The 72,089-nt window shown below is 43.2% G+C and overlaps 2 protein-coding genes across 4 annotated transcripts in view; both read left to right on the top strand.

The window, feature by feature from the left end:
• Window positions 1–30,576: 30,576 nt before the first annotated feature.
• LOC118397158 (sodium channel subunit beta-2-like) lies at window positions 30,577–59,059 on the top strand. 2 transcript variants are annotated; one of them, XM_052467331.1, is made up of 6 exons: window positions 30,577–30,821; window positions 49,248–49,414; window positions 51,612–51,822; window positions 52,975–53,170; window positions 54,052–54,122; window positions 55,656–59,059. In XM_052467331.1, exons 1-5 carry the CDS (start codon window positions 30,737–30,739, stop codon window positions 54,059–54,061), a joined length of 669 nt encoding a protein of 222 aa, XP_052323291.1. In that variant the 5' UTR covers window positions 30,577–30,736; the 3' UTR covers window positions 54,062–54,122; window positions 55,656–59,059. The 2 variants fall into 2 exon arrangements, with proteins under 2 accessions (XP_052323291.1, XP_035647547.1); XM_035791654.2 differs by lacking the exon at window positions 54,052–54,122.
• Window positions 59,060–65,926: 6,867 nt separating this feature from the next.
• The window catches only part of LOC118397157 (sodium channel subunit beta-4), a 28,492-nt gene continuing 22,329 nt past the window's right edge, over window positions 65,927–72,089 (top strand). Inside the window, exon 1 of one of the 2 annotated variants that reach the window (XM_035791653.2) lies at window positions 65,927–66,764. In XM_035791653.2, coding sequence (XP_035647546.1) covers window positions 66,671–66,764 — 94 coding nt within the window. In that variant the 5' untranslated portion in view covers window positions 65,927–66,670. The remainder of the gene's footprint in view (window positions 66,765–72,089) is intronic. The other variant, XM_035791652.2, reaches the window with a different exon arrangement.

Here is a 72,089-nt window from a genome sequence, read left to right as displayed (position 1 = left end):
GAGTCACAGCGGGCTGAGTTGTTCAGGGATGGTAAGTCCATATCCCACAAGACAACAGTGTCTGGAGGGCTCTGGGCCCTCATTAATTACTACAGTGTTGCTGCTGTTGTCATTTGGGGCCAGCTACATTGAAACCATGTCTTCAACACCAATTTCCACTGAAATGCTTTGTGATTGAGTTGGACAGGTTTCAAAGTTCACAAACCAAACCTACGTTGGTACTTACATCAGATCCTAATCATGGAGCAATATGGATAGATAACCGAGGAGTCTACAGTGGGCTGATGTGGCTAGATGTTAATGCTTTGAATGCCAGCTTAGATGGAGTGGAGACTTTCTCTTGCAGAGGGCACCTCTGTGAAGCTGAGATCAGACACTGGCTTTTACATTAGGAACCTCCATCCCCCTCTTCCAGACCATCCAGGGGTGAGATAAATTGAGTGCCTCCACATTGACATGTAGGTTACACTGAGGTTACAGATTTGAAGTAAGTCTCCACACTGAAATTACAGGTATCTGTAGCAATCTGTAGAAGAAATATATGAATCATAAAAACAATGTTGTGTCTTCTTTGGCTTCTTTGCAACATTAAAACCTACCAGTGTCATTACTGTACAGCAAATACATGTCAACAGACTGTCAAACTTCAAATAACAAGATCATTGAAAGAGCAGAAGAAACAAAATTGTTCTTTTTTTTATAGCAATTAAGATGGCCTTTTGAACTCTCGGGAGCTTATCTCTCACTTCCATCAAAGACGTTCTCATATGCAAATGAAAAGAAAAAGAGACTTCTCAGTCAGTTCAAACATCGTCAGACAAGTCCGAAGTTTCGTATATTTGTTCATTAGCAGAGCATCTTTCGCCTCAGGAAAGATTTGGGGAAACGCCATCGTTTAAATATATGCACTCCCAGGCCTACCAACGCCTGCGCCCCTGCCCAGTCCTGTGAAATCCAGAGATTAGGGTCTAATGAATGTATTTCAATGGACTGATTCCCTTATATGAACTGTAACACTAAAATCATAGAAATTGCTGTGTTTATATTTTTGTTCAGTATACTGTAGATAGAGGACTCTAGTTCCCAAAAGCCCATTTTAGCATGGGTAGAGCCATTGAGGACTTTAATCATTGTGAAGTAGTCATCTGGGTGGGACTTCCTATAGATTAAGGGAGGATCACATGATTCCATCTGTGTCATCAGGAGGGAACAGCCAATGATTATACTCATGAGCAAACATTCAATAACTGCAGATAGCTGTAAATCACCGACCTTGGCTTTGTGCCTGTTCAAACAACAGTCTCTATGTAGCAGTATGCAGCCTTTTCAGTTTGTTTGCCAACTCGAGTAGTAGAAGAAGAAGAAAATGTACTACTTCAAAAATGGAGATGACCTCAATGGTGCTGCCCATGCTCTCACAGATGCCAAATGGAATAGACACAATGAAGCGATGTCCATCTAAGTCTATGCCTGAAACTGACCTATCCCATCCTGTCATCCCCCTAATGGTGCTTTCAAGACAACTGGTTCACATGCTAGTCGGAACTCTGACATTTTCGACTTGGAACGTGTGTAACTACAACCAGTTAGCAAGTCTGACATTTTCGAGTTTCCTAGTTCCGACTACACCTTGAACGCGACATGGGAACTTGGGAAGAAAATCATAATGTCAGTGATCTTCAGGTGAGAAAGTCAGAGCTCTAGAAAGGCCGAGTTTCCTACTTGGAATTCCAAGTTGGATGACCATTCAAAACGATTTTTCTGAGATTTCCCAGTTCCCAGTTGTTTTGAACGGTCATAATACCTGACAGATGTCTGATGTCCTTTCCTGCCATCAAATCTTCCGTGGGTAACGACCGTCGACCACTCCATAGAAACTGTATACATGTTCTGTCCACCTTTTGTATGTAGAGACTTTGAAGATAGGACATCTGTTTGTCCTTGGTTTTATGGACTGGGAAATGGTGAAACTGAACAAAAGAGATAATCACTGAAATGTAACAAAGTACACCAAAATAATCATCTGGTAAGTAGTTAATAAATAACGTTACATAAAAATGATGCTATGAAAGACATAAGACACCTGCAGATTAATGGAGATTGCAAAGGTACTGTAAATAGCAGTGGGGGGGCTGCTGAGGGGAGGACTGCTCATAATAATGGCTGGAGTGAAGTACAACGGAGTGAATGTAACGGTATCAAACATATGAAAACCATGTTTTGGATACCATTCCATTTACTCGATTACAGCCACTGTTATGAGCCGTTCTCCCCCTCAGCAGCCTCCACAGGCACATAGAATGAAATGATAATCTTCCATTACTGCACACACATCCTGTTTACTATGGTCACATGACAGGTAAGGTCAAGGTCACATGACCGGAAGAAACTGCTGGTTGAAAATCCCCAGCAGGAGGACAGGAACGTGTGTCCCCCAAAAATGTAGACTCCTGTAACAGAACAATAGACGTGCCATTGCAAAGCACAGGCTGACAGGAAGCAAGGATATCCCTGCTCACATGGCACATACGGACAGATGAAGGGAATAGGAGATGAATGGGCGTGTTGATCGGCACCATGCGATAACCAAATCCCTGGATGGCTCAATTAGTGAAGAGTTTGTTTAAAGCTCTGCTTCAGTGCTAAGTCTTTGGCATTTCACATGTTGAACGGGTGGAATGTGGTGATGAGAGTCGAAGATTCTTTGAAATAAATTATTACCCAGAGAATGAGCTGTGGCTTTCATATAATTGTTCTGATGTTGATGGATGTTGACGGTATAACACTGATGATGATGATGAAGATAGGTATGAAAATGATGACACAATTAAAACAATGAAAAAGAGGAAATGGTGGTGATGATGATGAGAAAGAGGAAATGGTGATGATGCTAGTGTTGACGTCAAAGAGCAAGATGACTCCAACAACAACAACGATCCCTTTCCCAGCTCACAAAAACAACTTCAGATGCTATGACACGAAACAGTGTTATGAGCCAGACTCCGACACACAATCGATAAGCCAGCCTCCATTTCTCAGCCCCGATATCATTTGAGAGGTTTATAGAGGATGTGTCTGGCACGTTCCCTGTGTCTTGTATAATATATCAACCTGTTAAGTTCGTAGGAAGGGTGGCTGTGACACAAACACTCTGATGTCATTCCCAGACTTCCCTCTTCCGCCGGGCCAAGAGGACCTGGCCTTGATGTCAGTGATCCTCCACAGAGACGAGGGAGAGACGGCTCACGCCAGCATCCTGCCGGACCAGGAGGCTAGGAGGCAACTGCATTCTCCCCATCCAGGAGACTGTTCAAAAAGGACGTTCCTCACTCATGTTTGGGTATCACTTTCTGACATTGTAGATAAGGTGTTTGGTTACAGTGGTAAAACTCTAGAATATATATTTTTTAAACAGTACACTTATTGATGTTTTCCTCTCTTGGCTTTATGATGTTACACACAACAGGGTCTAAATTGAGCGTCTCTTTTCATGTCCATCTTGAGAGATGTTATGCCACAGACATGGTATCAATAGCTTGCCCATACTGCCAACACAGCACTTGTCTTTGAAGGTCTCATCCTCAGATTTGTCGCCTTAACAGGATTCATAAAGTCTTCACGGGAGACTCGAGGCAGACACTTTCAAAAGTCAAAAGAGAAAAGGGAAAAAAGGAAGTGGTACGAAATCCCACAATCCCTTGCTCTATCTCACTTTGCTCTGAACATCCACACCTGCTCTCCTACAAAACACATAATACAGTATCAGTCATCCTCCTCTGAGGCTTTTTCAAGTTGCAGTGGAGGTCTTAAACCACATGCCGATCCATCCTTTCCACAGACAGACAGCTCAGCCCAGGGTCAACCAGTGCACCCACCTCGGCCTCTCATAACTAGGTGGGAGGGTCCCTCTCCTCACCCTCTCCCTCTACAATGACCAATAAAGAGCAAGCAGCTTCAGCCACTGACCAATACGTTTTGTGAAGCATGACTACAATGCCCACCCTGGGCTGAGGTCAAAACCGATGGAGGATATATGCATATGAATTACTTTTCTTTTACGATCCTCTCATAATCTAGGGTGAATTCTGAAGTGTAACCATAGTTAACCATAGTGTATTTGCAAGACTTATTGCAGTTTGAGACTCACAGATTTATTTTAGAATATGGTTCCACATTTCTGCAATCTTCAGAGTATTGAAACGACTGGCAGTAATGGCTGCTACACAGACAACTGAGCTGCAATCCAATCAGAGGAGGCTGGTGGGAGGAGCTTTAGGAGGAAGGGCTCATTGCATTTGCTGGAATGGCATAAATGGAGCATGTGGTTTCCATATGTTTGATGTGTTTGATACCATTCCATTTATTCCATTACAATGGGCCCGTCCTCCTATATCTCCCCCCACCAGCCTCCTCTGGTGCCAATAAGCATGAAAACCCTGTGTGTAATCCAATGCAGAATTGACAATCAGCATTAGTGCAGACACTGTCCAAAAGTATTCCACTACAGAATAGAGGAGAACTCACTGTATCAATAAACTGCAAAATAATCCCTTGACAGTGCCTCACAGCAAGCCCATAGCCTTTGCGATGATGAGCCTGAGACTAGGAGAATGGATGGCACTGAACACACACCTCAGTCTCACACTGACTACTTACATTATACAGACCTCAGTCTCACAGTGATTACTTACAATCTCACACTGATTACTTACATTACACACACCGCGGTCTCAGACTGATTACTTACATGACACACACCTCAGACTCGCAACAAAAAATATACACCTTAATATCACTTCCTTTGAATCAAAGAAAAATCCCCTGTTCCTACCTTCGGCGGCATTCTCCTGCAGACTGACGTCTCTAGCGTGGCCTGAGAATGGGATCCTCCCGTAGGTCTGTTCTCTGATGTAGATGACCTCCACCCCTAGAGAGAACTAGGCTGAGGTGCCCTGGTCCATAGCCTCTGCAATCAGTCCTCTGGCCCCGGGTCAGTGCCTGCAGCTTCTCTGTAGCCTGGGATGAATGAATGAAGGAAAAGTATTTTAGTCTGAAGTCGTCCCTGAGCAAGCCATCCACCCTGATTAATAATGTTACAAAACCTGGATGTCCCCGGGCTAGAGGGAGCGAGAGCAGGGGAGGTAGGGAAAAGAGAGGCCTGGAGATGGAGGGAGTGAAAGGCACTTGCAGAGTGAAAGGTTTTAAGGGGGAGAGAGAGGAGAGTGGTGTGATGAGAAAGAGATGACTTGCGTAGAGAGCTGGAAGTGTTGAGGAGTGGAGAGGAGAGGGTGACGGAGGGCAGGGAAAGATGACTTGTAGCCTAGACAGATGATGGTGGGGGGGACTAAGTATAGACAATGAAAGATCCTGAACAGACAAATGGTTGCATTCACCAAGCAGCGTTTTCATGAATGATGTGGTATGGGAGAGAATTGTGCTGCTATGACTTCAGGATTGAACTAAAAAAATGTAAACTGAATTGTATTGATTATTGGTGTGATTGTGTTAATAATATGAAAATCATTTATTTTAACCTTTTGGGGTTAATCATATTCAGATAGATCACCCTACTAAATAACCATGAGTACTGTTTAGAGAACTCAAGTAGCAAACAATGTGCTTTGAATCTATTGAGCATTGCATTTGCAACATGGAAAATCACTTTGTCAGCTCTCTCTCTCTCTCTCTCACCATGGAAGCTCAGAGGAGATCAACAATTTAAAAAGCTGATAAGAGTGATCTGTATCCTTGATGCCAACCTCATGCCTATTACAAGCTAGGACCTAACCTTACCCTGAGGCTATACTTAGAGACATATGGTCCAACCTGGGCAATGATTATGGGTGAAATTATAAAGTGGGATGGGCTTGATTTGCGACTCCCCCGACTGTGGTCTCATGGAATATTCATGAGGTGATTAGTGGAAAGCTTATTAATTCTTGATAAATTATTAACACATTTATGACACATGGATGAGCTCTTCTGTTCGTTTCTTTCCCTCCCAGAGTATGATATAATACCATACTGACATCTAGTGGAATTACATCAGTACTACGTCTCCAGAATGGGAAGGAATATACTGTGACGAACAAACACAGTTCCTTTGATGACCATTATTAGTTCACTTCCTGATTATGCTTTAATTGAGGGCTCGTTATTCAGAGTTACCCTCTCTTTATAGAGTTGTTTCTATGATCTGTCCAGTCCTTTGGATCCTATTGTTTTTCTGTCTCTACCTGGTAATTCATTGACCGGTTCATTTGAATGAGTTAATGAATTAATTGTGTATTTTATGTGCCAGAGATATCATTTACCTGGTTAGCAATATACAGATTCCATCTCTGATATTTGATTACCATTCTAGAATGGAACCAGTATAGGCCCGCACTGTTTGAGGGCCTTAGGTTTTGCATCTGCACTGTCCCATATCTACCTGCTCAGAGTATCTTCAATTGTACTGAACAAGAAAATAAATGCAACATGCAACAATTTTAAAGATTTTACTGGGTCACAGTTCATAGAAGGAATCAGTCAATTTAAATACATTTATAAGGTCCTAATCTATGGATTTTACATGACTGGGCAGGGGTGCATTACAGACATAAATACTCCTCAGCGATTTACTGGATTTTTTATTTCAGCTTATTAAAAATGGCACTAACACTTTACATGTTGCATTTATATATATATATATTGTGCAGTATATTTGACATACTGGAAAGAGTCAACCAATAAAACTGAGCAAATTGGAATTCTATGTGGCCCTGAATAGAGTACACTGTGGCATAATACCTGACCACTGTGACTCACCCAAAATTAATCAAATCCTTGACTATGAAGAGACTCAGTGAGCATAGCCTTGCTATTGAGAGAGGCTGCCATAGGCAGACCTGGCTCTCTAGAAAATACCCACAAAATGAGGTGGAAACTGAGCTGCACTTCCTAAACTCCTGCCAAATGTATGACCACCTTAGAGATACATTTTTTCCCGCAGATCACACAGACCCACAAAGAATCTGAAAACAAATCAAAAATTGATGATAATCTTCCATACTGTATCTGTTAGGCAAACAACCTCAGTGTGCAATTACAGCAGTAAGGCCTGTTGCCTTGAGAAAAGGGCAACCAGTGCAGCACAAACATTGTAAATACTACCAACATTTCTCTTTTAAAATACCTTCCCCTAGCTATTTGCACATTGCTAAAACACTGTACACAGCTGATAAAATAACTCTTGAAACGTCTTTACCTATTTCAAACCTGTGAGGGCAGTGTTTACGTTTCATTCCTTCAACATATATAAATGAATTGGCGAGGGCACAAGAACAGCCTGAAGTACCACCGTACTGGACACAGAAAACAAATGTCTGCAGTTTGCAGATGATCTAGTGCTTCTGTCCCCAAGCATGGTGCTGCTATAGGCCTTCCTTATCTTCTGCACAGATTATGTCAGACGTGGGCCCTGACAGTGACTCTCAGTAAGACAAAAATGATGGTGTTCCAAAAAAAGGTCCAGTAGCCAAGACAGCAAATACACATTCCATCTAGACATGTTTCCCTAGAGCACGCAAAGAATTACACCTACAGTACCTCAGCCTAAACATCAACACCACAGGTAACTTCTAGAAGGCTGTGAATGATCTAAGAGACAAGGCAAGAAAGGCCTTCTATGCCATCAAAAGGAACATAAAATTCAACATCCCCAATTAGGATCTGTCTAAAAAGACTTAAATCAGTTATCGAACCCATTGCCCTGTATGGTTATGAGATCTGGGGTCCACTCACCAACCAAGAGTTCACAAAATGGGACAAACACTGAATTGGGACGACATGCAGAATTCTACAAAAATATGCTTAGTGTACAACGCAAAACTCCAAACAATGCATGCAGAGTAGAATTGGGAGTATACCGCTAGTTATCAAAATTCAGAAATGAGATGTCAAAATTCTACAACCACCTTAAAGGAAGCGATACCCAGACATTCCACCACAAAGCCCTCACCTACAGAGAGATGAACCTAGAGAAGAGTCCCCTCAGCCAGCTGGTTCTGAGGCTCTGCTCAAAAACACAAACAGACCTCACAGAGCCCCAGGACAGAAACACATTTAGACTCAAACCAATCGTGAGAAAGCAAAAAGACAACTATTTGGCACACTAGAAAGAATCTATGACGACACAAGGCAGGACCCAGATGCAGACACGGGAGGCAGATGGTTTGAGCTCTGACATTTATTATAGTCCAAGGGGTAGGCAAAAGGCAGGTTGGGGACAGGCGAGAGTTCATAACCAGGTCACAATCCAAAACGGTACAGGGCGGCAGGCAGGCTCGGGGTTATGGGCAGGCGGAGTGGTTAAGCAGGTGGGCTCAGAGTCAGGACAGCCAATGGGGGGGGCAGGCGCTAGGTGAAAACCACTGGTTGACTTGGCAACAAGACGAACTGGTCGACAGAAAACACAAGGGAAGATGGACGTGGAAACAAGCACAAGGACAGGTGAAACAGATCAGGGTGTGACAGAATCAACCAAAAAAACAGAGCAACTCCGAATTTTATCTGGCCCTTGACAGAGAGTACACAGTCGGTCATAGCAGCAAGATTTGTGGACAGTTGCCATGAGAAAAGGGCAACGAGTGGAACGAAAGCAATATTGTAAATACAACCTATATGTGTCTGTTGATTTTAACCTTTACTACTGTACATAGTAACACTGTACATAGCCAATAATGTCTATATTCTTTACAAACTTTTGTGAATATAATGTTTGCTAATATTTCCTTTGTTATTTTCCCTTTGGTTTATTGTCTATTCCATTTGCTTTGGTAATGTAAGCATATGTTTTCCATGCCAATAAAGCCCTTTGAATTGAACTGAAATGAATTGCGAGAGCGAGAGAGAGACAGAGAGAATGCTGACAAGTGATACATTTGCTCTTTAAGTATTTTACACAGTACACATGTTTATTTAGTAAGGTGATTTAATATAATCTACATATTATAAACACAATTACACAAATAATCCATACCATAGAGTTTAAATATTTTTTTAATCCTGAAGTCATAGCAGGATACCACCTCATTTATGAAAAGACTCCTTGCTTAATGCAACACTTGTATTTTCAGGATGTTTAATTGTTTATTTGCAACTCCCAATCTATCCTTAGTTCCCCCATCATCTGTCTAGGCTACATGTCATCTTTCACCGCACTGCGCTCCTTCTCCTCTCCTCTCCTCTCCTCTCCTCTCCTCTCCTCTCCTCTCCTCTCCTCTCCTCTCCTCTCCTCTCCTCTCCTCTCCTCTCCTCTCCTCATAATCTCTCTATGCAAGTCTCTTTCTCGTCGAATCACTCACTCTCTCACCCTCTGTGCAGTCTAAACCTTTCACTGTGCAAGTCATGCATCCATCTCCAGCCTTGTCTTTCTACTCCCTACCTCCCCTTCTCTCGCTCTCTCTCTTTTCCACCGGTTCCATGTGCTATTTTTCCACTCAACTCCTCTAAACTCTCCTCCTCTGATTCACTCACCGCTCTCATCCTCATCCTCTCCCTCTGTAACTCTCTCCCTCCCTTCCTCCTTATCTTGCACACTCTGACTATACTTTTTCAGTGCCATCCATTCCCAGAGTCTCAGGCTCATCATCGTAAAGGCTAAATATTGTACACGCACAAAACACAGGGGATTATAGGCTTGCTGTGAGGCACAGTCAAGGGATTATTTTGCAGTTTATTGGTACAATGAGTCCACCTCTACTCTGCAGTGTCTGCATCGGATTATACTCAGTCTTTTCGCGGTTATTGGCACATGCACGGCTTCTTTCTGCTCGGTTGGATTTCAGAGACTCACAGATGTATTTTAGAATATGTTTCCACACTTCAGCAATCTACACTCTTGCAACAACTGGTAGTAATGACAGCTGCACAAACTGTAATATCCCTTGCTCATACCCTTTGGTAAAGTTGATGTATAATTTCCAAATGAACCCTCATCCTCTGGTTACGAGAGGATTGTAAAAGACAAGTCGTTCACGTGCATATCCTCCATCAGTTTTGGACTCGGGCTGTGCTCGGATTGGTCGTTACGCTTCAAACTGCAGTGGTTGAAGCTACTTGCTCTTTTTTTGGTTGAGATCTCAGGCGCCATGTGCTTTGTAGGTTGGGTGAAATTTTAGCGAGTGAGAGGGTGGTAGTAGTAGTACTACTTCCACCCTTGTTGTGACGGGGCCGGTGTGGGTGGGTGCACTGGTTGACCCCGTGCTGAGGGAAAAGATGGATCGGCAAATGGCTTAATCACTCCCCTGCACCTTGACAAGGCCTCAGAGGAGAACCGCTGATACTGTATCTGTTTGATGTATGAGAGCAGGTGTGGATGTTCAGCCCAGCGGGAGATAGAGCTTGTAGGATTGTGGGATTTTCTTCTTTCACATTCCTAGAGCAGTTTAACCAATTGGATCCAAGCACCGTGGTTCTTTTTTCTTTGTAATCTGCAAGGTGTCTGTCTCAAGTCCTCCGTCAGACTTTAGGAGTCCTGTTGAGGCGACAAATCTGAGGATGAAACTTTCAAAGAGCGTGGGCCCTTTGGGCAAGATATATGATAGCCTACCATGTCTTTGTCCGTAAGCCAATTCTGAATTGCATTGAATCAGGAAAGTTTCCTCCCACAACCTCTACAAGCAAGAATGTTGAATTGAATTATATTTTAACGTACTTTACCGGTTGTCCGTGCATTTGGTCCTTTTGGCGGTCGTAATGTGAGCCAATATATCAAAAGCTAATTTCTACCCGACGTAGAATTCAATTCAAACGAACCACCTGCAGTTGGACACTGACATTGTAGAAGATACATGTTCGGCCAAATCGAGAACGAAGACAGTATCGCCAATACTAGGTTAGTTGAAATATCTATGGCAACGTTTTGTATAGGCAAACCTGTAATGCCCAGTAATGGATACCAACAAATCTTTGGTTATATCTCATTACCTGGTGTATAATCTGTAGCTACTTTTTGAACAGTCTCCTGGATGGGGAGAATGCAGTTGCCTCCTAGCCTCCTGGTCCGGCAGGATGCTGGCGTGAGCCGTCTCTCCCTCGTCTCTGTGGAGGATCACTGACATCAAGGCCAGGTCCTCTTGGCCCGGCGGAAGAGGGAAGTCTGGGAATGACATCAGAGTGTTTGTGTCACAGCCACCCTTCCTACAAACATAACAGAAATTATATATTATACAAGAACACTAACACTCTCAAAGGATATCGGGGCTGAGAAACGGAGGCTGGCTTATCGATTGTGTGTCGGAGTCTGGCTCATAACACCGTTTCATGTCATAGCATCTGAAGTTGTTTTTGTGAGCAGGGAAAGGGATTGTTGTTGTTGTTGGAGTCATCAACACTAGCATCATCACCATTTCCTCTTTTTCATTGTTTTAATTGTGTCATCATTTTCATACCTATCTTCATCATCATCATCATCAGTGTTACACCGTCAACATCCATCAACATCCGAACAATTATATGAAAGCCACCGCTCAATCGCTGGATAATAATTGATTTCAAAGAATCTTCGACTCTCATCACCACATTCCACCCGTTCAACATGTGAAATGCCAAAGACTTAGCACTGAAGCAGAGCTTTAAACAAACTCTTCACCGAATGTTTGTTTGTCATTCGTTTTATTGTAGCCTATCATTTCCTTTGTCCTATATTTCTGCGCCTAAAATAGGCATATCTTGTGTGTGTTTCCTGACTATACTCTCTCCCTGTCTTCTTCTTTCTTTCATGCCCACCTGTTGGTTTCTCTCAGCATTGTCTCCCTTCGCTGTGACCTCCTACGACATGCCCACATTCCCGGTGTGACTCAGCCCACCAGGCACAGCAAAACCAGCACACGCCAGAGGCAACAGCCAATCAGGATGGGTTACATCAGGTTTATTGAAATCACCTGGGAAACTCCTGTGGCGCCCTGGGAAATTAAGATGTTAAGACAAAAGACAATCTGTCATTTTGATATAAATAGCCCGACTCCTTTTTGGCCGATACGGATTGATTGGTATACATTTTATATAATATATTTCCATTCTATATAATTACGGTAAATTCTTTGAAAATCCAACTGTTTTCTTTTGAAAAATAAAGAATGCATCTGATCTCTCCACCACTCTGAGCTGTGTGTGACTCTCATGGATGTCTGGATTGCCGGGTGGAGGACACAGGCGATACATGTAAGTGCCACTGTTTTGGACTGTCACCGACAGCAGCAGGACGGAGAAGTCACATTCCCACATGTCCCTGACCAGAATCATTCTGGCATCAACAGGCACAGTCCGGTCTTAGTAATGGTAGATGAGAGGGTGCAGCTCTTTATCCAGCCAGCACTGTTATTGCATACGGATGAGCACATTTCTAGTACAAATACATAGATTACTCCAGGTACGTGATTTATATCTATAAGTAAATTTTTGGCAATACATGTTTTATTGCAAAATATTAATGTAGAAAATCCTGAATGTCAAATTTGCTGTGACATAGTATTGTTTGAGGGGTTTACCTTTTCAGTGAACTCCCACTCCACAAGGAGATGGTGATGTTCCAGACTTCTCAAACACTGAGTGAGGAGGCAGGACAGATGGACGTTAGAGCCTGCTTCAACTGTCTGGTTTGGGCTGGTACCCACACAACCTGGAGTGCTACACACTGTGAATACTACTACTACTACTAATACTACTGATACTACACACACACAAAAACAATAAACATGCATAGCAGAAACCACAATCAATAATATTCCTTATTTACATTATAACATGAACATGATGTTACCTGTATATTAATGTTAATTTCTCTATTCTGAATTAAGGCAGTTTACTCTGATCCGTCTCTATTGTCAATGTGCCTCTTAACACTTTGCTTACAGCTACAAGGTGCAACAAGTTACAGCAACATGGTTCACCTTTACAAAACAGTCTGTGAGTGTGTCTGTGGGTGTGTCTGTGGGCGTTCCTGTGTCTGTGTGGGTGTGTCTGTGGGCATGTCTGTTTATGTGGGCGTGTCTGTGGGTGTGTGGGTGTGTCTGTGGGCGTGTTTGTGTCTGTGGGTGTGTCTGTGTCTGTGGGTGTGTCTGTGTGTGTGTCTGTAGGTGTGTTGGGAGGGGGCAGTTGTGCATGTCAATTTGTGGTCAACAGATCTCTTCAGTTAAACCTGAGATGCACACTGAGTGTACAAAACATTAAGAACATCTGCTCTACCTCGTTGAAAGCTATGATCTCTTATTGATGTCCCTTGATAAATCCAATTAAATCAAATCAAAAGTTATGGGTCACATATTTAGCAGATGTTATTGCGGGTGTAGCGAAATGCTTGTGTTCCTAGCGCCAACAGTGCAGTAGTATCTAACACTTCACAACAATACACACAAATCTAAAATAAAATAATGGAATTAAGAAACATCTAAATATTAGGATGAGCAATGTTGGAGTGGCATTGACTAAAATACAGTACATACATATGAAATGAGTAAAACAGAACGTAAAAATGATTAAAGTGACTCGTTTTCCATTATTAATGTGACCAGCGAGTCCATGTCTGTGTACATAGGGCAGCAGCCTCTAAGGTGCAGGGTTGAGTAACCAGGTGGTAGCTGGCTAGTAATGGCTATTTAAATTCTACGGGAACGGTGGGATGGTTGAGCTAACGTAGGCTAATGTGATTAGCATGAGGTTGTAAGTAACAACAACAATTCCCAGGACATAGACATATCAGATATGGGCAGAAAGCTTAAAATCGTGTCAATCAACCTGCACTGTCCAATTTACAGTAGCTGTTAAAGTGAAATAATACCATGCTATTGTTTTAGGAGAGTGCACAGTTATGAACTTGAACATGTATCAATAAACCAATTAGGCACATTTTGGCAGTCTTGATACAACATTTTGAACATACATGCAATGGTTAATTGGATCAGTCTAAAACTTTGCACATACACTTCTGCCATCTGCTGGCCAAAATCTAAATTGTGCCTGGACTGAAATAATACATTATGGCATTTCTCTTGCATTTCAAAGATGAAAAAAATATGCATGTTTTTTCTTTGTATTATCTTTTACCAGATCTAACGTGTTATATTATCCTACATGTATTTCACAGTTCTACAAACTTCAAAGTGTTTCCTTTAAAATGGTATCAAGAATATGCTTATCCTTGCTTCAGGTCCTGAGCTGCAGGCAGTTAGATTTGGGTATGTCATTTTTGGCAAAACATTTTTGAAAGGGTCTGATCCTAAAGAGGCAGTCTTATGGCCTTGAGATAGAAGCTGTTTTTCAGTCTCTCGGTCCCAGCTTTGCTGCATCTGTACTGACCCCGCCTTCTGGATGATAGTGGGGTGAACAGGCTGTGGCTCGGGTGGTTGATGTCCTTGATGATCTTTTTGGCCTTCCTGTGACATTGGGTATAGTAGGTGTCCTGGAGGGCAAGCAGTGTGCACCACCCTCTGGCAGTTCAGTTGCCGTACCAGGTGGTGATCCAACCTGACAGGGTGCTCTCAATTGTGCATCTGTAAAGGTTTGTGAGGGGCTTAGGGGCTTAGGGGCCAAGCCGAATTTCTTCAACCTCCTGTTGTGCCTATATCACCCGTAACTTGCCACAACACAAGTGATTGGCTGAAACACAGAACAAACAACTCCAGTACCGAAAGTAAGTGTGAGGGATGTTGTTGCGTGTGTCTGACTCTACTACCTTAGCCTGCTGTAACTATATACAGTGTGTGAGTGAGATGTTAGTAAATTCCTGAACTAAGTGTTTTCTTCATTCTAGATTGCAGCCAGTAGCAACAAGAAGAAGCGCTGCAATGTGTGTGGACCCAAGAAGGACAGGAAGACGCAGTACACAAGCATCAAGTGCAAGAAATACATTTGCAACACACACACGGTAACACTCTGTCCCTTATGTGATACACATAGAAAGTATGAAAAAAAACAGTGGCAACAGTAAGAATAGTAGATATAATACTAATGAAAGAAGTACAAATATAACAAATAAAACAAATAGAAATGTAATAATAGTCAATGTTCGGATAAATTCAACAAACAAAGATGACTGGTCCACTTATACAGTCTATTCATTATAACACATGGAGAGAAGAGTACATTTTATGTAATAGTAGGTTGCGGCAATCTGTGACATACTATGCTGCCAACTCTAACCTCAGACATTTGCCCCAAAAATATACAAAGTTAATCTTTGATTGATTGTTCTGTGAATGGAAAAAAAACACATTTTGAATTTGGGGAAGGAGTCTCTTCCCAGCACATTCGGGAAGTATTCAGACCCCTTATTAACTTTTTCCACATTTTGTTACATTACAGCCTTATTCTAAAATGTATTACATTAATTATACACACACATTAACCCGTAATGAAGAAGTGAAAACATTTTTTTTTTTTATCTTAGCAAATTTATTTTAGAAATCAAAAACAGAAATACCATATTTACATAAGTATTCTGACCCTTTTCTACGAGACTCAAAATTGAGCTCAGGTGCATCCTGTTTCCATCGATCATCCTTGAGATGTTTCCACAACATGATTGGAGTCCACCTGTGGTCAATTCAATTGATTGGACATGATTTGAAAAGGCACACACCTGTCTATATAAGGTTCCACAGTTGACAGTGCATGTCAGGGCAAAAACCAAGCCATGAGGTCAAAGGAGCTCAGGTGGTAGCGTCTGATAGAAACATGGCCCAGGTGGTAGCTTCTGATAGAAACATAGCCCAGGTGGTAGCTTCTGATGGAAACATGGCCCAGGTGCTAGCTTCTGATCAGTACCCAGAACATGGTTGCCACATTCTCAGAATCCCAGATATGTGTATATTTACAGTAGCATGTCTGTACTTTCTCACATTTGCCATTTAAGTATTGATGATGCCAGTTATACCAAAACAAGACAGTTGTAATGTGGGAAACAATAAACAAATTACAACAGAATCACTTGGGTCCAGTGTCGTGGGTAATAATATTACTGACAGAGATATTGAGAGCTTCTGTCTGCAGTTTTGTCAAAATCATGTTGATAAGCCTTGTTCTTTCAATGTCCTGTATCTACATAGTACTCTAAATACCCCCAATGCATGTTGATAAGATAGCCTTGTTCTTTCAATGTCCTGTACCTACATAGTACTCTAAATACCCCAATTTAAGTTGATAAGTTCACTTACAGTAGTTAGTGCACATATCCTCGTACTTTTTGTACTATATACACACATCACAGGAGGCTGGTCGGAGGATACATAGGAGGACAGGCTCATTGTAATGGCAGGAATGGAATGAAAGGAACTGAGTCAAACGGTGTTGGTTTGATACCGTTCCATTTATTCCATTTCAGCCATTACAATGAGCCCCTCCTCCTATAGCTTCACCCACCAGCCTCCACTGATGCACATCCTTCCCTGATCAGTTAAGGCCAAAGTGCTATGGGGTGTACAACTTCTCCACACTTTTTGTAGGCTGCTTTTGCATTGAAAATTTCCTCCGTTTTATTTTTGCATGAGCTGGACCACAGACCTGGGTCTGGGGTCTTTGGGTGAACTCCAGGTGAAAGACCTCCGGGAATAGCGCCATCTGAAGCCCTCACTTCCCTCACTGATGGACAGCTTCAGAATCTTGTGCAGCTCCTCATAGGAGTCACGGGTGGGAAGGCACAGCTGGTTCAAACAGCTGTGCAGTGGCCAGGGTGCTGTGTGTAGGAGCAGCGATGACCTGGAATGAGGGGCCAGAGGGTGGGTGTCAAAACTCCCGGTGGGCAGCCGAGAGGAGCACGGGGTAAACTGCAGCAGGCGGGCAAACTCCTTCCGGGTGAAGCTGGACACATCACCTTCTCTCTGAAGTGCCACAACCCCCCGACGATCACAGCAGGGGCCTTGAAGTCCGACACGTTGATGTCCCCTGTGACTACACATCTACAGCTCATTCTCACAAGTTTGTTCAAACCTTTGAAAAAGTGCTCCACCTTGCCTCATACTTTGAGCCCCTCCAGATGTCAGCTCCACCCCTTTTTCCAGCTGTCCTAAGAGAAGATATGGGGTGTATTCACAACAGTAGGAACGAATCGGAAGCAAATAGAAGCAAACAGAATGAAACAGGAGTGACTAAATTTGTAGAATTAGAAACTCTTGTTTTTATTGCAAAACATTTTGCTACGGTGTGAAATAATGGAATACATCCCTGGCGGTGTCCACTATCTGCCTCAGGTGACAGGAAGAATGTCCTTTTCTCTGGCTATGATGGATGGGGCTCATGGTGCATACCTCACAGCAATAAATCAAGGCTCTCTCCTTCACAAACTCTCTCCGAATGATCTATACTGAATATAAATATTAACGCAACATGTAAAGGATCGGCCCCATGTTTCATGAGCTAGAATAAAAGATCCCAGAAATGTTTCATATGCACAAAAACCTTATTTCTTTCTCTCAAATGTTTTGCACAAATTTGTTGACATCCCTGTTAGTGAGAATTTCTCCTCTGCCAATATAATCTAAAGTCTAAGGTACTTAAGTAAAAATACTTGAAAGTACAATTTAAGTCATTTTGGGGGGTATTTGTACTTTACTTTACTATTTATATTATTCCCAACTTTTACTTTTACTTCACTACATTCCTAAAGAAAAGTATGTACTTTTAACTCCATACATTTTCCCTGATACCCAAAAGTACATGTTACATTTTGACAGGAAAAGGGTCCAATTCACATGCTTATCAAGAGAGCATCCCTGGTTATCCCTACTGCCTTTGATCTGGCGGACTCACAAATCACATGCTTTGTTCGTAAATGATGTCTGAGTGTTGGAGTGTGCCCACGGCTATGTGTAGATTTTGTCGTCTGTTTTGCTTAATATAATGATTTATACTTTTGATACTTAATTATATTTTAGCAATTACATTTACTTTTGATGCTTAAATATATTTAAAACCAAATACTTTTAGACTTTTACTCAAGTAGTATTTTACTGGGTGACTTTCACTTTTACTTGAGTCATTTTCTATTATGGAATCTTTACTTTTACTCAAGTGTGACAAGTGATACTTTTTCCAGCACTGTCATGAAGCTGATTAAACAGCATGATCATTACACAGGTGTACCTTCAGCAGGGGACAATCAAAGGCTACTCTAAAATGTGCAGTTTTGTCACACAACACAATGCCACAGATTTCTCAAGTTGAGGGAGCGTGCAATTGGCATGCTGACTGCGGGAATGTCCACCAGAGTTGTTGCCAAAGAATTGTACTTTCATTTCTCTACCATAAGCCACCTCCATCGTTTTTTTTTTTTTGAGAATGTGACAGTACGTCCAACCAGCCTCATGACCGCACACCTTGTGTAACCACACCAGCCCAGGACCTCAACATCCGGCATCTTCGTCTGGGACCAGCCACCCGGACAGCTGATCAAATTGAGGAGTATTTCTGCCTGTGGGGAAAAACAGATTCTGATTGACATAGATTAAGGCCTAATGAATTTATTTAAATTGACTGATTTCCTCATAACTCAGTAAAATCATTGAAATTGTTACATGTTCTTATCATATTATTGTTCAGTATATGTGTGTGCTCTAGGGCAACAGTATCTAAATGTCATTTGTATTTGTTGTCCTAGCTCCTGGATTTTCTTTGGAGCACCATTATTTTTTGTCTTACTGAGATTCACTGTCAGGGCCCAAGTCTAATCTGTGCGGAAGATCTAGGTGCTGCTGTCGGCCCTCTTTGGTTGGGAACAGAAGCACCAGATTATCTGCAAACAGTAGACATCTGATTTCTGAGTCGAGTAAGGTGAGGCCGGGTGCTGCAGATTGTCCAAGTGCCCTTGCCAAATCATTGATGTCGAGGAGGGTGGAGCTCAAGCTGCATTCCTTTCTCACCCCATGGCCCCGACGAAAGAAATATGTGATTATTTTAACTGCACACTTGTTTGTTTTTTTGTATATAGATTTTAGAATGTCACATGCTCCCCCCCAACCCCGCTTTTCATCCATTTGTATAGCAGACCCTGAAAATCAACCAAGCATAAGACTTTGCTTTTGTTTTGTTTTGTTTGTTTGTCAATAAGTGTCATGGTTTGTCGTATGGTATTTCGGTAGAAAGCCAATTTGACATTTGCGCCGGACATTGTTTTCACTGTCTGCCGTTGTGCAGGGGCTTTTTCTGAGACTGCCGTTAACGCAGATTCCACAGTAATTATTGGGGTCAAATTTGTCTCCAATTCTGTGGATTGGTGTGATCAGACCTCGGTTCCAAATATTGGGGATGATATTAGAGCTGAGGATAGTGTTGAAGAGTCTTAAGAACAGCCCATTTTAATTTGTGCTCTGTGCTCTATCATTTTGTTTAGTATACCATCTACACCACAGGCCTTTTTGGGTTGGAGGGTTTGTATTTGGTCCTGTACTCATTCAATGTAATTGGAGAATCCAGTGGGTTCTCTTACCCTGAGGCTATAGAGACATTAGACACATGATGAAGTGGGATGGCCCGGTGTGCGGCTCCTCTCTCCTATCTCCTGACTGTGGCGCATCTCAGATTTCATGAGTGTGTGTGGTCTCAATGAATATTCATGAGATGATTAGAGGAAAGCGCATGAATTCTTGATGAATTATTAACACATTTACGACACATTGAGGTGCTCGTCTGTTTTTGGCCTCCCAGAGGAGTGTGATATAATGCCATTCTGATATCTAGTGGAATTCAAATCAGCACCACGCTGCCAGCGTGGGGAGGGATTTACTGTGATCGGCAAATATAGTCCCTCTGGAGACCATATCAGTTCACTTCCTGATTATGCTTCTTTTGAGGGCTCATGCTTCAGCTGTATCTTTTTATTATGGTTGTTTGATCCTGTTGTTTTTCCTGTGTCTGCTAGGTAATGAATCGACCAGTTAGTGTGTTTGGTGTGCAAATGACAGACTCCGTCTCTGTTTGATTCAAATGCTACAGTGTAACCAGCATAGGCCTACTCTGAGGGCCATGGGTTTTGCAGCTGCTCTATCCCATATCTATCTGCTCGGAGTATCTTAAATTAGATCATTCAGAGAGTCTGTGAAGGAGAGAGATTTGATTTACTCCTGTGAGGTGTGCATCATGAGCCTCATTCATCACAGTCAGAGAAGAGGACAGACCTCCTCTCACCTGAGGCAGATTGTAGTCATTAGTGAACACCATAGCAAAATGTTCCACAACAAGGGTTTCTATTGGACAAATTCAAGTAGGTCACTCCCCATTTCATTACGTTTGACTCTATTTGCTTCCGTTTGGATCCTAGTGAATACACCCCAGATCTGTGGAACAGAAAGTCAAAGGGGATGCTTCATCTCCATGGAAACAGCAGCATAGACAGAGGGCGCTAAAGGCTACTCTACAGTCTGCAGGAGCACCACTGAAGGAAGAGTTTGAATGATTTGAGAGTATTATCAAAGGAACTACACATGGTGAGAAGATATTACTACTTTTTTTTTATCCTTCTAACTGGAACAAAAAAAATATGTGTTTAAAACAGCCTTTAAAACGCCCATGAATTGAATCAGAAGACTGAGAACACACAATGTGGTTTCGTCAGTGGGTCTTCTGGGGCAGGGGAAACTGTGAGGGACAGAGGAACAGAGAGAGAGAGGGACAGAGAGAGATAGAGGGACAGAGAGAGAGAGGGGGAGAGAGGGAGAGAGAGAGAGAGAGAGAGAGAGAGAGAGAGAGAGAGAGGGAGAGAGAGAGAGAGAGAGAGAGAGAGAGAGAGAGAGAGAGAGAGAGAGAGAGAGAGAGAGAGAGAGAGAGTAAATGGACATTTAAATGTTATGTGTCCACATAACTGAGTGTGTGACTAACCTTGTGAAACTGTCCTGTTCAAATCTCCTCTTCTTGGGAGTATCATCCCGTGTTGCAAACCAGCTTGCACCTGTGTGATCGTGTATTTGTATTTGTTATGGATCCCCTACTCTTTCAGGATTCCAGCAAAATTATGTCAGTTATACAATTTTAAAAACATTACAATACATTCATTACATAATTCTCAACACACTAAGTGTGTGCCCTCAGGCCCATTCTTCACTACCACATATCTACAACACAAAATCAATGTGTACGTGTGTGTATAGTACGTATGTTATCGTGTGTGTGTATGCATGTGTCTGTGCCTATATTTGTATTACTTCACAGTTCCTGCTGTTTTATAAGGTGTATTTTTACCTTCTTTGTAAATCGGATTCCACCGCTTGCATCAGTTAGCTGATGTGGAATAAAGTTCCATGTAGTCATGGCTCTATGTAGTACTGTACGCCTCCCATAGTTTGTTCTGGACTTTGGGACTGTGAAGAGACCTCTGGTGGCATGTCTTGTGGGGTATGCATGGGTGTCCGAGCTGTGTGCTAGTATTTTAAACAGACAGCTCTGTACATTCAGCTTGTCAACACTGCTTAAAAAAATGAGTAATGAGGAAGTCAATCTCTCTTCCACTTCGAGCCATGAGAGATTGACATGCACTGTTAATGTTAGCTCTCCGTGTACTTTTAAGGGCCAGCCATTCTGCCCGGTTCTGAGCCAACTGCAATTTTCCCAAGTCCATCTTTGTGGCACCTTACCACACGACTGAACAGTAGTCCAGGTGTGACAAAACCAGGGCCGTAGGACCTGCCTTATTGATAGTGTTGTTAAGAAGGAAGAGCAGCACCTTATTATGGACAGACTTCTCCCCATCTTAACTACTGTTGTATCAACATGTTTTGACTATAACAGTTTACCATCCAGGGTTACTCCAAGCAGTTTAGCCACCTCAACTTGCTCAATTTCCACATTATTCATTACGAGACGTAGTTGAGGTTTAGTATTTAGTGAATTATTTGTCCCAAATACAATGCTTTAAGTTTTGGAAATATTTCAGACTAACTTATTCCTTGCTACCCATTCCGCTCTTTGTTAAGTCTTGCAGTTATTTCAGTCACTGTAGTAGCTGACGTGTACAGTGTTGAGTCACCCACATACATAGACATACTGGCTTTACTCAAAGCGAGCAGTGTGGGTGCAATAATTGAATAACATGGATTTCTACATTTATCTTGCGACGCTCGCACACGCGGCGTGTCCGTTCTGGTCTGCACGTAAGGCTTGGTAAAAGGCTAATTGTTTGGCTATTTGAGCCATTAAAGGGGGCTTTACTATTCTTGGGTAACGGAATGACTTTAGCTTCCCTGCAGGCCTGAGGGCACACGCTTTCTAGTATAGATAAAGTCCCGCCAAAGAACAGGCAACTATAAAGAGATCTGCTTATCACCCAATGCTTCAGAATTCAGACTGTCTCCACTGCGCTGTGTGTGTTGATTTGACTTGGAGTCCAGCAGATCCTTATGTTATATACCCACCACAATAGAGAGAATTCTGACAAGTAATATGTTTGCTCTTTGAGTTTCCAACACAGTACACATGTGATTTAATACATACACAGTACCTACCGGTCAAAAGTTTGGACACACCTACTCATTCAATGGTTTTTCCTTATTTGTACTGTTTTCTACATTGTAGAATAATAGGGAAGACATCAAAACTATGACATGGCACATATGGAATCATGTAGTAACCAGAAAAGTGTTAAACACATCCAAATATATTTTAGATTTGGAGATTCCCTGTGCCTTGATGACAGCGTCTTTCGTAACAGCACGCGTGGGTGTACCAGAGGAATGACAATGACACATCTCATCACTTTATTGAGGGTGTGTTTTTCCTTTTCTCCAAAATGAAAGAGCTCTGTTGACCACGGACAGATGTGCCAAACCTCGCCACCCCCTTCCAATCCACACACACATGCGCACTGTTTAGTGAAGGGGAACCACCAGTATGTTGCTGTAACTTGTAGCTGTAAGCATTTCCACAGTGACAAAGGGAAGAGGCACATTGACCACAGAGACCAGGCCTTTCATCGTCATGAGCCAAACCAGATAGATCAATATGTAATGCATCGCAGAGTCAAGAATAGGAAACTGTTGGTCACCCAAGAACATGGAAATATAATGGTTTGCACATTGGCAACATGGCTGTTCTATCTGTGAAGGAGACATATTTATATGGCTGGCGGACTGGTGCAATTGACATATTGAATCACACACAATACCCCATAATGACAAAGAAAAACACAGGTTTGTAAATATTTTTTCGCTAATTGATAAAACATACAAAAATGGAAATATCACAATTACATAAGTATTTAGACCCTTTAAACGGTACTTTGTTTTAGCACCTTTGGCGGTGATTACAGCCTCGAGTCCTCTTGGGTATGACGCTTCATGCTTGGCGCACCTGTATTCTTCTCTGCAGATCCTCTCAAAATCTGCCAGGTTGGATGGGGAGTGTTGCTGCACAGCTGTATATTCAGGTCTCTCCAGAGATGTTCGATCGGGTTCAAGTCCGGGCTCTGGCTGGGCCACTCAAGGACATACAGAGACTTGTCCCGAACCACTCCTGAGTCGTCTTGACTGTTTAGTTACGGTCGATGTCCTGCTGGAAGGTAAAACCTTCACCCCAGTCTGAGGTCCTGAGCACTCTGGAGCAAGTTTTCATCAAGGATCTCTGTACTTCGCTCTGTTCATCTTGGCCTCGATCCTGACTAGTCTCCCAGTCCCTGCCGCTGAAAAATATCCCTACAGCATGATGGTTCCACCACCATTCTTCACCGTAGGGATGGTGCCAGGTTTCATCCAGAAGTGACGCCTTGGCATTCAGGCCAAAGAGTTCAATCTTGGTTTCATCAGACCAGAGAATGTTCTGAGAGTCTTTAGGTGCCTTTTGTTAAACTCCAAGCTAGCTGTCATGTGCCTTTTACTGAAGAGTGGCTTCCGTCTGGCCACTCTACCATAATGGCCTGATTGGTGCTGCAGAAATGGCTTGATTTTTGCTCTGACATGCTCTGTCAACTGTGGGACCTTGTATAGACCAGTATGTGCCTTTTCAAATCATGTCCAATCAATTGAATTTACCACAGGTGGACTCCAATCAAGTTGTAGAAACATCTACATGACAATGAATGGAAACAGGATGCACCTGAGCCTTATTTCGAGTCAGGTAGCAAAGGGGCTGAATACTATACTTATGTAATTAAGGTATTTTTATTTTTTATTTTTCTAAATGTGCAAACATTTCTAAAAACCTGTTTTTGCTTTGTCATTATGGGGTATTGTGTGTAGATTGCTGAGGATTTGTTATTTATTTAATCAATTTTAGAATAAGGCTGTAACGTAACAAAATGTGGAAAAAGTCAAGGGGTCTGAATACTTCCCGAAGACACTGTATGTTTGTAATTATATGCTAGTTGCATTCTACTGCGGTACAAGTCTAAATGAAGAGTGCATTTTTAAAACGCTATACCCACAACTTTTTCACATGTGTGTTTTTTCATCAGAAATGATTGCCTATGTTTACATGTTTTAATACTGTTCTCAGCTTTTTTATAAAAAATGTTGTGTGTGTGTGTGTGTGTGTATGTGTGTGTGTGTGTGTGTGTGTGTGTGTGTGTGTGTGTGTGTGTGTGTGTGTGTGTGTGTGTGTGTGTGTGTGTGTGTGTGTGTGTGTGTGTGTGTGTGTGTGTGTGTGTAAAAAGCCATATGTCCATTGTTTTGCTGGAATGCAAGGTTCGATTCCTATATATTTTATATATTTTGTGATATGTGGTTGTCTCACCTAGCTATCTTATTAAGATGAATGCACTAACTGTAAGTTGCTCTGAATAAGATCGTCTGCTAAATTGTCAAATCTAAATGGTTTACATACAGATCGCATCTGCATTGATTATCTTTAATAACACTTTTTAAATATTGATGTCTCAAATGTATCATTTGTACTATTCCTTATTAAAAATGTTGTTGTTTGTTATATTCGGACTGGTCTCTGAGAGTGAGGCGGGGATATAGCATTTTGCTAATAAAACCATGATTATTTGTCTCTCTGAAATGAAACCAGTGACAGACTTGAAACAAATACATGTCTGTCATTGAACAACCACATGCCATGATTAGATAATGACAAAATGCACAAGAAAAGGGCTTGATGGATAAAACCGTCACCATATCATATACCACTACCAAGACCGAATTGTCACCGTTGAACCAAGAGTGTTTCTGGTTCGGAAACATCTCTGAAGGTGACTTCTCGCTCCTGCTGCTGTCGGTGACAGTCCAACGTAGTGGCACCTACCTGTGTCTCCTATGTCCTCCACCTGGCAATCCAGACATCCATGAGAGTCACACACAGCTCAGAGTGGTGAAGAGATTAGGTATATACTTTATTTTATAAAGATAACAGTTTGACTAAGCATTAAATACAAATATATGTTAAAAAAACCTAATAATAATAATCAACGTGTATACGCGGGTAAAGGAGTTGTGCTATATTCAAATCAGATTGACAGATTATCTTTCGCCTTTACACCTTGATTTCCCAGGGCGGCACAGGAGTTTCCCAGGAGATTCCCATTAACCTGATGTAACCCATCCGGAGACAGACTGTACCTGCTCGCTCTAACACAACACAGGACACAAACTGCTATGTCACACTCCAGAGGCTCAGGGCCCCGCCCCCTCCCACACCATCTAGAGGAGAGGGCATCCACGTTACCATGGTGAGCACACTGTGTACAGAACCGAGGCTTTAATTCCTCTATTTTGAGATGATCATACAGCCATTTCTTACACTCAATACAGTCCTTGATAATACACAGGTTTTTTGTTTGGCCACTTGACTGAATGTGTGTGTGTGTGTGTGTGTGTGTGTGTGTGTGTGTGTGTGTGTGTGTGTGTGTGTGTGTGTGTGTGTGTGTGTGTGTGTGTGTGTGTGTGTGTGTGTGTGTGTGTGTGTGTGTGTGTGTGTGTGTGTGTGTGTGTGTGTGTGTGTGTGTGTGTGTGTGCGTGAGCTCATGTGCATATATGCGTGTTTGTGATGTATCAGAGTAATCTCCTATGTATCTCTCTCCTCCCTGCATCTAGCACGGCACTCCCGCTGGGCTTCCAGGTGTTCCTTCCCAGCCCAAGCCAAGACTCACCCCAGCAAGAAAGACTCTCCCAGATGAGATAATAACAGTGATGTTTTTTGTCCTTTAAACAATGCAAGTATTTCCACTGGGATAGAGTCAAGAACCTACCCAACCCTCCCTAAAGACTCAGACACAGGGAACTGCTGTGTTGAGGCTAATAGCTTGGCTTTTTCAAATGGAGAGAATGACCATATCTCCCTTTGTTCCTTTGTGACATTGCCCGAAGAACCACTGTGTTTGAGTCATTTCAGAAGGGGTGAAAGTCTGTTATTTTGGAAGAGAATCCAGAACCACTTATATCCACATTCATCTCTGACACTATAATCAGAGTGGTAATTGATTAAGATTCCTATAATTTAGCTATATAAATATAATGTATTAGTATTACTTAGAAGATCCATCCCTCTTGCTAATGGTCCCCTGGGTGCCGAGGAGTCCTCTCAGCTCTTAAGTGTAACCCTAACAGAGATGGACAGTTATTATGTTTGATAGGTAGGGTTTTTAAAAAACAGGAAGTGGGTAAGAGGGATTATCTTGCACATGGTTTCATCCACCAGCTGGCTCTCTCTGCAGCAATTATCCTGGGGACATTCCACAGGATATGTACAGAACATTCACAGACCATGCACAGGACAATCCATTACATGTGGCCTTGAGGTACTTTGGCAAGGATGTGATTTGTTTGGAAATACGTAGGTAGACACTTCTGTTGAGATGCTCGATTGTTTTTGTTTGATTATTCAACAAGCATACTAGCTCTGTTATTGGTAAGCTGATTTGCTTTTTTATCTGATTGGGGAGCAGCATTTGATGTAGCCTTTAGAAATAGGTCATGTCCCGTCTGGAATGACTTGACCGTTACACAATGTGTCCTTATCCCTTAATCCCAGAGTGCTCCTCTCTCAGAGGTGTGGCTGAATGCTTGTTGCTCAACATTATTGGGCAGCTCAGTTTCAATACAGATCAATGTCATCGATGACCATCGACAGCAGACTTTAAAAAGACAACTTTGGAATGTATATCATCACACCGTGATAACTTATACAAAAAAAATGTATTATATTGCTTCATCTTCCCATCAATCTCCTCCACTGTTTATCTAATGCTCACCGTTCCCTCTCTTGTTTTGTCTCTCTATCTCTCTGCCCTTTTCCAGTGTGATGTGTGAACATCCTTGTCTATTTATTTGTTTCTGCTCTAAAGCCTCTCGACTCATCCCCTGAATCCCCCAGAATGATTGCGTTCTCATCTACGCGAAGGTTTATGCCAAATGGCACTGCCTGCTGTCAAATGATGCCTTCTCCCAGGGGGCACACACAAACACCACACACACACACACACACACACACAAACACACACACACACACACACACACACACACACACACACACACACACACACACACACACACACACACACACACACACACACACAAACACAAACACAAACACCACACACACACACACACATACACACACACACACACACAGCAATCTGTTGGAAAGGCCAAACTAGAGCCGTGGAGTCCTTTACACTCATGATCTCCACTGGAGTTGCATACCAGAGTACCCTGTGGGTTCTGCTGCTGTTCTACGAAGAAGTTGTACTTGGCAAGATTATATCCAGTCTCACAATATTTCCATGAGGAATTGCTCATCCCTTTTTTATATATGTCACACTTTATTTATTTCATCCTCTTTACCTTTAGCATTTCCCACTATGTTCCTCTGCATTAGCTATTCGTGTGTAGCTCCATTGTGCTTGACTGACCAGCGAGGGCTTTGATACCGACATCTCTCTTTTGTCGGTATTGATCTTTTCATCCCCATCCGTTCATCTGGAGCTCACAGTACATCCCACTCTTTCCCTGTTATCTATCTCTTCCCCCCCATCACCCCCATCATCCCACCCCTTAACATCCATATTAGAGCCCCCTTCCTCCCTTGTTTTCTTCCTAGGTACCTCTTTATTCCTGCACTTGCTATTGATGAACAGAAAGGGAGGGGTTGGGTCTTGCTGCGAGCAGGTTGAATTCTTTGTTTGTTTGGCTACCACGGCTGCTTCGTTCTTCGTATTCTCTTTTCACAGACTTCCCAAACTCCTCCTCCCCGGACACTGAGAGACGGTGCTCATTAAACATCTTCATCCTTTTGTCTTTTGGTTTCTCTGTTAAGTCTATGACCCTTTGCCGAGATATCACTTTTAAAATGTTCAGAATTACATTTTACCTTCCAGATCATCTGTCATTTATCATTTATCGTCGATCATCGGTCGCATCCGCTTTTCTGATACCTTTTATAATCCCACTCAGTTCAGTCTAAAAAGCCAGGAGGCCTGTTGTCCACAGGCTATGTTAGAAGATGGCTAATATCCATTCAAATCGTGTTCTACCACTGCGAAAGTGCATTCTACCGCATGGACACTGAACTTCCAACAATGCCTTTTAAGAGGGAATTTCCCCCAACGTTCGTGGTGATGGTAAACGCTGTGAATGTCAGCTCAAGTGTCAATTACCACCCGTGCATCAATCTAATTAAAACAACAACAAACGAATATCCATAAAATGTGTCTGTTGAAGATAGACGTAGCAGTTATATGCGTGGGCTGCGTCTCAATCCGCCACGTCCACCTACTTTGATCAAAGTTGCAGAGCTACAGCGCCGTTTGTCAGACCAGGAGACATCCCAAAAAATCGGTCTTCTCTTGAAAATGTCTGGCCTACTGACTTATACCACTCTATGGAAAGATGGGACTATCATTCATGAACACGGTGGTGATCTCTATTTTGCTCCATGACCCCCACAAGTGTCACGGGACTTGTCTGAAAGTGACCCATACCTCCATGGAAGTATGGAGGTAGTTCTGTGCCAAAAAAAAAAAAAGTGTGTGTCCAAAAATATTTCCTGAGCTTATATCTCCTAGATATAGGACAAACACCTCAAAACCTTATACCTTATGATAAAAATGTGTACTGTCTTTTTATAAATGTGTCATTCAATGCGTTTCTATGGGCCATTAGTCGTAAACGCCAAAGGGCTTTGACTTTCAGCGATTAAAAGGCACCTCTGACATCACCTAAACAAGAGCAATGCATTTGTCGGTCAATGCGCTACAGATTCAATCCCAGACCGATTCTGTCGGTGTTATAGGTTATTGTTTATGTGTACGGCAGTCCAACTGCTCAGTAATTAATCAGGACATCAATTATTGACAACTAACATCCTTTACTCATGAAAATGCCCAGGGTATTTCGTTAAGTGGAAACTCTATAAACAAATACACACACACACACACACACACAAAGCAGGGCTGTAACTTTGATTTAAAATAAGGGGGGGGGAACAACATTCCACTTGCCATTCAAAGCTCAATTTGTGCCCGACTGTCCTGCACCCTCATTTGAGACACACTTGTCAAAAACAGTGCAAATATACAATTCAGAATTCTATTTCCATGACCGCAATCAAACAATGTTTTTTATTCATTCGTCTCAGGAAAGATGTCATGAAAATATTCCTGTCCTTTACTCAATGGGAGATTCCCATCTCCCTCACTAGCTCACAGATCACTGTACCTGTTCATAGTCCATCTGTATACAGCCCATCTATCTACCTCATTCCCATACTGTATGTATTTACTTTGCTCCTTTTGCACCACAGTATCTCTACTTGCACATCCATCTTCTGCACATCTACCATTCCAGTGTTTAATTGCCATATTGTAATTACTTCGCCACCATGGCCTATTTATTGCCTTAACTCCCTTATTTGACCTTATTTGCACTCACTGTATATAGACTTTGATGTCTTACTGTCTGTCTGTCTGTCTGTCTGTCTGTCTGTCTGTCTGTCCGTCCGTCCGTCCGTCCGTCCGTCCGTCCGTCCGTCCGTCCGTCTGTCTGTCTGTCTGTCTGACAAACATCGTTTTTCAAACCTCTGGGCCCCCAGACATTTCACAGTTATGCTGACCTGGTTGACCTATTTAAGTGCTTGATGATTAGTTGACAAGTTGAATCAGGTGTGTTAATAACTGTGGAATAGGTCAAATACATGGAACGGTTTTATGTCCCCCAAGGAAAGGTTGGAAAATCCCTGGTCTGGGACACACAGAGATAATTAGAGATGAATATAATTGATTCCGTTAGCTAGCCTATAGCCTATTTATATTCCACATGTATATTTATCACCTATACTGACAGCACAATACACGCACATAGTCTACAGCATGGGAAAATTATAGTCAACACATGTGATGTGATTCTATTTTGAGCCTGATCAAACAAACAACAAAAGACACTATTATATGATTAAATCTCATTAGTTTATCTAAGGGCATCCGTGAATTATGAAATTCAAGTGCTTTTCCATGATTGTTAAGTTGAAACTGCAGATCGTTGCGAGTAAATGTAATTTAATAATTGTACATTCAAATATAAGATATGAAAAGGGTAAATGGAGGGATAGAGAGGGAGGGAGCTAAGAGTGGAGGCTTTTATTCCATTTCCAACCTCCCCGCCTTCTTTGAAGAGACACCCACAACCATATAATCAACTATTTCTACAGCTACAGTCACTGCCAGCCATATCATAGCACTGAAAAAATAACACATATTTTAAGCTTTTTTTTTAAGTACAACAGAAGATTTGACGATATTTGTATTTTAATCATATAGCGTGACGTTTTACTACAAGGGGATACAATGCATTTTACATTACAAAAGCGAAATAAGACGTGGATGCCAGCTATCAACTTGAGCATCGTGGGATTGGTGGTTTATATTATGGGTAAGTAGGCTATAACGGAAACGTCTCATGTAACAGCGGATCGTAATTTTGAAAGATGATTGACAGAGACGCGAGACGACAGAGATGTTACTATCTTGGAACAAATGTGCACCGTTTCCTCGCGCGTTGTGTAAGTGTGTGTGTGTGTGTGTGTGTGTGTGTGTGTGTGTTTGTAAATGAGCAAAATTAAGATATTCCTGAAACGCTATATGATTATTGTAGGCTACCTAGTTAATAGACTGGTGGCCCACGAAAATCGCCGCTTGCCATCACTGTAAATTGCCAACTTCATCACCTCTAAGCCTAACACTTTAGGCTATGTCAACAGACTCAGTCAAAGATCCAAAACAGTTGGCTAAACGATGTGCGGTTGTTTTAAATCCAGAGATAAAGTGCAGTGAATCACAAAAAGCATAATTCCAGCGTCCCAACGCCTGATCTAAACTGAAACAACGTGGGGATGTATTATTGGCCCGCTCTCTACCTATAGAATGTGGAACAGTCGTTAAGTATCAGGGCTCAGCCAGGTCCAGTGATGCTCTCTCTACTGATGCAGGTGCGGAGTGGAGTGGATGGACGCTGACGCACGGACACCGCGTATCTCCATCATCTCTGCACTAGAGACGCATCGCTAGCAACATCGCCTTGCGTACAGGCTATTTGTAAACAGGCCTTGAATCTGAAATAAATGCTCGTTTCTCCTCAATTACAAATAAAGAAATCGTCATATCGTGTTTGCTTTCTCACAATAGCGGGTCGAAGCGTGACTGGCAGCTTGCTTTGCCTCGGTCGGCCGGCTATGACGAAGCCAAACTATACTGAGTTTAGCGCATCTGGGTGGATACGCTTATCAATTCACATTTCCTCACTAGTGTAGGTTATATTTCCCGTTTATTCACATATCCAACACTTTATTATTCGTATCCCAAAGAACAGTCAGATAAAGATGGATAGTGAGAGCACTGTTTTGTGCTAAGCAAAGGCCTGCCTGGCAACAGGCTACTGGTGCGTAATGACAGCTCATGACATGAATTTCCCGATCTGTGATTTTGATGCCATGACACCATTAAGCCTATACAGTAGCTTAAACCTGTATTTTCCACGTATGTCTGTTCATATCTGTGTTATCGTAATGTCGTAGGATATTACAATAAAAGGTAGGTTAAAAATGTAGAAAATATATATTGGAAAAAATATAATTGCCATGCAGTGTCTATAGTCTATCACTTTCAAACTGTTGTGATGACGCCTAGTTCACACTGTCTGGTCACCGTGCAGTCTGCAGCAGAAGAGATGACTAATACCACACCAGCCTCTGAAACCTTCACCATTTTAGAACAATCATGTATTGTCGTGATGCTGCACCTCCTAGACGTTTACACTAGGGGGAGACAGTGCCACGCAGACGGTCTACTTTTTAGACCAGCAGCGATGATGTCGAATGGGCAATGCTGACAAGCTCACATATATCCTCTCATACTATTTCAAGGAGCAGTTGGTAATAGTAGACGTTTAGGAGCTCACAAATGCTATTTAACATCAGTATGGATGATATAGAGGACTAGTATTGATATAGAGGACTAGGCTACACTCGATGACCACCGGGTGCTGAGGAACAACCAACAGTATTTGTGATTTGGTATCGGGACCTTTGAGTATACTTTTTTTATCCACAAGGGGGCAGGCCAATCCACATCCACTGCCACTGTATAGCCCGCACTGCAGTCTGTAGACTACTGTGGCTATGCAGCAGTTAAGCTCAGAGCTGGCAGCATTGATTTCATGGAATAGATCATCAATTCCCATTCTCCGGATGGTGTAACCAGGCTGCTCCTTTTGAATGTGAGGAAGTAGAGAGGAGGAGTAGCTGCTTCCTCGTGGAAGGGACACTGTAGGGTACATGTTTAGATTGAGCTGTGAGGTAGAGGCTACTGTGTGTAGTCTGTAGTCCCATAGCCTGCATAATGACCTTGCCTACCGAATCAGGTACCCTGTGTCATATCAAAGGCACATATCTCAGTCATCAGACAGAGATCCAGTATATTTGACCAGTCTTGAACACTGTTACCTCCATATAGCCAAACGTAATAACATTACGACCACCCATATTAAGGTCCCTCAGTAAGGTATTATACTACATTATCCTTCCCCTATTGAACCCACTAGTCATTAAGTATGCTGAGCCACTGTCCACAGCAAAACAAACACACACACACTCACACTCACACTGAACACACACAGGACCATGGACCATGATTCATTCACATGACACTTAAAAATTATACGTAAGCCATGCTAGACCTAACGCCCCATTACTTTACATGGTCAAATATTGAAATAAGACTACAGTTGAAGTCAGAATTGTACAGACACCTTAGCCAAATACATTTAAACTCAGTTTTTCACAAATCCTGAAATTTAATGCTAGTAAAAATTCCCTGTCTTAGGTTAGGTAGGATCACCACTTTATTTTAAGAATGTGAAATGTCAGAATAATAGTTGAGAGAATTATTTATTTCCGCTTTTATTTCTTTCATCACATTCCCAATGGGTCAGAAGTTCACATACACTTAATTAGTATTTGATAGCATTGCCTTTAAATTGTTTAACTTGGGTCAAACGTTTCGGGTAGCCTTCCACAAGCTTCCCACAATAAGTTGGATGGATTTTGGCCCCTTCCTCCTGACAGAGCTGGTATAACTGAGTCAGGTTTGTAGGCCTCCTTGCTCGCACACGCTTTTTCAGTATAGGATTGAAGTCAGGGCTCTGTGATGGACACTCCAATACCTTGACTTTCTTGTCCTTAAGCCATTTTGCCACAACTTTGGAAGTATACTTGGGGTTGTTGTCCATTTGAAGACCCATTTGCGACCAAGCTTTAAATTCCTGACTGATGTCTTGAGGTGTTGCTTCAATATATCCACAACATTGTCCTTTATCAAGACCCTCCTGCAGAAAAGCACTCTTACAACATGATGCTGCCACCCCCGTACTTCACGGTTGGGATGGTGTTCTTCTGCTTGCAAGCCTCCCCCTTTTTCCTCCAAACATAACGATGGTCATTATGGCCAAACAGTTATATTTTTGTTTCATCAGACCAGAGGACATTTCTCCAAAAGGTATGATAAACTTCCAACTGTATGTAACTGAATGTGCAGAATTAGAACAATTATTCCAAATTCTAAAAGTTGGCCCAACTCTCGAAATACATGTCTCTGGTCCAAACTAGTCTTGAACCAGATGAAAGGGTACCAAGCCACAAACACAGTCTCAGTGGATTGCTGTTGTTTGTTAGTTAGTGAGCTTTCCCAATACTGATCTACCACCTTAAAGTCCTTTGCACACAATTATACCCGTACAAGCACACACACGCGCACACTCACACACACACACACACACACACACACACACACACACACACACACACACACACACACACACACACACACACACACACACACACACACACACACACACACACACACACACACACACACACACACACACACGCACGCACAAACGCACACAGACTCATTGAACCATTAAGTCTGGTCTTTGTGTATACTTTGTGTACACTGCACAAACATTCTGCTGACAATGTCCTGTTGGCTAAGAAACCACAGGAAACTACAACCCCACTCTCCCCACAAAACACTCCGAGATTAGTAAAGGAGTTATGGTAGAATCTCAATAAAAGCCTCCAGTCTCTTCCATGCTATTAGTGTTTTGGCTGAGTCTGAAATGATATGTGTAGTACTGTAGTACAGTATGGTATCTACACTCTTAGAAAACAAAATGTGCTATCTAGAACCTAAAAGAGTTATTCGGCTGTCCACATAGGAGAACCCTTTTAATAACCCTTTTTGGTTCTAGGTAGAGCCCTTTTGGTTCCAGGTAGAACCCTTTTTTACATTCTATTCCATAGCAACTGGACATTAAGAACTGTAATATCTTATGTGTCACCGAGTCGTGGCTGAACGACGACACAGATAATACAAAGCTGGCGTGATTGACCATGCACTGGCAGAACAGAGATGCTACGTCTGGTAAGATTAGGGGTGGTGGTGTGTGTCTTTTTGTCAAAAACAGCTGGATCGCGATGTCTAATATTAAAGAATTATCTAGGTATTGCTCGCCTGAGGTAGAGTACCTTATGATAAGCTGTAGACCACACATTTACCAAGAGAGATCTCATCTATATTATTCCAAGCCGTCTATTTACCACCACAGACCGATGCTGGCACTAAGACCGCACTCAACCAACTCTATAGGGCCATAAGCAAACAACAAAATGCTCATCCAGAATCGGTGCTCCTAGTGGCCGGGGACAGTGCTAGCTGTTCTGGATGACAGTGTGACAACACTTTCGGGGAGCCGATGTGAGCAAGACCTTTGAGCAAGACCTTTAAACAGGTCAACATTCACAAAGCCGCGGGGCCAGATGGATTACCGGGACATGTACCCAAAGTATGAGCAGATCAACTGGCAAGTGTCTTCACTGACATTTTTAACCTCTCCCTGACTGAGTCTACAATACCTACATGTTTCCAGCAGACCACCATAGTCCCTGCGCCCAAAGAAGCAAAGGTAACCTGCCTAAATGATTACCGCCCCGTGGCACTCATGTCGGTAGCCATGAAGTGCTTTGAAAGGCTGGTCATGGCTCACATCAACAGCATCCTCCCGGATACCCTAGACCAACTCGAATTCGCATACCGCCCCAACAGATCAACAGATGATGCAATCTCAATCGCACTCCACAACCCCCTTTTCCACGTGGACAAAAGGAACGCCTATCTGAGAATGCATGTCCATTGACTACAGCTTAGCGTTCAACACCATAGTGCCCACAAAGCTTATCACTAAGCTAAGGACCCTAGGACTAGACACCTCCCTCTGCAACTGGATCATGGACTTCCTGACAGCCACCCCCAGGTGGTAAGGGTAGGCAACAACACGTCTGCCATGCTGATCCTCAACACTGGGTCCCTCAGGGGTGTGTACTTAATCCCCTCCTGTGCTCCCTGTTCACCCACAACTGTGTCGCCAAGCATGACTCCAGCACCATCATTAAGTTTGCTGATGACACAACATGAGAGAGGCTATAGGGAGGAGGTCAGACAACTGGAAGTGTGGTGCCAGGACAACAACCTCTCCCTCAATGTGAGCAAGACAAAGGAGCTGATCGTGGTCTACAGGAAAAGGATGGCGGAACAGGCCCCTATTAACATCAACGGGGCTGTTGTGGAGCGGGTCGAGAGTTTCAAGTTCCTTGGTGTCCACATCACCAACTAACTATCATGGTCCAAACACACCAAGACAGTTGTGAAGAGGGCACGACAAAACCTTTTCCCCCTCAGGAGATTGAAAATATTTGGCATTGGTCTCCAGATCCTCAACATTTCTACAGCTGCACCATTGAGAGCATCCTGACTGGTAGCATCACCGCCTGGTATGGCAACTACTCGGCATCTAGTATTCAGCGCATTGCTTATCTTTGCAACAGGAGTATAGCCTACCTGGCATGAAAATGAACCACGGAAAAAGCGTCCTCTATTCGCTATTTAAGTGAATAGATTACATGTATTTTTTCCCCTGGCTCTGTTCCGAGACAGGCGCAAGATAATTGTCCATTCTAAATCAAAACAAATTTCACATATACATTATGTAGTATATGTAAAGACAAGATTAAATCAAGAGTAGGGTAATGGGACAGGGGGGCAGCTGCTGCACTCGATGCAGGGATAACTTTAGAGGAAATTAACACAGCGATAGTACAATTTCCAAACAGCAAGGCCCCTGGGCCCGATGGATATGTAATAGAATTCTAAGAAGACTGCGCCAGTCAAGCTCCCCTTATGTTGCGAATGTTTAAACAATCCAAAGAAAATGCCAAACTCCCGCAAACACTGTATGAGGCTACAATAGCACTGATCTTGAAAAAAAGATAGAGATGTTGTCTTGTCGCCCCGTGTCGTTACTCCCCATAGAAGACAAGGTGTTGACAAAGATATTGGCAAACCGATTGAAAACATATACTGTATTTCCCACATCATACACCCTGACCAGACAGGTTTTATCCCGGGCCGACATATATACTACAATTTGAGACGTCTTTTCAACGTAATGTATCACGATCATAAGGTTGAGGCAGTGGTAATAGTTCTTGATGCAGAGAAGGCCTTTGATCGGATTGAGTGGAAGTATATGATGTCGGTTCTGGAGCACTTCGGGTTTGGAAAGGAATTTATTAATTGGATAAGAATTATTTATGCACACTCAATGGCGCCCGTGGTAACCATTCAAGAAACGTCGCAGTCATTCCGCTTGTTCAAGGGGTGCCGACAGGGGTGTCCTATTTCGCCTGCTCTCTTCGCTATAGCCATGGAACCACTTGCTACTCGCATTTGGGCATGTGCCGATATAGCTTCTGTTAAAATAGAGGACACACATACAAAATTTCCCTATATGCAGACGATGTTCTTTTGTTTTTGTCCAAGCCAAAAACTTCTATTCCACCCTTACTTAACTTGATAAACACATTTGGCTCCTTCTCTGGCTACAAGATGAACTGGCAAAAAAGTGGGTTGATGCCAATATGTGGATATGCAATTTCTGCAATCTACCCCGTTTAGAACAGTGATGGACAAGTTCACAAGCCTTGGCATTGTAGTGACAAGAGACCTTGATCAGTTATTGAAAGCGAATTGGGACATGAAAATATATTAGTTTAAACAAAAAATAGATTTTTGGAAAACTCTGGAAAACTTTTGGAAATCTCCTTGGTTGGTCGTATAAACGCTATTAAAATGGTTGTCCTACCCAGGTTTCTTTACCTCTTCCAATGTCTACCCAATTTCATACCACAAAGCTATTTTAAGAAACTGGATTCAATAGTAACTCCATTTTTATGGGATAACAAGGCAGCCAGAATTTCAAAGAAGCATTTATGCAAGCGCAAGATGGAGGGGGGCTTTGGCCTTCCTCACTTTAAACTGTATTATTGGGCTGCTAATCTGAACAGTGTGTCTTTCTGGAGGGAAAGTTTACCTGCGATGAGACAGAAGGATATGCCTGCATGGCTTTTGACTGAGCAGGCCTCCTGTCAACGTTCCTCACTCCCTGCACTTCTTAATAGCCCATCATATGTGAAAAAATCCACTTATGACTCTCACCCAGTTATTTGTCATACGCTTAGGATCTGGAAACAGATTCGGTATTTTGTTAACATACCCACTGTTTACATAGACAGCCCAATTTGCCTGAATGCCAGACACGACCTTGTACAGTTTAAGGTGATACACAGTTTACATTACTCAAAATGTAAAACTGCATAAAATATTCCCGGACACCTCACCACTGTGTGAGAGGTGCAAGCAGGCTGAGGGGACATTGACCCACTTATTCTGGACATGTCCTAAGTTACATGCTTACTGGGCTCTCATGTTTGATTACTTATCTAGAGCCTTTGATAGAGTTCTAGCCCCAGACCCATTGATCGCTCTGTTTGTTACAGTTTATGGGAATAACCAGGAAGGGAAAGCTGTCTCTCTTTGAACTCTGTTAGCCAAAAGGCTCATATTGCAATTGTGGAAATTGGAGACTGTACCTACATTTGAAATGTGGTTGCGGAATTTAGGGAATGTAATACATATGGAAAAGATTCGATACAATACCTCTAATAGAAGTCCAATGTTTTACAAAATATGGCAGCCGATACTGGATAAATGGTCTAGTCCCGCTTCATAACTGGGTTGACGATCTGCTGCTACTCTGTGCTGTACTCCACTCAATATTTATTTTTGGCTTAACTACACTGCTCGTCGTGACTATATGCCGTCTTCTTATACATGTACCACCTAATAGGATTTAGTTTTATTTTGTGTATGTGTGAGTTAAGTGTAGTTTTGTCCTTGGCCATCCCATTCAACAGAACAATGAATGTCATTGTTTATATTGCTGTCTTCTTTTTTATTCGATTTTTTTATTGGAAAATAATAAACATATTTTTTTTTTTTTAAGAATAATCTCATGGGTGACAATATTAGCCGATCACTTGTGAATGATGCCCAGTGTATCGTCTGTTTTGTGTTATTTTTTCTAATCATAGTCGCACACCTCATCTAGCCTAGCCCATAGGCCTGTATGCTTTGATAAGGTTTGTATCATAGTCGCACACCTCATCTAGCCTAGCCCATAGGCCTGTATGCTTTGATAAGGTTTGTATCACAAGTAAAGTGGCCAAATAACTTCTTCAAATGAAGCACGTTAATCCCCTTTACAAGAGGGGTGTAAGAGCCTAACTGGCATACGTAAACAGGGCGTGAGTTTGGGGATCATTTTCACCATAAAAATGCACCTTTATAATAAAAGCATTAAATGCCAAATCGCATTTGCAGTCACTTTTGATAATGGTGTTTTCCCGCCAATGGAACTGTTGCATTTATAGTCCACTGCCGTGTGCGCATTGTGTGCTTATAATGTGAAAAGAATTGCCTTGTAGTTAATCAACATTTTAAGCTAAACGTTCTGATCTGTTGCGTCAGCCATATTTGTCACGTTCTGACTGTAGTTTCTTTATTTTGTCTTTGTCTTAGTTTGCTCAGTGCGTGAGTTGGGGTGGGTAGTCTATGTTCTTTTTTCTTTGTTGTATTTCTGTGTTAGGCCTGGTATGGTTCTCAATCAGAGGCAGCTGTCGATCGTTGTCTCTGATTGAGAATCATACTTAGGTAGGCTTTTCCCACCTGTGTTTTGTGGGTGATTATTTTCTGTTTAGTGTATGTCACCTTACAGAACTGTTTCGTTTCATTCTCTTTGTTATTTTGTTTAGTGTTCTGAGTTTAAATAAATATGAACATGGACACTTACAACGCTGCATATTGGTCCGATATTTCATACTCGTCGTCAGACGACGAAGACAACCTTTACAACATTGCCTTAAAACGTTGTTTTGATGCTAGTGGATGTATTATTTTGGGATCTATCGCATCCTACTACTGTCCCAGAGTATGTTTATTTATTTCTAGCACATAATAGCATAGGTCAACTTTTTTTACAATGGGGGAGAGTAGATTGACATAGGCTAGTGCTTTTGCTGTTCATTCGGCCTACTCATCTTGTTGGCTGACAAAAAGTAAATGTGGACAGTGCTTCCAATATCTTCAATATGCACCTAGGAATTGGATAAGGACGCACACAGTTGCGTCCCTGATGTGTCGAGAACCAATCACGTGATGCAGAGCCATGTGAGTGAGGGGTGCTTCGAACCATACAGCACAACGCAGCACCCCGGGCCAAGGGCCCCACGGCCACTGGCCGCAAAAGGCATGGATTGTTTTAGTGTGCATTAAAGACACACAAAGAGGATGCCACCATGAAAATCAAGGCATTGTCAAGTGCTTGTCAAAAATTGTGAATGAGAGACTGATGAAGTGTGTACAGCCTGAAGTGTGTACATGCCTTTCAAGCTACTTTTTCAAATCATCATTAGATTCGCATTATGCAGCCTTACAATGTATTAAAAATCAGAACATATAGCCCAGCGTTTGTAGAACAACTAAAGTTACATTAATAACTCTAAATTAAGCATATAGGTGTACCAATTTCTTTGTTAGCTGCTCAACACAGAACTGCTCAACACAGTATTCTTCATACTATAAAATAATGGCACAGAATTCTATGCAAATCTTGTCTGCTAAATTAACTGGTGTACTCCACAGCCACTTGGCATAGCCAGATCAGGATCTAACATAAGGACAATGCAGAGTATGCTATTCTGTTTTTCTGAAATAGATGACATTTTCTTCGTATCATGCTTATTTCGACCTGTCTAAAATAAAAATAAAATAAAAATAAATAAATAATGGATTTACTGTGAAGGTGTAAGCTGTATTCTTTAGAATTTGTCACATGTAGATGTTCCAAAGGTCTGCATCATTGACTTGCAGGCTATGTGTGGAAGCCAGGAGATCCAGGCTGTCTTACTACATCCGGCCGTGATTGGGAGTCCCATAGGGCGGCGCACAATTGGCCCAGCGTTGTCCAGGTTTGGCCGGGGTAACTGACTTGCGTAGTTAAATAAAGGTTAAATAAATGTTTAAAAAATGCTCAATATGTTTATGTTAATTGACTATAAATTACATTGAGACCGACAGTTATTTACTTGACAATCACCAGCTGACAAAATGTTATGACCCCCACAACCCTAGTCTTTACCTTCTCTTTTACAATGACCTTGAGCCTCAGAAAAAAAAAACTGAAAGACAGAGAGAGGAGGGAGATATCGGGTGTGCTGAGGGAGGGAGGGAGAGGAGAGGAGAGGAGAGTAAGGGAGAGTAAAGAAGGACGGAGGGAGGGAGGGAGAGGGCGGTACACTGCAGTATTTCCTGCCTTGAAATAGCGGATCGAGTGGTGCAGAAAAAGCTTTGGCTCATATGTTGTGCTTAAAACCATTTTCAGACTTGCCTTATAGGATGAGAGAGATGCTGAATGCTACACATATTGTACTGGTATTGTTCAGTACATGTGTTTATAGGCCTATAGTTCGAGAGAATGATCTTCGCATCAGACATATTCTTAACTCCCAGTAACATGTACAGATAGCATACATGTACACTTGCTCAAGATAGATTTGGACTATTTTTCGCATATTACCAGAGATTACAGTAGCTTCAGCAGTGTAGAAGCGGGTAAAAAGTAGCTCAAGGCAATGTTCATGTGTGATAAACGTCGACTCATCATGCGTGGTCGCTACTGATGTGATGTAACATTCCCAACCAAAGCCTCTTGCACAAAAGATAGAGGGGACGTTCATTGGACTCCCCCTGCAGAACCAGATGCTACTCAGGTTAGGTTAGTTAGTCTCTTAATATTGGCAGGGAGCCACAGTAGCTACCAATAGCTTCCCATTACATTGGAGATGTAGACTTTGATTGTCATTAAGACATGTCAGCTGATTAAGTGTGAATGGGATTAGCTGATTGTGTATGTTTATTAAAGGATGTGATAGACATACTGTCAAGTAACCCCCTCCTCAGTGTGGGAATGTACTCACCCGACAGATGCACTAGATACAGTACAGATGTAGGGTCTTAATTTGATCACTCTTTTGTTGCTGAGAATTTCCTGCACGTCAGGAAATACAAACTTGTAATGTGTTCAAGGTTTAAAAAGGCTTCTAAAGTTTGTAATTTCCTCTTTAAAATGTTGGCCTTGATTCCTGCTGCAGGATAACCTTTCTGCTGTAGCAAACTAGTTCAAATTAAGATACTACATCTGTATATAGATAAATAGGAATAGGCATAGGCTGTGAAGACATTGACATAGCATCAGTAAAGAATAGTGCACATGGCTGAGTGCGTGCGTGTGTGTGTGTGACATACAGGGTGTGCATATGTTTGCCAATGTGTAGCTATAGGTCTATATGTGAGCACACATATGTGTGTGTGGGGGGGGGGTGCGTCATACTTGTATGTATATTGTGGGATGTCAGCCTATTTGTCCCTACCTCCCTCCCTCCCTCCTCTCTAAGCAGGTGCTGTAATGCGGTACTTCCAGATGACACCTGATTCAGAGAGAGGAAGGGAGGGGAGGGAGGGAGGAGAAGAGAGGAGAGGGAGGAAGTGAGTGATCTGAAGGACTCTAACTGCACCACTACAGCACACAAACAGAGAGAGAGAGAACGAGAGAGGGAGATATGAGGGTATGATTAGAGGGTCTAGCTGCTGCAGAGACCCGGTACGATGAAGAGTGATTGCAGCAGCAGGAGGAGCTTGTCCAGTAACACAAAACTCGGCAGACTGGTGCAGAGCCGAGCAAACGCACCCGTCCCACCCCGGCCATCACGCACGTGCTTGTACTCACTAACTGCCACACTCAGACCAATACACACACACATCCCACTGAGGCACTCACACACAGGGCCGTCGTTTAAGGGCGGGTCTTAGGGGGCGTGTCCCATCCTCCTTGCCCATCCAAATAAAACATTGAAATATCGATCATTTATTTGACCGAGACTGAGAGTAAAATGCATCAATTTCAGATGAAGCGTCCGAGCGAGCAAAACACTGCCACTCTGTCTCAGTATGTGTAGACCATGTATCTGATGCTGTCTGGAAAGAAATTGTATGACCTGCCATACTGTTTTGGTCCAGACAGCATCAGATACATGGGCTACATATAGTGAGACAGAGGGGCGCTGCTTCGCTCATTCCGATTCTTTATCCGGTGGAGATTCAGCAGAGAGGAAGAGGTGAAGCGAGAGGGCTCACTCTCGCCAAAATCTGTCCAGAGTAAGCCCAATGCATTTCTATGCGCATAATATGCAGACCTAAGCTTGTCGCCTGCCTTACCGCCTTTGGGACAACGACTCCCATGGTTAGGGGGGAGACATGAGCATCTTGTCATTATATACTAATCTCTGGTTTCAACCTCTTGAGAATTGGAAAGGAATGTTTGGCGGGTGCACAGTGCACTGTTAGGATAATGGCTTCCCTTAAAATAAAATGTATGTTTTGCAAAATTACATATTTACTCCTGTCTAAAAAAAAAAGCATTCAAAGTACTTCACCAGACTTAGCCACAGAGGATCATTAGCTTCTTTGATCAAAAATAATAATTTAAAATGTTGCAACCAGAAGAAGGGGAGGGGTGTGCAGGAAATATATGGAAATATATGGCTCGTCTCTCTCCAGAATGCATGCACTCAACTCTCCAGAATGCGCTCAGCTTGTCTCCTGCCTTTTCTTGCGCATTCATTGACACATTGTGTGAATTGTTTGCCCTTTGATTGTTTCTTTTTGATCAATTTCCCATGACATACTATACAGTTGTGGCCAAAAGTTTTGACAATGACACAAATATCATTGTCACAATGTCTCCCGCCTCAATTTGTATGATGGCAATTTGCATATACTGCAGAATGTTATGAAGAGTGATCAGATGAATTGCAATTCGTTGCAAAGTTCCTCTTTGCCATACAAATGAACTGAATCCCCCAAAAAACATTTCCACTGCATTTCAGCCCTGCCCCAAAAGGACCAGCTGACATCATGTCAGTGATTCTCTAGTTAACACAGGTGTGAGTGTTGATGAGGACAAGGCTGGAGATCACTCTGTCATGCTGATTGAGTTTGAATAACAGACTGGAAGCTTCAAAAGGAGGTTGGTGCTTGGAATTGTTCTTCCTCTGTCTACCGTGGTTACCTGCAAAGAAACACGTGCCGTGATCATTGCTTTGCACAAAAAGTGCTTCACAGGCAAGGATATTGCTGCCAGTAAGAAATCAACCATTTATCGGATCATCAAGAACTTCAAGGAGAGTGGTTCAATTGTTGTGAAGAAGGCTTCAGGGTGCCCAAGAAAGTCCAGCAAGCGCCAAGACCGTCTCCTAAAGTTGATTCAGCTGCAGGATCGGGGCACCACCAGTACAGAGCTTGCTCAGGAATGGCAGCAGGCAGGTGTGAGTGCATTTGCATGCACAGTGAGGCAAAGACTTTTGGAGGATGGCCTGGTGTCAAGAAGGGCAGTAAAAGAAGCCACTTCTCTCCAGGAAAAGCATCAGGGGCAGACTGATATTCTGCAAAATGCACAGGACTGCTGAGGACTAGGGTAAAGTAATTTTCTCTGATGAATACCCTTTCCGATTGTTTGGGGCATCTGGAAAAAAACTTTTACTGTTGGCATGACTCAAGACTGATGGTAGCGCTCACCTTGTCTTCTCCGGAAAAAACTTTTCCGAAGAAGACAAGGTGAGCGCTACCATCAGTCCTGTGTCATGCCAACAGTAAAGCATCCTGAGACCATTCATGTGTGGGGTTGCTTCTCAGCCAAGGGAGTGGGCTCACTCACAATTTTGCCTAAGAACACGGCCATGAATAAAGAATGGTTCCAACACATCCTCCGAGAGCAACTTCTTCCAACCATCCAGGAACAGTTTGGTGAATAACAATGCCTTTTTCCAGCATGATGGAGCACCTTGCCATAAGGCAAAAATGATAACTAAGCAGCTTGCGGAAAAAAACATCGTTATTTTGGGTCCATGGCCAGGAAACTCCCCAGACCACAATCCCATTGAGAACTTGTGGTCAATCCTCAAGAGGCGAGTGGACAAACGAAAACCCACAAATTCTGACAAACTCCAAGCATTGATTATAAAAGAATGGGCTGCCATCAGTCAGGATGTGTCCCAGAAGTTAATTGACAGCAGTTAATTGACGACATGCCAGGGCGGATTGCAGAGGTCTTGAAAAAGAAGGGTCAACACTGCAAATATTGACTCTTTGCATCAACTTCATGTAATTGTCAATAAAAGCCTTTGACACTTATGAAATGCTTGTAATTATACTTCAGTATTCCATAGTAACATCTGACAAAAATATCTAAAGACACTGAAGCAGCAAACTTGGTGAAAATTCATATTTGTGTCCTTGTCAAAACTTTTGGCCACGACCGTATGTCACCAGTAGGCCAACAAATGTAATGTTAATCCCCCGTCATGTGATTACAAGCATTTCTATTAATGCATGTATTAGTTACAGTAACTTACCTGGCCTGCTGCATTCTGATTGTCTTAACTCACCATTTCCACCACGAATAAGCTGATCTTCTCAGTAATTCTTTCTTCACACCACGGCGTTGGAAACTAAATCCGTTTTTTACATTTATTATTTAACATCCATTGCGAATGATACTTCCTCAGTATTTGAAACATCTTTCCAACACGACTGTCGTTGATCACCAAGCCTCGGTGTGAAAGAGCAAAATATGATCATGATCTGATGATACAGTGGAAATGTTATAGGCCTACTGCTGCATTGGCCTATAGGCTATCTCTGAGTTCTATGCCCTCATTTCTTTAGCCGCCAATGGACCACAGTGTATCAATGTGTCCATGTGGCAGAGACTGGTGCTCTCGCCTTGTATTTGTATTTATTATGGATCTCCATTATCTGCTGCCAATACTTCTCACAAATACAAGTGTGATGAAGACTATCTCTCCTCCACTTTGAGCCAGGAGAAATTGACCTGCATATTATTAATGATAGCTCTCTGTGTATTTCTAAGGGCCAGCCGTGCTGCCCTGTTCTGAGCCAATTGCCTTTTTCCTAAGTCTCCTGACCACACGATTGAACAGTAGTCCAGGTGCGACAAAACTAGTCCGGTAGGACCTGCCTTGTTGATAGTGTTGTTAAAAAGGCAGAGCAGCGCTTTATTATGGACAGACTTCTCCCCATCTCAGCTACTGTTGTATCAATATGTTTTGACCATGACAGTTTACAATCCAGGGTTACTCTAAGTAGTTTTAGTCGCCTCAACTTGCTCAATTTCCACATGATTCATTACGAGATTTGGTTGAGGTTTAGGGTTTAGGGTTATTTGTCCGATGGCAGCTCTTTGTTAAGTGTTGCAGTCATTTCAGTCGCTGTCGCAGCTGATGTGTACAGTGTTGAGTCAGTAGTGTTCCTCAGTATTTGAACAATCTTTCCAACACAAGCGTGTACACAAATAGGAGGTCCAGTGAAAGAACATGCCCACCTATGGATGTCAAAGGCCCATCCAACTGATTTGTTCTGGTCCCGGCCCTGCACACACACACAACACACACAAACACAAACGCACACACACATACACACACAAACAGATAATACTGTGCAACGACATCAATCAATCAATCAATCACAGCACAGTTCTGCCTCAGTGCCTCAATGAGTTACACATTCAGGAGATCCAGTCATACTCCTTTTTCTGACGCTTTAGCCCGTTCCCGTGGATAAGCCATCGCCGCAATAACCGCCAATCTCCATACAACGATTACCGTCACAAATATGAGTGGAATGATTACGGGGCAGAATTACAGGGCTGAATTCCTCTGTGCCTACAGCTGAACCAGCGCTTCAACCGCTCTGGCTGTTCAAAGTGCTGTCTAAGCATTCGTTCGCATGCAGCTCCTTCAGTATGGTTCAGGGCACCTGCAGAGGGGGAAGTGCTGCGAGATGTTACTACAGTACGGTTTTATCTACGCACTATTGTACGGTCACCTTCTGCTGATGGTGGTTGCTTTACAGAGGACTTCACTGACCCAGAAATAAATGACCTTTGAAATAGATTAGCAGTTTGTTTAAGTGGCGATCTCCGTACATATGTGTGTAATCAGAATGATCTTTCTTGTGAATGAACTCACTACTTTTTATTTTTTTTATTTTATTTTATTTCACCTTTATTTAACCAGGTAGGCTAGTTGAGAACAAGTTTCTCATTTACAACTGCGAACCTGGCCAAGATAAAGCATAGCAGTGTGAACAGACAACAACAAAGTTACACATGGAATAAACAACAAACAAGTCAATAAGAAAAAAAAGAGTCTATATACATTGTGTGCAAAAGGCATGAGGAGGTAGGCGAATAATTACAATTTTGTAGATTAACACTGGAGTGATAAATGATCAGATGGTCATGTGCAGGTAGAGATACTGGTGTGCAAAAGAGCAGAAAAGTACATAAATAAAAACAGTATGGGGATGAGGTAGGTAAATTGGGTGGGCTATTTACCGATGGACTATGTACAGCTGCAGCGATCTGGTTAGCTGCTCAGATAGCAGATGTTTAAAGTTGGTGAGGGAGATAAAGTCTCCAACTTCAGCGATTTTTGCAATTCATTCCAGTCACAGGCAGCAGAGAACTGGAAGGAAAGGCGGCCAAATGAGGTCTTGGCTTTAGGGATGATCAGTGAGATACACCTGCTGGAGCGCGTGCTACGGATGGGTGTTGCAATCGTGACCAGTGAACTGAGATAAGGCGGAGCTTTACCTAGCATGGACTTGTAGATAACCTGGAGCCAGTGGGTCTGGCAACGATATGTAGCGAGGGCCAGCTGACTAGAGCATACAGGTCGCAGTGGTGGGTGGTATAAGGTGCTTTAGTAACAAAACGGATGGCACTGTGATAAACTGCATCCAGTTTGCTGAGTAGAGTATTGGAAGCTATTTTGTAGATGACATCGCCGAAGTCGAGGATCGGTAGGATAGTCAGTTTTACTAGGGTATGTTTGGCAGCGTGAGTGAAGGAGGCTTTGTTGCGGAATAGAAAGCCGACTCTAGATTTGATTTTAGATTGGAGATGTTTGATATGAGTCTGGAAGGAGAGTTTACAGTCTAGCCAGACACCTAGGTGCTTATAGATGTCCACATATTCTAGGTCGGACCCATCCAGGGTGGTGATGCTAGTCGGGCGTGCGGGTGCAGGCAGCGAACGGTTGAAAAGCATGCCTTTGGTTTTACTAGCGTTTAAGAGCAGTTGGAGGCCACGGAAGGAGTGTTGTATGGCATTGAAGCTCGTTTGGAGGTTAGATAGCACAGTGTCCAAGGAAGGGCCAGAAGTATACAGAATGGTGTCGTCTGCGTAGAGGTGGATCAGGGAATCGCAAGAGCAACATCATTGATATAAACAGAGAAAAGAGTCGGCCCGAGAATTGAACCCTGTGGCACCCCCATAGAGACTGCCAGAGGACCGGACAACATGCCCTCCGATTTGACAAACTGAACTCTGTCTGCAAAGTAGTAGGTGAACCAGGCAAGGCAGTCATTAAAACAACTGAGGCTACTGAGTCTGCCGATAAGAATATGGTGATTGACAGAGTCGAAAGCCTTGGCCAGGTCGATGAAGACGGCTGCACAGTACTGTCTTTTATCGATGGCGCTTATGATATCGTTTAGTACCTTGAGCGTGGCTGAGGTGCACCCGTGACCGGCTCGGAAACCAGGTTGCACAGCGGAGAAGGTACGGTGGGATTTGAGATGGTCAGTGATCTGTTTGTTGACTTGGCTTTCGAAAACCTTAGATAGGCAGGGCAGGATGGATATAGGTCTGTAACAGTTTGGGTCCAGGGTGTCTCCCCCTTTGAAGAGGGGGATGACTGCGGCAGCTTTCCAATCCTTGGGGATCTCAGATGATATGAAAGAGAGGTTGAACAGGCTGGTAATAGGGGTTGCGACAATGGCGGCGGATAGTTTCAGAAATAGAGGGTCCAGATTGTCAAGCCCAGCTGATTTGTACGGGTCCAGGTTTTGCAGCTCTTTCAGAACATCTGCTATCTGGATTTGGGTAAAGGAGAAGCTGGGGAGGCTTGGGCGAGTAGCTGCGGGGGGGGGATCTGCTGGGGCGGCAGGGTAGCCTAGTGGTTAGAGCGTTTGCAAAGGTTGCAAGTTCAAATCCCCGAGCTGACAAGGTACAAATCTGTCGTTCTGCCCCTGAACAGGCAGTTAACCCACTGTTCCTAGGCCGTCATTGAAAATAAGAATGAGTTCTTAACTGACTTGCCTAGTAAAATAAAGGTAAAATAAAAAATAAATAAAAAAATTAAATAAAATCTATGTTTAGCACATCTATGTTTCTTGACCAATCCCCTCCATCCATCCCTCCCTCTCCTAGCCTGCCCTGTGTCCAGTATGGATGTCCTGGTCCATAATCAGATCAACGTCCTGAACGGCACCATGGTGAGGATCCAGTGCATCTTCACTTCCTGTTACAAGATGGACGTCAACAAGTTTGCCATGAACTGGACCTACCAGGAGAACACCAACGAGACTGAGGAGATGGTGAGAGACCAGGCCATGTGTCAATGTCAGGCCGATGCACAGTGTCCATTTTAGTCAAGTAAGGTGAGGACTGACTCAAGGAAGGGTAAGGTAGGCTAGGCTAAAATGGACACCATATTCCTGACTCTGCCATGATATACAGTAAGATTCATCTTGTTTCTTATTTTGCATACTCCATCCTCAGCTTTCCTGTCAACTCTCTCTCCTCTCTCTTTCTGCTTTTTTAATGTCATGGTTTCTCCATCTATTTCGACGTGTTTCATTTCATTTTATTTATTTAGCCGGGAAAGTGTACAGATGTAGGATCTTAATTTGACCAGTATTGTCATAGCAAAATAATCCTGCCGCAACAGGATTTGAACGTTTAGTCCATAATGTTGCTTTATCAGTGGTTAGACTATGAGCCGGACAAAAAAAGTTTACATGAAAAGTGCAATACTGTTAATATAACTTGCTGTGTGTTGGTGAGGGTTTCGGTCACAGTACCAGTCAAAAGTTTGAACACACCTACTCATTCAAGGGTTTTTCTTTATTTTTACTATTTTCTACGTTGTAGAATAATAGTGAATACATCAAAACTAAGAAATAACACATCATGTAGTAACCAAAAAAGTGTTAAACAAATGAAAATGTATTTTATATTTGAGATTCTTCAAAGTAGCCACCCTTTACCTTGATAACAGCTTTACAGACTCTTGGCATTCTCTCAACCAGCTTCAACTGGAATGCTTTTCCAACATTCTTGAAGGAGTTCCCACATATGTTGAGCACTTGTTAGCTGCTTTTCCTTCACTCTGTGGTCCAATTCATCCCAAACCATCTCAATTGGGTTGAGGTCTGCTGATTGCGGAGGCCAGGACATATAGCCCTTACACAGCCTGGAGGTGTGTTGGGTAATTGTCCTGTTTAAAAACAAAGGATAGTCCCACTAAGCGCAAACCAGATGGTATGGCGTATCGCTGCAGAATGCTGTGGTGCCTAAGTGTGCCTTGAATTCTAAATAAATCACCAGCTAAGCACCCCCACACCATCACACCTCCTCCATGCTTCACAGTGGGAATCACACATGCGGAGGTCATCTGTTCACCTACTCTGCGTCTCACAAAGACATAGCGTAGCCGAGTGGTTAGAGCGTTGGACTAGTTACCGGAAGGTTGCAAGTTCAAACCCCCGAGCTGACAAGGTACAAATCTGTCGTTCTGCCCCTGAACAGGCAGTTAACCCACTGTTCCCAGGCCGAATGTGTTCTTAACTGACTTGCCTGGTTAAATAAAGGTAAAATAAAAATAAATAAATAAAATAAATAGCAGTTGGAACCAAAAATCAAAAATGTGGACTCATCAGACCAAAGGACAGATTTCCACCTGTCTAATGTTCATTGCTCATGTTTCTTGGCCCAAGCAAGTCTCTACTTCACATTTGTGTCCTTTATTAGTGGTTTCTTTGCAGCAATTTGACCATGAAGGCCTGATTCACACAGTCTCCTCTGAACAGTTGATGTTGAGATGTGTCTGTTACTCTGTGAAGCATTTATTTGGGCTGCAATCTGAGGTGCAGTTAACTCTAATGAATGTATCCTCTGGAGCAGAGGTCTTCCTTTCCTGTGGCTGTCCACATGAGAGCCAGTTTCATCAACTTTCAAAGTTTCCGGATTGACTCACCTTCATGTTTTAAAGTTGATAGGCTCAAACGCATTAAGAAGGAAAGAAATTCAAAAAATTTACATTTAACAAGGCATACCTGTTAATTGAAATGCATTCCTGATGACTACCTCATGAAGCTGGTTGAGAGAATGCCAAAGCGTGTGCAACGCTGTCATCAAGGCAAAAGGTGGCTACTTCGAAGAATTTCAAATTTAATATATACTTAGATTTTTTTAAACACTTTTTTGCTTCCAACATGATTCCATATGTGTTATTTCATAGTTTTGATGTCTACACTATTAATCTACAATGTAGACAATAGTCACAATAAAGCAAAACCCTGGAATGTGTCCATGTTTTTGACACAAAGCTCATCTGCATTTCCTGCAGTGCAGGAAAATTCTCAGCAACAAAAGATCACTCAAATTAAGGTCCTACATCTGTACTCAGTAACAATTGCCACTGTTTTCCAGGGAGTCCTGGGTTAAATAAAAAAACAACATGTTTTCTGTCTATCTTTCTACGAATCCCCCTCTTCCTCCTCTCTCTTCCAGTTCATGACCTATAAGAAGGGGATGATGCCCCTGCGGACAGACCGGTTCAGTGACCGAGTGCAGTTTGTGGGTAACCTGGAAAAGAACGACTTGTCCATCACCCTCTCTGATGTCCAGCTGTCGGACGAGGGCGTCTATAACTGCTACGTCCGTAACCCCCCCGACCGCATCCAGGGCCACGGAATCATCAACATGTTTGTCGTCACAGAATGTAAGGGCAGGGGGAAAGGCAGGGAGCAAGCAATAGCAGGAACAGGGGGCAAGTTACTGAGCAGTCTCTTCGCGAGCCTGAAAATAGTTGATCTCAGTGATTGTTCGTTGGCATTCAGCGGTCATAAAAGTAAGCCTTGTATGCTTTGAAGATCCACGAACATTGTGATTTCATCAGACCGCATAGGCAGCAGCTGAGGTGGTAACTTGGAGTATAATAATAATGTAATGTGAGTAAATTATGATTAATAAGTGAAAAGCAGTAATGGGCGGTCACTAACATCATAGGATTTTTATTGGCCGTTTTATTCTGTGTTGTTAGAGCATTCAACCCGCATAAAGCATTGTGTAGTTATTGTTTAAAAAAAAAAAAAGTTGAAACCGAAAACCGGGATAATTATTTTTATAATAAAACCTAATCCGAACCGACCTCAAAAAGCACTGATTGCTCAGCACTAATCTGTGGTCAACTGGTCCATCCATCCACCCTTTCCAGCTCATCTCTGGCCTTGTGTGCTAGCTAGCATGTCATTAATAAATGTACCCTGGTCTTGACATTCATTCATCCATACATCAATCCATTCACTCACCAATCCATCCCTCCATCCTTCAGTTCCTCATCTGCTTGTGTTTCTGTTCTCCCTTGGTCTCAACCTTCCTTCAGCCCAGGACGTGATGACTCAACACTATACAGCTTTTTACTTATTTACTTCCCGAGTGGCGCAGTGGTCTAAGTTACTGCATTGCAGTGCTAGAGGCGTCATTGCAGAACCTGGTTCATTCCCAGGCTTTATCACAACCGGCTGTGATCTGGAGTCCCATAGGGTGGCGCACAGTTGGCCCGGCATCGTCGGGGTTAGGGGAGGGATTGGCTTGTGAGGTAGGCCATCGTTGTAAATAAGAACTGACTTGCCTAGTTAAATAACAAAATGTAATACAAATATTGATGGGCGTGCCAACCCAGCTCACCTCAGAATCATTGCCTCTCACACACATGTATGCATGATGACACACTCACACAAACCCATAAAAGGGCATTGCTGTCCTTTTTTTTGTTTCCTCACACTGTGGTTTAATCAGCCCTTTGCCAACGATACACTCCATCTACAGAACTGTCTCACCTCCTCTTCCCTCCTCCTCTCCCCCTCCACAGTGCCTCCCCCGCGGGACTCGACCATAGCGGTTGCGATCGGGGCATCAGTCGGCGGTGCGCTGGCTCTGCTCATCCTGTCCATGGTGGTGGTGAAGTGCATACGGCGTCACAAGAAACAGGAGCTCATCTCTGACGAGCAGAAGATGGAGGAAGAGGGCAAGCTGGATGCAGAGGGGGGCCCCGAGGAGGGAACCAAGTGAGATTCCCTCTTTGTTTTAACTTACCCATCCTCCTCTAGAATGTCTATCTCTCACCTCGATACCTCTACAGATGTCGGATCTTAATTTCAGCCAGTTTGCTACAGCTGGAAAGTAATCCTGCAGCAACATGAAATGTGAATTATTTTGTGTGTTATAATTAATGGACATTTTTCTTGGATTTTACACATTTGTAAGGAAAAATCAATTCTGAGATTTCTAAGTAGAAATTGCACACTTCAGAAACAGTTTTTCAACCTCATATAAGTGTAACATGTCCTGCATTGCAGGAAAGTTATCCTGCAACAGGGTGATCATGTTAAGATCCTACATCTGTATATTGTTTTACTCTCTAACTCTTTCTCAAGGTTGTGCAATTATAATAACGTGTCCCCTGATTTAGGCTATTCTCCTTCTCTTTGTTTTCTCTTTGCTGCTTGTCCTTTTCTCTCTCTCTCATTGTCTGTCATCTACTCGAGGCAATGCTCTTGAGGCAAAACCCGGTAGTCTTGAAATCCACTCTAATTCCCTGTCTCTTTCAGCTGTCCATAGTATTTGCACTGACAGGGTGGTCCATACTTTACACCTAACAGGCCACAACATTCTGGAATAACCCCAGAATCCTCACAAAATATAGATGTTATGGAAACACATTCCAGAAATATGTCCGGTGTAATGTATAAGTGGATTCATACATTTCTTTTGAAACCACCCTGGCTGTGGTTGAACAAAGCTGACAAATATCCCCTCTTCCCCTTCTTTTATTCTTCTTTTTTTTGTGTGTGTGTGTGTGTGTGTATGTTGAATGTGTGTTCCTGTGGGTATGTGTGTGCGTGTGCATGTGCGTGTATGTTTGTGTGTTTATATTGCCATGAGCCAGGCAGCTATAACCGGCCTGCATGGTCCTGGAGGCCCAAGGTTCGCTGGAGCCCAACCTCCTCCCTCACGCTGGTAACAATCTGTGATTGGTGTTTTGTGCTGGTCATGTGACCCCAGGTAGCCAAGAAGAAGTGGCCACTTATGGCCTTCATCCTTTTTCCTTTGTCCCAAACCTTGCTGTTCATCCCTCTCTCTCATTACCATGTAATGGGAACTTCAAATTCTGTTTGATATTTAAATATGAGGCTCTGTCCTGACAATCTCCAAAAAATAGTCTATCCTTGGCTCATTTCCTGTATGACCACTGATGTGAAAGGACGATAGATTAAATCAACGTGATCTCATGTGTCAGTGGTCATGAAGGACAGGAGACATGGAAAGGACTGTTGAGACACATTCTCACTCTCAACCTCAGTCCTGATCTCATCCAGTACAATGGTCAATCCTATCCTGCCTTTCCCACTCTGGTCTGCTCTCCCCTCTACCTCTTTTCTACCTGATTATCTCTCTTCCGGGCCTTAGATCTGATCAGTTCTGATTCTGAAAGCCTGTAGGGCTCAAGCCTGACTTCAGACACAAACACAGAACTTGTCTGCACAAATCTGCCGTCTAACATGATTCGCGGAGAAGGAAAAGTTACACGTGCTCACTGCATCTCAAGTTAGAGTTTGTCCATTAGTTTGCACTCGTGTTTGTTTGACCTGACACATGGCTAGGTTCCAAGATGAATTTGGGTCCCGCTTGATTTGGATAGTCCGGATTTTCATGGTCATTCTACCAACAAACTGTCTGTTGATAAGAAACCTCTCGCTAAGGTTACGTTTAGGGTTAGGGTTAGGTTTAGGTTTAGAATACGGGTGAGGGTTAAGGTTAGATCTACGATTGGGGTAAGCAGTTAAGTTTAGGGTTACGATAAGAGCTACGGTTAGGGTTAGAGATAGGGTTAGCGTCAGTTGAAATGTCTGTAGATAGTATGTAGAGTGTCTACAAAGAGACTATCCAAATGTGTGTGTCATAGCTTCTTCTTTTTTAAGCTATAGCAATCTACAGCCATGTCTCAGGTCAATGTGTTTGTGCGTTTTAACTAGGTTTTGAGTTACTAGTAGCTAACACATTTTCCACACTAACTCGATGAGATATCAACCCCTTCCTGTTTCTGCACAGTAGCTATTGATGTGCTTACATTGTGGTCCTAGCCAATGTGATACGGTGATGTGTGTGTGTGTGTGTGTGTTGCAGTCTGTGTTTTGATGTATGGGATTGTACAAGTTAGTATATGTCCCAACATTTCCCCCTGGTCCGACAGTGGGATGTAAATACTGTACAACAACAGTAGCATGGAAATCAGCTTAAAAACACTGGTTGGCAAGACAACCAGTGCCTACTTTAGGAAGCACTGACCTAGATGTTTCAACTATCTTGTCTTCTACTCTTATGTGACTTTAATTCTGTGAGACATCTCTTTAGTGTGTTGGTATTAGGGGTGTTGTTTCCTTGCTAGGTGGATTTAATGTACTGTATGTACTGTAACGCTGAGCTCATATATATATATCTCTGCTCTCTTCTTTCCCTGCCTCTCTGTTTCCGATGAACCATAACCTTCAGGAAAGCATTCCTGCCTGAAGATGTATAGTGACCCTTGCTTGAATCCTCGTCCAGCATCTGCCTCAGCCCACGCCGCCTCCCTTCCTTCCTCTTGTCCATCCAAACAAGATTGCAGTTATGGGAAGCCCCAGCCACCGGCCACGCCACCCACGCCACCCATGCCACCCACGCCACCCCTGCCCCTATCTTCAGTCAGTCTTATCTCCTCTCTTCTTCGACGGGGGGCCACAAAAGGTGTAGGAGACTAGTAGACGGCAGTCTCCAAACGACATTCTTCTTTCGCCTTTTTCTCACTTGTGGTTTAGCTTAAGACAGAGATGTAAGACCTTAATTTGATCCCCCTGTAGCAGCATAACTTTCCCACAATGCAGTATGTTTAAAATGTGTATTGTATTGGAGGTTTTAAAAGGCTTCTGAAGTTTTCCCTAATGGAAAATGCATCAACTCTTAGAAAAAGATCAATTCATTCTAATCCACATAATCATTCACATTTCCTGTTGCTGCAGGACTATTTCCCTGCTGTAGAAAACTGGCTCAAATTAAGATCCTACATCTGTGGAGTAAATGGATGGTTTGACATCAGTGATTACTGGGAAAGATCCTGCTCTCTCTCTCTCTCTCTCTCTCTCTCTCTCTCTCTCTCTCTCTCTCTCTCTCTCTCTCTCTCTCTCTCTCTCTCGCTTTCTCTGTATCGCTCTCTTAAATTGTTGTCTTCTAACTTGCCACACCATTGGATAACAAATGATTTACTTCCAAATCATATAATTCTCTCTCGCTCTCGCTTGCTCTCGCTCGCTCACTCTCTCTCGTTCTAATTTTCTTGCTCTATCACATTACTTAGCGATGCATAATGGCTGGGGCAAAAAAGTTCCCTTTTTTTCTGACAGCTCGTGTGTGTGTGTGTCCAAATTCTACCTTTCTGTGTGAGAATGGTGTGGGTGGATTTCTGGCTGTGTGTGTTAGTTTTTATGTACAGGGTATAAGCTGAATGACCTTCAGACATAACTACGAGCAGTGTGGGTGTATACACGCGTGTGTGTGTGTGTGTGTGTGTGTGTGTGTGTGTGTGTGTGTGTGTGTGTGTGTGTGTGTGTGTGTGTGTGTGTGTGTGTGTGTGTGTGTGTGTGTGTGTGTGTGTGTGTGTGTGTGTGTGTGTGTGTGTGTTTGAGAATGTGTTTTAGTGTCCTTAGTGTCCGAGTGTCTTTCCTTCAAACTCAGAGTCTCCCTTAATGGGGAAGCCAGGCATGATTTTATCAGTAGTCAACTCTTCTGTACCCTTGCTTCAATATGATATTTTAGCCTGTGTTGCTTGCTCATACATCGAAACAACACACATGTGTATCGCTATGAATGAAGCTAATACAATAGCATACATAAGCATGACATTTCTTTGCACACATTAAGACGGGCACAATTCCGTCTACAGTGGATGGATCATTAATGGTCTGACATTATATACTAAGATGACATTGTACAGAAAAACCCAATCCCCAAATGATGTCCCCCTTTTGTCCACGTGCAGTAACCCTTACACACAACACCTGAATGTCCGGCCCTAGTTGGTCGTTGACACTCAAATGAGCACACAGACACATCGACTATACGTGATCCAACACATAAGCTTCAAACACCACATGCAGCCGTGTAGCTGTTTTGCACACCAGAAGTCCACACGCCGAGGCCTACACATACATAAAAGCTGAGCACTTTCAGGGAAAACAGAAAAAAAGTACAATAGAGAAACATTTATATCGGATACATATATTTATACGTTTTGACCAAATAACAAGCTGTACTCTCGAGGTGTGCTTTTGTCGCTATTTACGTGTGGTCCTCACTGTCTTAAACTATCAATGTTGGAATGTATGAGGCCTCTCTCCTCTGAGGTAATTGATCTTGGATGTTCTTTGGATGTTACATATCTAGCTATATTAGTATCGCACTGGCTGTGAATGTATTTGGGAGACAACGTGAGATGTCCAAGTTGACGTAGCAACTACTTAATGAAATGAATATACAATCAATCATTCCACTTCTCTCCCATTGAATTTCAAACTACCTTCACAGATGTAGGGCTTTTACGTTACATTATCACACAAGTATTGTAATGTATGTAAGTCTGAAGAATCACACAAAGTATAAACTGTGGATTTGCTAAACAACATCCAACCTTAAAATAGTAACATTTATTTATTTTAGTGAAATTTTGTCAAATGTTACCTTCATTTGCTCCTTGTGTTTAAACGTCTTGGCTTTGTATTTTCCAACAGACTGTGTTGGGGGAGCAGATAGCCTATGGGAGTGTGACTTTAGGTTGGCAGAATATGACTGGGTGCCTCTGGTGTTGTCTGATGTGGTTTTAAGGCCTAAAGCCGGGGGCCACGCTGATTCTGTGCCCAGGAGTGCCCTACCTCATCTGGAGACAGTCTCGCCCTGTCTCTGCAATGGGCACTGCATTCATAGTCTGCCTTTACGTTATTCACTGCTTAAAGCTTCTTTCTTGCACACTTTGTTTCTTATTATTTGTCTCCTCAGATCCGTCCGAGTTTAGATTTCATTTGATTGAGTATTGTATTTTGACATTGTTGAATTTTGTACCACGCAGTTATGTAATTTGTACTTTATGGTGTGACTTTGTGGTTGTCCTAGCTGTTGACGTTGTGGTAGCCATCATTACTTGGTCTTTGGTAAGTTGGCCTAAGTTTGGGGAGCTCACGTCTGAAAGATCATTCATTTAACAGTGGAAGGTCAATGCTGATCTCCACTTGTAGGGTTTACAAGTGGAGATCTAGAATGACTTCATTACTAATTACTATATTAATTCATTCAACTTCTGTGCAATTGTGACTGTGGTGTTAATCCGTTTGTATGGAGTCTGAGACATCAGCTAGATGCATGGTTAGAAGCGTGTTGTCCTAACCAGAGAATATATCTCTAGGTCACAATCAGACTTCATTTCCAAAGTAATGATGGTACCTCAAGAATTAGCCCCCGCCAAAAATGATAATTTAGATTGTACTATATTTTATACACGAACACACACACACAGTGCTACCGATGGCTAGGGGACAAAGCACATGATCCGAAAAAAAGAAAGAAAAAGAAAATGTGTCGCCTAATGAAATCAACATGACCTCCATTTCTCCTGTCACTCACTCTGACATCTCCGCTGGAGTCCTGAATGCTGGGTAGCTAGCTGGGATAGTAGTGGAGGTCCCGGACTTTCCCCTGTCTGTCTCTGTGTGATCATGCATGTTTTTACTGCAGTGTTCCTCTGTGACGCATGGCTCTAACCAGGCCCTCTCGCACCGGACACCCGAAATGCTTGCACTGTGCACTGTGTCTCCAAGAATGAGCTGTAATCAATATTGTATTTTGAAATAAAAACGAGTACATAAATATTACAGTGTGCATTTTATTGTCAGCAAATGAGCTCTAAAACTGCGGCGTGGAATTACTACTGGTGAGAAGGGGTGATTAATGATAGCAGGTGAAGTGTGGAGGCTGTGAGGCTGGGTTATGACCAATGCACCAGCGTGCTGCGTGTAGCTACTACCATTGGGCAGCACTGTAGAAGCTTCCAAAGACTTCATCTTGCTGGGCAAAGGGGGGCTGTGACTCAAACTGCAGAAAGATATTCTCTCTCTCGCTCTACACTTCCATTTTTCTCTCCCTCTGGCTCTCTTAAAGTGAGACAAATAGAGGGAGGGAGGTCAGCTTGTCCGCTGGAGCCTGGAGAAGAAGGGAGGGGGGAAGGCGGCGGGACAGAGGAGGAGAGGGACAGAGGAGGAGAGGGACAGAGGAGGAGAGGGACAGAGGAGGAGAGGGACGGAGGATGAATGTGTAATACTCGTAGTGCAGGTATCTGGGTCTCAGTGGGAGGGTTCTTAATAAATAGGCCTGGCGGGGGTTTAGATCACTGCAAGGTCAAAAGGTCACTGCAGATTGTGGCTTGAGAAGCCAACTGAGGGGTCTCCGGCACAGACAGGATTGAAGGGGACAAATTAATGCTCACAAACTCAGTTATAGACACACACAAGTACTCCGTTGCACAGGTCAAATCCTACTCAGACATACTAGGTCAAAAATGCCGCAGCTGCTGTCCAGTGCCAGCAATTATATCACCTCAGCCGTCTGCCCTAGAGTCAGTTAGGTATAGGTGTGTGTGTATGTGTGTGTGTGCGTGCGTGCGTGCGTGCGTGTGTGTATGTGTGTGTGTGCGTGTGTGCGTGCGTGCGTGCGTGCGTGCGTGCGTGCGTGCGTGTGTGTGTGTGTGTGTTGGAGGTGTGTATTTGTGGAAGGAGAGGGAGCTGCTAACACTAAAAGCTGGAGTATTTTGCCAGGAGTGTATTACTGAAACAGTTAAAACTCCTAAATAGCCGTCAGTAAATCTGGTCTCAGAATATACAACTCGGAAGACCATAGCCAAGCTATTTATTGGTTTCTCTGTTGGGATCTTAACTGCATTACATAACACACAATACTTCTAATTCCTCCAGCTCTCCAGTCTTCAGCTCTTAAGTCATCATCCCATTGGAGTTATTCGCTCTTTCTCTTTCCTCCGCTCCCCTTTATAACACCTCCTCTCAATTCCGTGAAGTCCTGATCAAGAGAAATCGAGCTCATCTGAAAATCGGTCTCCCTCTCTGAAGCCTGTATTTAGTTCCTGTTAGTCATGCTGATTATAAAAGACACACCTCAACAGAACTGGGTCTGATGAGAGCCACGTACTGAATACTAAGCCCAATGATGAATTCAAGTTATTATTTTCACAAACTGAAAAAATATATGGACTTTTCAGTCTCAGAGGAAAGTACCATTTCCTTTTAAAGTTAGATGGAATAGTTCCAAACCGCTCTTGAGAAATATTAACAATGAGCGTCAAAACATTTAATAGTTACAAACTTACAAACCCAGACACGCAGTGCCAAATACATGACTGTTGCTTCTCAGTACTAGACCAGATTAGTCTTACCCACATGAGAGAACTCCATGTTGTGGCCTATTGAGGAGGTTCAGCTCCGTTGTGGATTACTCTGGCTGGTTCGTGAAGAAATAGCCCAGTCGCAATTGATCATGAAAATAGTCAACCCCACATGAGTCCTAGCCTCCTCTTCCCCAGAGTACCAAGGCCCTGGGCAGGTCTGAAGAAGCTTCCCTAGAGAACATGGTGGTGGATGCTGGAACTGTCGACAGAGGACACATAACCACCTGGACCCCAGCCATTTCAAAACAGATATCTGACTGCAGTGTTTAAGCAAAGCCAGCAACCTGGACTTCCGAACACCTCCTGAATGATACTGTTAAACTGCTTTTAAAAACAACCACGGCAGTGTATCTTTACTTGTCTAATCTTGATGATTACGGTGTTGTCAAATTGTTAGTGGAATTAGCCATCAACGCACATAACAACTTACCCATCACAAGCATATAAAAGCTCGAATCCACCATAATGACCTGACAGGACACCTAGTGGTACATCCTGTCTTGCAAAAAAAAAAGATGATGTCTACTCCCCAAAATGCATTGTGCCCATGCGACGATTGCGTCCAAATTGTGGCGGATCGTGTCCATCAGAAAAAAAAGCTGCGACTCTTACAGCCCAGATGTTTTCATTTGAGTGCCGTGCCAAGATAGATCAAACATGTTGATCCTGGCATTAAATCACCGGTCAGATTTCTACGTCAGTCAAATCGTCACGCTGGTGTCTCACAGTAGCCCGTCGTGGAGTTATTGAATCTCTGACATGGCTGTACTCCATTTGCTCAACTACAGTCATACTGACTCCAACGTCGAAACACACCAACGTGAACGCCGCAGTCCAGTTTCTCGGGCTCTTAGTAGAGCCATACCTGTCACTCTCACTTGAGACAGGTCTTTTCAATGATGCACGCCACAAACGGAGGTTATCGGCTGAATGCGGTTTACATACATTGCACTGTGGTAATAACATTCCATGCAAATTCTTACTATCCCGCATAAGAGCACACCACGTGGTGCTGAAAATGAAGATGCTGAAGTTCTTGAGAGGTCACCTGAGAAGACTCAGTTTACACTTGCTTACCGTACGAATACAAAGTTTATGTTTTTCAGGGGCCTAATTCACGACATACTGCAATACTGCAATACTGCCCTTTCAACAGCTAACTGCAATAAAGCAAGTAATACCTCTATCAGAACTTATAGGTACACACAGTGGTCCTTCTGTAGCACAGTTGGTAGAGCATGGTGCTTGTAACGCCAGGGTAGTGGGTTCGATTCCCGGGACCACCCATACGTAGAATGTATGCACACATGACTGTAAGTCGCTTTGGATAAAAGCGTCTGCTAAATGGCATATATTATTATTATATTTAGTATTGCTCCTTACCCAATGATGCCACTGCCAGCCGGTACACAAGAACATATTATTTGGATAAACTATCTCCAGAACCGGTCATCATTTTATTTTACTCCACACGCATAGCAATCGCCCATACACACACACACACACACACACACACACACACACACACATTTGATCACCATCACACGATGCAAAACACTGAACGTACAGCAGTAGAACTACAATTAGGAATGTGTGGCTACAACACCTTTCACCTTTGCCACAACATAGTGGTTCAGAACTTCAGACAAGACGGTCACTCACCTTGTCAAGGTCCCCGCGGCGGAAAACAAAGAAATAAAACAACCTCACGGACACCACACGTGCAAAACAAAGAGTAAACGAAGGAGCAAAAATTAGAAACTACGGTCCAACCTATCTTCATCCGTGTCCTCGCATATAGGCCTTACTCTGAGCTCTGTACATGCACTGGCTGCTACGAGGAAGAGAGAACGTGTGTGTGTGTGATAGAGAGAGGGAGGGGGAGAAGCAGAGGGTGGACGGGAGGAAGGCAGGGAGAGAGGGATGGTGAGGGAAGGGGGGGGGGAGCAGCTCTGTCCTCCTTTCCTTTCTATGTCACCCTGAGTTCTTACTGGGATGGCTAAGGTCACAGTTCTAACTCTCAGGTAGGCGAGGCTCGATGCACCATTTTACCTTTGCAAAGGGAGGGGACTTAGTGAAGGCAGAGACCGAGAGGGACGGAATGATCGAGAGAGACTAAGGAGCGTGAATGCTAGGTCAGGGCTGAGCATTCTATATGCGTAAATGTCTCTGAAGACTTTCCCTCCTCTGTCTCCCCTCCAGCTGTCCTCCAATCATGTCCTCCCTCGCTTCCCCTCCCCTCCCCTCTGCATCCGTCCGCTGCCCAACCCTCCCCTCCTCTCTCACTCTGAGTGTTGCTTCATCATGCTCCCCTCAGTCACAGTAGTAGAGGGAAGCAAATCCCTTTCTTGTCCGTCCCACCACCATGTTGTTCCGTCCATAGAATTACAGACAGTCATTTCCTAGGATCACTATGGTTCCCTCTCCTCAGCACCCAGTGCTTTACTCTTCGCTCAGTCTCCAGGTGAGGGGCATCTGTCAGCGATTTGGTGCAGAGTTATAGCGGAGTCAGGCGCAGGACAAAGGTATTGAGTAACACAACTGAGTTTACTCAAAGAATCAAGCAAAATTCCAAATAGGAACATACAAAATACACTCGCACAAAACACAACCACTAACGACAATAAACAATCGCGGACAGAACAGAAATGTATGCCAGAGGGTTAAATGAGGAACGTGATATGAGAATGGAAACCAGGTGTGTGTGTAATACAGACAAAACAAAACGAAACTGAAAGATGGATCGGTGGTGACTAGAAAGCCGGTGATGTCGACCGCCGAACACCACCCGAACAAGGAGAAGGGCCGACTTCGGCGGAAGTCGTGACAGCACCTCTATGCGTTTCTTTCTCATACTCCACAGGGCTCCATCGTGTGCTTCAGAAATCCAAATGTTACGTTTGTCCCGTTTAAGTCCAGCGACAGCGACAGCGACAGCGCACAAGGACAGAGTTCTGAATCCCGGGAACTCAGTGTTGTTTTCCTTGCTCCAAGTCATGAGAGCTATAGATACTAGGGCACGTATCATCCACTATAGCCACTCTCTTCACTGTCCGTTCCCCAAAAATATACTCCCTTTTCATTTATACCCTATCGCCATTCCAACCATCCCGCCACACGCCATTCTCACCTATCCCGTCTCGACCGCCCGACTCCCCTCCCTCCTTCCCTTCCTCTCTCCCCTATCTCACATCTCTCTGAGTTGATAGCAGTCACACCCGCCCTCCGTTCCTCTGCCCAGCGCTATACTGCAGACTACATAATGGGAATTTCTTCCCTTCCCAATTCCCCCCCGCCCCTCTTCCTCAACACACATGATGCTGCAACATCCAGCCCAAGGTCACATCGTCCTGAATTCAGAAGGACTGCGCGCGTGTGTACACACAGTGTACGTGCACATGTGTTTTATGTGTGTGTGGTGGGAAGGTGCAGACTCATGAATCCGTCAATCCCACCAGGAACGTGTCACTTCTACAGCACTGTCACTGCCTCAGTGAAGATGCCCCTATCAAACCACTCATGAAGCTCCTTACGGCCGTCATCAGTGAAAACAATTTCATTGTGGTGAACATGGTGGTTTTATTTATATGTAACGATTAATAATTCAAGAAGATGATCCACTGCTGATGTGCTAATGTAATGTGTAATGTGAGGAATGTGCGAGTGTTTTCATAATAATCTATTCAATTAACACACACGCAGTTATATTCATTATTGCTGTGAATTCCGCTCTATTATTGGACTGCACCTGGCAAAGTTTCCTCTATATACATTAATCATCGAAAGATTTATTTTCAAACTAATTTTGGAGTCGCCTTCAACCGGGAGACCCCTGCATTGCGTGCTACACACACGCAAGCACGGAAGCATGCATGCAAGCACACATGTGCACTGACAAACTCACGCACACACACACACTTCCCATGCCAGGGTGAAAGCTGTTCTCAGATCAAGGTTGACATCATGCTGAATGACAAGCATCAATCACCTCATATAGAGCAGCTCTCACACACACACAGGCACACACGCACACACACACACACACACACACACACACACACACACACACACACACACGCACACAGCCCTTTACACACTCAAGACTAGTAGTCGGAAGAACTGTTGCAGTGTATGGGAGTGCCTTTATCAAAGTGGGGATGTTCGGCTACAATATTACTCAATATTTAGCGTTTTTGTTGACATCCCCATTTACATGACCTTTGACCCTTGCCCCTCTGGATTCTGTCATGTGAACCCTCATAGGTCAATTACAGAGACTTTTTTTAAGGGGTCTCTGTACCTCTCACCTTGCCGCACCCCTCATCTCCACACCCCTCTCACACACCCACACCCCTCATCTCACACACCCTCCCCAGGCATCAAGCACCCACTGCCATGGGAATGGGTGACCCGACACCTACTCCCACTCAACCGGTGACAGGTGGTGGAGGTCACGCATTCAGGGCCCTCAATCATATGGGTGACAGGGTGGGGGTGGGAGAGAGGCAGAGCGCGAGGCATGGGCAGTCAAGTTCAAAGCAACATGTACAGGCCTTTCTTAAACGTTGGTTATTTTAGTGGTATTTCACTGATTTCGTCATTTTTTGGAGAGTTTGTTGATAGAGTGAAACGCGTTTGTGACAAAGTATCAACAGATGCGACAGAGATGTTTTAGCAGGACTATGAAGACCCATACAATCTGAACATGTGTCAATAATGGCATGTTACTGTGCATGCATGCACATCAATTATCTGGCATCGCATCTGATCCGGTAGTTGACCTCAGTGACTTCACTGGTCACAGCCTGCATTGCAGGAACCCCTCGGTTTTTAAAACTCACAGAGAGAAAAAATGAACTCTCTTTGTTCGAAATCCAACTGGATTGAACAAGAACTGATTGAATGGTACATATAGGGGGAATTAGATGAGTCATGGAATGGTACATGTAGGGGGAATTAGATGAGTCATGGAGACAAAACACAAGTGTGTGTGGCTAGGTGAAATAAAAGCAGCTTTCAAGGAAAAGTCATGATTCTAAAATATTTGGAAAGTTGATGGAGAGTGGTGGGAGGTGATCCAGGATGGAGGGGGGTATAGATGGCAGTGTACCCAGAGAAACCCCCCTAAACCCGGCAACGGGCGCAGTGATAGACAGGGTGGGTTGCAGGACCCTCTAGTGTGAGATAGCCCCCAGATGCAATCAGGCTGAAGGTCCCCATTCAACTCCTCTCCTCTCCCATCCCTCCCCCTCCCCTCTTTCCCTCCAGCTCGCTCACTCTGTCCTCCATGCCTCTGCTGCAGTGGCTCTCCCTCCCCGCTCATTCCTCCCTGTGCCGGCTAGGGAGACACATACCGCCTGCTGCCTGCTGCCTTTCTGCCTGAGCTCCAGGCTCTGCTGTCCTCGCCGCTCCCTCCCCCCACATGCAGCTCTCCGTAAGGGGCAACGCTGACATCCCCCGACTGCCTCCACAGCTCCATTGCTCTGCGGTGCAGATGCTCGCTCTCTCTGAGTGAGTTTTTTTTCCCTCTCCTCTGCTTGCTCTAGCTCTCAGGCTGAGGGATTCAGCCTGTGTCGGCGAGTGAGAGTGAGCGACTGAAGCAAAGAGAGAGAAAGAGAGCCTGGATCAGGTGCAGGAGCCTTCCCTTCGTCTGTCTCTTTCTGTTACTCTCTCTTTCTGTCTCCAGCCTGGCCAGCCTGTCTCCAGCCTGGCACATACAGAAGGGTAGACAGGACTCATAATCCAGGAATAAGCCATCAATTCACTCTTCTTCTCTGGGACTCACCGCAAAGGAGGGAGAAGAGGAGGGAGACAATCACAGCAGGACTTTGCAGACTGACAAGTCTTGCGTTTTTATTTCTTTGCTCGCTCTGCGTCCCACCTCACCCTGCCCCTCCCCTCTATCCCACCCGCACCCCTACTTGCTCCAGCCAACACACACACACCCAGAGTGTGTATCCAGGGGAGGACTGACAGACATACAGATAAACAGACGGACTGACAGATTGCCAGACGGACCCAGTAGGATATGGAGTCCAAAGGAAGCGGCAGGTTCACTATGTCCAGGTGTTTGCGCTCAGGAGACACCGTCCATGCAAGTGTTGTCGTCACACTTCTGCTCGGTGAGTCCAAAAGCTGACTTTATACTGGCATTTTTCGTCTCCTCTCTCTAACTCTCTCTTGCTCAATCCCTTTATCTCTCTCTCTCTCTCTCTCTCTGCACCCGTCTCCCTCAATCTACCCCTGGGGTGCCAGCCAAATCACTGCAGGTTCTGCCGAGCTTGCAGAAATGTGTCCGACGCTGGAGGACAGGGTTGCATGCTCATTTACTTGTTGCTTGTAAGGCAGGAGGTTTATTTGCTTACACGGCTCATGCTTTTCTATATCGGGAGACTCAGAGTCATGTGTTTTAGCCAGGTCAGGGCAGCAAGTGCTGCATCTTGCTATTTCACTAAGAGAGTGAGTGGAGGGGATGAATTTGAGATAGAAAGGCGTAGATCCAGAGTCAATAAGAGGATGCCGGTTACAATGGATCCTGTTTAGCGCAAGTGGAATTATGGGCACTGCCAATGGACCCTGCTAAGTCAATGAGTGTCATAATGTCCAATGTTTACATCTTTAGGGGGGAATGGCCCATGGGACAAGACAATATTCATCTAGATGAGGCAGTGGGATGGAATTTGTCGTGTGAGGAACACAGTGTGGTTGTCAAAAGACAGCCCTTTACGCTGTCTTCTCATCAGAGGAACCAGCGATGCAGATTCAACTACGCACTTCATTCTGTCACGGTACATTTACACATATCACTTAATCAGGGACATATTTAACTTATACAGCTGACGGGGTGAAGTGTAAGGTCTTACTACAGTGAGGGAAGTGTATAGGAATATATGGAGGAATATCTTATTTTTGGGGAAAATATATTTTTTGGGGGGGAAAAATATATTTAAATACATATTTTTTAAAGTCAGATAAGGAGCAGGCTGGATCAATAACTACTCAAATCATAGGATATCCATCCATTCACATTCTCCTCTGTTTATTATCCTTTTAACGTGTTTCGTTTAGCTATGTACAGACTAGTGTGACCACTTAACAATGATCCAACAACCACATGATACCCTACATTTGTATGTCTGGGTGATATGGTACGTTATGATGCACATTGCTCTATAGGTTTGCTTTGTAGTAGAGTACCTGACTGCTTTCTACACATAGTGCTGTACAATGTACAGTAATACAATATAGTTACTCAAGCTTTAGACCAACTAAATCCCATGTATTTGAGAATCCACACATGATCATACAGTTTGTTAACGCTAATTGTTAGCCCCTACTGTAATATGGACACAATTCTTAGCGGGGTAACCCTAAGACTCCTCAGCATCTTTTGAGGTGAGTGCCTTATTGACATCAACCCACCAATCAAATAAGAGCAAGGTCACAAGATTTCACAAAACATCTTAAAGCAAGTTTTTGAAGATTGGGTTCCAGGCCTACAGTAGGGCAAGCCAACCCCCCGAGCCATCCATCAGAGACCAGGGAAGGATTTATAATGTTGTTGGCATGTTTGTGTGCCTGTATGTCCCATATAATATCATTAGATCCTATGGTCATTCTACATTGGCAGAGTGGAGAGAGAGAATACTAGACTACAGTATGAGCGATGTTAGCTGGTAGACTTGTTCTTTACATCAGGTGATGGGTAGAAGGTCAGGGAATTAGGACATCCTAGTTGCACATCAGAATTTAGCCAAACACAAAACACAACAACATGAGGCTTGAAGATGCACTCTCAAACTTTAGTATAATTTCAGCCAGTAGTTTTGAAAGTGGTGCTCATGAGCCAAATGTGGTCCCCGTTTTGTGTGTACTACGTCATCCAATTGTGTACTATGTCATCCATTTCATATGATACATTACGTCCTGAATTTCTTTTTAATTTTTTTTTTGCAATTTGTATTAAGTTACAATTCCAATTTGTACTATGTGTTACAAATTTGTTGTGCTTAATTAAAGATGCAATACTTAACTTTTTGGGCGACCTGACCAAATTCACAAAGAAATGTGAGATTTGTCATTCTCGTAGAAAGCAAGTCTAAGAAGTGGTAGATCTGTTCTATGTGTGCTATTCCTAAGCTTCTTGTTCTTAAGTGTAGTTTTTTGCGTCTTTTACTTTCGGTTCTGTACACCAGCTTGAAACAGCTGAAACATTTTTGAAGGGGATTATTGAACAAATATTTCACAGCAGTTTAGATGGTACTTTGATTGTGTCACGACGTGACCCTTTTGGGTGTATATCGTGGCTCCTCCCCTCTCCCACTCTCTCTCCCACCTCAGGTTTTACAGCGGTCATAAATTCCTGGTAGAAACTCTCTTTGCTGCCATGGAATATTGAGAGGAAAGAAACCTCTGGGAGACTAAAGAGCTTTTCTGGCCAAAACTCCTAATCCATAAAATTTCAGAATTAAACAATATTTCTATTTTTGAGAATGTGGGAATGGTCCGTGGGTATTTTATGTCAAAGATGTTTTACATTTGTGACCCCAGGAAGTAGGAGGCAGTAGGACACGATAACAATATCTCTGGAAGTGTACATTCCTCAGTTATTAGTTTTCTACCTGAATGTTGTGTAAAATATATGATTCAATATGAAACTATTTGTGAGAAGATGTAATGTGATGTTGACCTTTTAAACAAGATACTTGTTTCGGTATAAAATTTTAACTAGCCAGTGGTCATGCCCCCGTGACGCCAGACATTACGTTAGGCATCATGGTACAGCCTCTTCTTCTATAAAAAGCAACTTCCGACAACATTTACATTAGACAGCGTGCAGCGGTGGAAACACCGCTGACAAACGGAATGGTTAAGAAATCTACAAACTAAAGTCAGAGAACATCAAGACAGAGTCCCCACGTTGAAATGACTACAACACGATAGACCATGAGACCAGAAAAGTATGGAGTGGTAGCTCCATGTGAAATGGTTAAGAACTACAACTCTACAGGCCGAGGAGACCATACAGCATGTAGCGTTGGTACACGGCTAGAAATTGTGAAACTCTAAACCATTTCCACAGCAGGAGCAAATCTTAGACGAGGCCTTTTCAGTCTGTAGCTGGAAATGTACATAGCCTAGGACGAAGAATACGACAACCGCTGAAACACCTATTCTCTGCGACAACATGGGTACGCCTGACGTATCCATTAGAAACGCAACCAGAGGCTTTTCTGTCGACTCTCTCCAGCAGATGGACCGGCGACCACAGAGAGAGACAACAAGACAGACGCACGTAAATATGTCAATTGCAATTTCTTTTCGAATGAGCGGTTGTTCATATTTAAAGTATTAGCCATTTCTATGGGTGTAGATATCAGCTATGAGTCTCCAACACTTGAGCATTCCACACCCCCTTTCCTTTGTCTACCAAGCCGTTATATCGGTTTCGTCCACTAGGGACTTTTCCTTGGGTCATGTTTAGTACCCAATGCATAACTAATGGTGTGTTTATCATGCATTTCTGTGATTGATTAAGTTCGTTATAGAAAATAAATAATTAAGCCAATTTGTATGTCGCTGATTCATGATTCTATGCTAGGGTTCGTTCAGATATCCAAGGGTTTGCGACATTCGGTAATGACACTGATGAAGTACAATTCATTAATAAGCGACTGTTTTGATAATATATGAAAATATCTGAAGAGTTGTATTTGGGAAAATGACACAATACAAACAAAATAAATTCCGTGGTGCCCTGACATTCTATTCAATTAAAGTTACATGATTAGTTTAATCACGTAATTAAATTACACATAGAGGGGGGAAAAAAAAACTTTATTTAACCAGGTAGGCCAGTGATTGGTAAGCTGCTCTGACTGCTGACGCTTATAGTTAGAGAATTAGATATAAGTCTCCAACTTCAGTGATGTTTGCAATTCGTTCCAGTCATTGGCAGCAGATAACTAGAAGGAAAGGCAGCCAAAGTAGGTGTTGGATTTGGGGACGACTCGTGAAATATATCTGCTGGAACGCGTGCTACGGGTGGGTGTTGCTATGGTGACCAGTGAGCTGAGATAAGACGGAGCTTTACCTAGCAAAGACTTATAGATGACCTGGAGCCAGTGGGTTTGGCGATGAATATGTAGCGAGGACCAGCCAACGAGAGCATACAGGTTGCAGTAGTGGGTAGTATGTTGTGAAATAGAATGCCGATTCTAGATTTAACTTTGGATTGGAGATGCTTAATGTGAGTCTGGAAGGAGAGTTTACAGTCTAGCCAGACACCTCGGTATTTATAGCTGTCCACATACTCTAAGTTGGAACCGTCCAGAGTAGTGATGCTAGTCAGTTGGGCAGTTGTGGGCAGCGATCGGTTGAAGAGCATGCATTTTGTTTTACTAACATTTAAGAGCAGTTGGTGGCCAGGCAAGGAGTGTTGTATGGCGTTAAACTCGTTTGGAGGTGTGTTAACACAGTGTCCAAAGAAGTGCCAGATGTATACCGAATAGTGTCATCTGCTTAGTGGTGGATCAAAGAATCACCCGCAGCAAGAGCGACGTCATTGATATAAACAAAGAAAAGAGTCGACCCAAGAATTGAACCCTGTGGCACCCCCATAGAGACTGCCAGAGGGCCGGACAACAGGCCCTCCGATTTTACACACTGAACTCTATCTGAGAAATAGTTAGTTAACCAGGCGAGGCAGTCATTAGAGAAACCAAGGCTGTTGAGTCTGCCAATAAGAATACTTTGATTGACAGAGCCTTGGCCAGGTCGATGAAGGCAACTGCACAGTACTGTCTTTTATCGATGATGGTTATGATATCGTTAAGGACCTTGAGTGTGGCTGAGGTGCACCCGTGACCAGCTAGGAAACCAGATTGCATAGCGGAGAAGGTACGGTGGGATACAAAATGGTTGGTGATCTGTTTGTTCACTTGACTTTCGAAGACTTTAGAAAGGCAGGGCAGGATGGTATAGGTCTGTAACAGTTTGGGTCTAGAGTGTCTCCCCCTTTGAAGACGGGGATGTCAGCGACCGCTTTCCAATTTGATAATGTACAGTCTTCACATTTAATGGTAGTCAACGTCATGCACATTCTGAATGCTTGTTTTGTCACATAAACTGAAATTATGCAAACTATTCAATTTTTTTGCAACAAGGAAATGGCAGGGCAATTTCTGCATATTGCACCTTTAAGATCCTGGAGTGAATCTTTACGAAGGGCTGTGCAGTCCTGATGAAAAACCAAGCCCCTTCTCATCTGTGTGTTTGTTTGCACTAGAAGTGAGAGAGCAGGGGTGAAATAGCCAACATCTTTTCTGGCATTACCAACTTCATCTATTTTTATTGTAAGTCTAATGGAGAAAAACAACTCTCAGCCTCAGAAAGACCAATGGGTAATTAACGTAGGGTAGAGTGGGGTAAATTTCTTTACATTGGGC

The sequence above is a fragment of the Oncorhynchus keta genome, chromosome 18, assembly GCF_023373465.1.
Source record: "Oncorhynchus keta strain PuntledgeMale-10-30-2019 chromosome 18, Oket_V2, whole genome shotgun sequence".
NCBI lineage: Eukaryota > Metazoa > Chordata > Actinopteri > Salmoniformes > Salmonidae > Oncorhynchus > Oncorhynchus keta.
Note: the sequence above shows the minus strand (reverse complement) of the source record. Positions and strands in the feature narration are given on the sequence as shown.

Coding starts and splice junctions, on each gene's coding strand:
- LOC118397158 (XM_035791654.2), top strand. CDS start 30,737: ATGCATTTTACATTACAAAAGCGAAATAAGACGTGGATGCCAGCTATC. Junction 49,415..51,611: donor CCAACGAGACTGAGGAGATG/GTGAGAGACCAG, acceptor TCTCTCTTCCAG/TTCATGACCTATAAGAAGGG. Junction 51,823..52,974: donor CATGTTTGTCGTCACAGAAT/GTAAGGGCAGGG, acceptor CCCCCTCCACAG/TGCCTCCCCCGCGGGACTCG.